At 34.9% G+C, this 72089-nt stretch overlaps 1 protein-coding gene, 1 long non-coding RNA gene and 1 other non-coding gene across 4 annotated transcripts; 1 reads left to right on the forward strand and 2 right to left on the reverse strand.

Moving 5' to 3' along the window:
* Positions 1-14225: 14225 nt before the first annotated feature.
* On the reverse strand, positions 14226-24771 carry LOC107839009 (probable transcriptional regulatory protein At2g25830). Of its 2 annotated transcripts, none has more exons than XM_016682336.2 (7): positions 24502-24771; positions 24263-24420; positions 21269-21330; positions 20909-21065; positions 20505-20782; positions 18473-18596; positions 14226-14781 (listed from the first exon to the last, which is right to left on the reverse strand). In XM_016682336.2, exons 1-7 carry the CDS (start codon positions 24599-24601, stop codon positions 14686-14688), a joined length of 975 nt encoding a protein of 324 aa, XP_016537822.1. In that variant the 5' UTR covers positions 24602-24771; the 3' UTR covers positions 14226-14685. The 2 variants fall into 2 exon arrangements, with proteins under 2 accessions (XP_016537822.1, XP_016537823.1); XM_016682337.2 differs by having other exon boundaries at positions 18473-18593; positions 24502-24751.
* Positions 24772-25935: 1164 nt separating this feature from the next.
* LOC124886524 lies at positions 25936-28583 on the forward strand. Its single transcript, XR_007043853.1, has 3 exons — positions 25936-26044; positions 27970-28203; positions 28278-28583. It is a non-coding gene; the product is annotated as an uncharacterized LOC124886524 (long non-coding RNA).
* A 25390-nt stretch (positions 28584-53973) lies between these two features.
* Positions 53974-54079, reverse strand: LOC124886884. The gene has a single exon (XR_007044288.1). It is a non-coding gene; the product is annotated as a small nucleolar RNA R71 (small nucleolar RNA).
* Between the last annotated feature and the right edge of the window lie 18010 nt (positions 54080-72089).

A 72089-nucleotide genomic window follows, 5' to 3' on the forward strand; every position in this document is an offset into this window, starting at 1 on the left:
TGAGTGATGTCAAGCCCATTGGTACACCTTTAAGGACAAGCTCAAAAATGAATACTGATGAACCTGGTCCCTCAGTAAATAAGACTATATATAGAGGAATCATTGGATTCCTACTAAAATTGACTGCTACCAGACCTAATATAATGTTCATTATGGGTATGTGTACTAGGTTTCAAGCTTGTCTAAAAAATTCTCACTTGAAGGCTACTAAAAGTATCCTCAAATATCTAAAAGGAACATGAGGCCTGGTCCTAGTCTATCCCTTTGGAGACAATTTTGATATGATTGGGTACGCCGATGCTGACTATGCAAGGGGCCTAGTAGACAGGAAAAGTACCCCTAAAATGACTTATTTTCTTGGCCCATCCTTAATCTAATGGGATTCTGAAAAGCAAAATTCAGTTTTCTTCTCTACAACTGAAGTTGTATATGTAGCACTTGCTTCATATTAGATTAAGTAGAAAATAAATATTTTGGGATAGTTACCGATACTATTACCTTGATGTGTGATGAGACAAGTGCTCTAAATATGCACAAAAAACTTATGCAATACAAAAGAACCAAACATATTAATATGAGACATCACTTCCTTAGAGACCATGTAGAAAAGGGAGTAATCTACATCAAACTTTGAAAACTAAATTTCAAGTAGCTGATATCTTCACAAAGGCTCATCAAATAGAGAAATTTGTAAAGAACAAACTGATATTGGGCTTAATCAAGACGAATTCATCTACCTTAGTGGATCTGATTCTCCCTGATTTTGGCTATGATTAGGAAATAGGTATCCTAGAATCAGTTTGTTCAGTTGGTCTAACTCAATACCATACCTTTTATAGGTATACACACATGGTGAGCAAGTAAAAAAAGAGGACGATGAGACAGACATTAAATGAAGAAATTTCTCTCAACCAAGGGAGGGACTTCGTCTCTACCCACAGGTTAGTATTATGCTTGCCTTTCTTAAAATTTTACAAAAGTAACTGCTTATAATTACTACGTGTCCTTTCCCACCTCTTAGAACCATTGTTAAATTATTTATATCTAAAAAGATATGCCAATAAGGACCACGCATGTCTCTTACACTTTAAGTCCAAGTGTTAACTCATTTAACCTCTTTAAAAACAAAACTTAAAACAATTTTCTTGTCATTTTTCCTTGCAATCTCATTAATCCTTTCTTTAAAGCTCTTCATTCTCTCAAAAGTTTTTTATTCAAAAAATCACAATGTATCATGATACTTCATCTTCAAATATTTCCCCTCTAAATGAACCTCAAATTCCTTATTCACCTACAGCAACTAAAGAAACCTTTTTATAGGAACTCCAACATTATTGACTGAAAAAAAACCACCATGGATGCAACTTCAAAAAATTTTAAAAAAACCCCCAAAAATAGGAAATGTTGAAGAAACTTCTAGTATGGTGTTTGGGTCACCCATTAAGTCAGAATCTCTGGTGTCTCCTTCTGAGACACTAGTTCCTGGTACGTTCTCTGAAAACCCTTAAAGAACTTGGTTCCCCAACCCTCTCTAAGTCAAACCCAATATTTGAACAACTGTTTGAGGATGATCTTCTAGTTAAGAAATTCAACCCATCAAGTAGTGTTATAATAGGGGGAAGACTGGGTGGATGAAACCCTAACCCTGTTGGTTGGGGATCTAAGAGACAGCCAAATCACACTAAAGGAAATATTTTTACTTATGTCTCCCATCCTAAATTATAATGGGACCCCTATAGCCCCATAAATATCAGATGAACCAGTGCAGTCTTCCTTGAAAAATAAGGTAGAGAAGGATAGTTGTAATACCCCATACTAATCTTAGCTCGATTCAGCTCTTAGTTGTATGTTTAAGGGTCTTAAGGCTTGAAATTTTCACTAAGTATTAGGGACTTAGCTATTTTCAAGACCCCTAAACTTCAAGGATTTTCATTTCGGTCTTCCTAACCTCGAGATGTTAGTTTTTGAGTTAATTCATGTGCAGTGATGTAAGAAGTATATCTCGAAGGAGTTTTGGCTTTTTCAAATAAGGATTAGGTCATGTTTAGATCACGATTCTAGACGCTCATCGTGATAGTACCGCATCATGGTGCTAATGGCGATGGCACTCTTAACACATCGCGGTGAGGGCATTGTGCCCAGTTCTTGATTTATAATTTGAATGCATGTGTCATAATCTTTATCCTAGTGTGTGAAGTGCTTATGAGGTGAAAAATATTCATAGAAATCACTTAGAACAAAGTTGATCTAAGAGCCTATGATTCTTCCAAAGTTTGGTATTCGATTTTACAAGGGTCAACTTTAAATACGTGGAATTTATTAGCTCAAGACCCACCAAATTGTAGATAATTGAATTATCTTTCCAACGATACCAATTTCGTATCTGATACCCGAGCAAAAAGTTATGATTATTTTCGTCAGAACTAGTAAGCTATCGTGATAAGACTGGATTGCAGTGACGTAGTTGCGTCTAGTTTTATATTTAAATAATTAAGGGGAAATTGGGTCTTACCCCCCCCCCCCAACCCTTTCATCCATAACATGACTTGGAGATTAGTTAGGGCATAATTTTGCCCTTCTTCTCTAATTTTCCTCTCAAGAAAATCATTCCCTTTCCCCCAAGAATAAGAATTCAATTCCTTTATCACTAAAAAATCAAGAATTTAAGTTTGCCAAGTTCAAAAACCTTTAAGAAAGCATCAAGAATTGTGTTTTCCTCTCAAGTTAAAAGCTTAAGGTATGTGGGGTATTCATTCATGGGTCTCTTTCATCCATGGAGCACAAAAACCCTTTTCTTTCAATTAAAGAGTGGATTTTCTATCATTATGATATTTTATATGTTCAAGAAAGATTGAATTTCATGTTTTCATGGTGCTTTTAATTCAATTTAGCCCATGTATGATCCCATGCAAGATTTTAAATTCTTCATGCTATGAATTTAAGTTTCCTATGCTTTATTTAAGTGAATTCCATGATAGATCCTAAACTCATAATTTTTCGCAATATTCCAATGTTTTAAATTCATGTTTTCTCCATGTTTGATGAAATGCCCATGTATTGAGTTGAACCATGATTCAATGCTACAGTTTAAGTTTAAATGTCTGTTTTAATGATCATTCAGTGCTGGTGGGTTATGAACACCCGATACCGGTGTGTTTTTTTACATGATTTCTGTTTTCAAGTAATGAGTCAGTCAGGCCATGATTTTTAATATCATATTTAGAACACCATGATCATGTTGAGTATTATCAGTTTATATTTTTATAATTACCTCAGAATCTGTATGCACTGTTATATTCAGAATACCATGACCTGAGCTTATTAGTTTTCAGTTATTAGTGCATGCACCAGTTAGTATTTCAGTTGGGAGTAGGATTTAGCATCGAGCGAATACAGGGATGGCAGCTTGATAATGCTCAAATTACACCTCTCTTACGAGAGAGTAAGCGGTCGTTGTCAAATATATAACCCAACTAGGTTGGGGTCAAATACCACAGGGAATATGGTGCTAATTAAGTTATATGTAGATTAGTTGACTTTTAATCTTTTGTTTCACTAAAATAAATAGGGGGATTTGGTTCAGCTCATAAATTAATGATTTCAGTTTAACAAAATGAAATATGTGTAGTAGTATTCAAATTCAGAGAAATAGCAAGCTAGGGTTATGTCCACCTTGTAGTTTTCAATACATTCTAACTATGGAATTACGAATTCATACGTGCATCGTGTTTACAAAGAAACGTATTTTATTTAACAACATAATCCTAGTGTTTCTCAACCATCAAGGACTAATTCACTTTGGTTCTCTCGAATTAAAAGTGTTTACCAATAACAATAAGAAATCTCCAAGTAGTTAATCCTGCTAAGGCATTAACTTATAAAATAGGGGTTGATAATCCTATTTTCTTGTCACTACTCTCTTTTCTGAACATCAACCTTTCTTTCGAACAAGTAGCGTTTTAAGGTATATCCTCTATGTTTGCAACCACAAGAATTCAAGATAAGCGAAGGGAGTATGATGTAAACAAATCAATGCATAATGAATTCAAAACCCAAAGTGATAGATTGTATGCTACAAGGCTTCCATAACTCTAACTAATAAACTTAGCTACTCATGAATAAAATGAAAAGCATCATAAATATATTCATCATACCAAAAACTAGAAGACGATCTTGGTGTGCGAATAGTGAAACAAGAGAGAAACATTTTTATCTCTCCACCCTAAGCCATTATTCCCTTCTCAGAATACTACAGAATAATTCAATAATGAATAAAAATTCAGCATTAAGCCTTTTAATAATATTTTATCTCATAATTACCTTCTAAGTTCCTGAACTAATTATAAATGACAAACTAGTCTTGGACATAGTTTCTAGGCACCACATTTTGTCCAGATTGTACTCTCTCTTGTTTCATATGCCATCCGCATTCCGTAGTCCCATAATGTCTTCATCTACCTCATTAATACCTGAAATCATGCTAATCACATCGGTTAGCTCAATTACATAGAAGTAGAGTAAAAACATAAGAAACTAGGCACTTTGCTCTCTAAACATAGCTAAAATATGGATAAATTATGATGCTTAGGCGTATAAATACACCCAAGATCACAGCTTCCCCGTCAGTTAGGAAGAGTCATTGGTAGCATTCCCTGTGTTCCAAAACTACGTAGCCAGCATTGGATATGAGGATTCACCCATCAATTTAGGCTTGAATTTCTCTCAAGGGTCACCCGTCAGTTTAGGCTTGACTCCCTGGTCCTTTGGGACATTAGTTTAGTGATTACCACTGTTCCGGTTCTATTCTGATGGCAAGGATAAAACAACCCTCCTCAACGTGGGTCATACGTTGGACTCCATGATAGCTCACATGGTTTATGTCATTTGTATGATAGCTCCCACAGTCTCAGTACAGTATTCACTGTATTTTTAGTTCAGGTTTGCTTGACTAAGTGTACAAACTTTCAGATATTTAGTTATACAGATTTTAGTCTTTCAGATTACAGATTATCTCAGTGGCATATCATAACAGATATATACTTAGTCTCGCATTCTCAGATATTACAATTTTCATGTATGTATGCTCAGTTATCTCATGTTGTTTAGTTAGTCCTTATTTTAGATGCACAGTACCCCATAGTTTCAATCCAGTTATTTAGACTAAGTATAGTTTAATTTTACATGATCAGTATTCATATATTCTCTACTCAATATACCAATGTTAGTTATCCTTTTTCTTAGATTTCAGTTATTCGGTCACACAGACATCAGTCATCAGTTAATCAGATCTACTTCACATATGTTATGTTGGTTTTGTAAGTTTATTCATTCAGGCTCAGCGTGTTTGTATATTCAGATCCATTAGTTAAGTCAGTTCCCACCACATAGTTTCATACCCAGAATTCATACGCCATCATCAGTACAGTTTCTACAGCATATTTAGCCCCACAGGAGAATGGCTTACAGCATTTATGTTTTTACTGCCTCCTAGCTTACAGAATTATTTTCAACTCATGATTTATTATTTCTCTATGATTTTACACTTTTCAAGTATAGTCATGTTGCAAATATATATTTCTAAAAATAATTTATATCCTCAGTTTTACAATATATTTGAAATATTTTTATGATTTAGTACATGTCTCCATATACTCAGTACATTCCAACGTACTAATCATATATGGTCATTTGTGGATATATCATTTATAATGTAGGTACCATATGTAGCTCTTACACCAGGGTCAGACAGTTTGCAACTATCAGCCAGCAGGAGATAAGTTCTCCTATTTTGAGAACTCCAGACAGTTGTAGATCATGTACTATACTTTTTATTTTCCATATGTATTTATTAGAGGTAGTTGGAGGCATATCCCAGCTATCTATAGTCATTATAGTAGAGGCTTCATAGATGTCAGTCAAAGTCAGTCATGTAATTTGAGTTTCTTTCTTTAATTTTATTATGATGTAAACTGTATCAACATTAACTTTATTCAAATTTTTCATGAGTATGCTTCCGCTCAGGAAATTAAGTTTTGTTTTACATATTAAATTAGTTGCTCAACAGTATGCCAGTTCATGGGTTAGCTTGGGATCACTTGTGGTTCCAGGCATCGTGTTACGATTAGGGGTAGTCTCAGGTTATGACAATTATGGTGAGCCCTTGAAGTGGAAAAGGCATGGAAAAAATAGGAGCTAAGGGTAATGAAAAGTCAGAGGGACCATAAAAAGTGGTTTAAGTCTTACACTACTAGAAAAGTTGAGAAGAAATTGATGGGTGGTGCTATTAAGGCCAGCAAAACTGCAACAATAAAAGGGGAAGATTGAAAAAGACAACAACCATAGAGGATGAGGATGTTGATGTAGTAGATGTGGTTGAGGAGGAAGAGTACAACAATATTGATGTTGCTTCTATAACAGCCATAAAGAGAAAGGAAGCAAAAGAATAGAAGCAGACTGTAACACCCCGTATTTTCGCACTAGAATTCTAACCATCGCTCCTACATGTATAAGCTCTAATCCAAATGATTCCCATGTGGATATAAGTTTCATGACCATTATCCTAGTATTTGAAGTGCTTTAGAGGTAAAAAAATGTTCATAAGAACCACTTGGAACAAAGTTGGGCTAAGAGTTTTTGATTTGGCTAAATCTTTGTATTCGATTCTACAAGGGTTGACTTTAAACGTGTATAACTTTTGATATACGTATAATTTGTCAAATCATAACCCACCAAATAGTACATAATTGAGTTATCTTTCCAACGATACAAATTTTTCCATAATCTAATACCCAAGTGAAAACGCGATGCGTTGCTGTCCCCAATGTAATACAGAGATATTTCACACGCTGCTTCAGTTCCTAAAGGGTCTAGGGTCCCTTTGGTCGATTCCCCTCACCCAAAATTGTCCATAACACATAATTTCAACCCCCAAAAGTATTAGATACATTATTATTTATCCTTTTCTCTCCAAGAAAATCCTAACCCCCTCAAGAACATTAAGAACTTCAGCAAATTTTCTTTAAGAAAAGCAAGAACCCAAGCTTTCTAATTCAATAACTTCAATAAGAAGCTTCAAGAACACCATTTGAGATTCAAAGTTAAAGCTTTTACATCCAATTAATCAAATAAGGTATGTGTGGTTATGAACAAGGATGCTCCTTTCGTCCTTGTGCCCAAGACTAGTTTTTAAAGTTGAATTTACGTGAATTTACATGAATCTTAATTTAGGGTTCATACCCAATTATTATTGTTTGAAGTTTATGATGTTACAAGTAATTTAAGTGTTGAATTGTATAACCACTTTCACAAATTCATGCGTGTGATTTGATTTCATATATGGAGAATTGATTTTCATTATCTTGATTAGAATTATTAAAGTATTCCAAGATTACTGTTATTGAGCATGAAGTTTGTTGTGATTTGACATGAGTTTCAAGAATGGGTTTGAAGCCCTAAGTTTAAGCCTTTATATTTTAAGAAGATTATGTTTTAAGCACTCTTTGATATGTAAGTAATCAAATTTCTAAACAAAAATTGATCTTTTGATCCTAAGCTAAGATTGGAATCCACAATTATTCATCTGATCATGATTTAAAGAAAGAGAAGCATAATGGTATTTTATTACAAACCCTTGTGCTATTTTAAGGTGGATTTCCTAAAGTTCTGAGCAAAAGAATGGGGGTAGTATTTAGCACCGACTTGGGTATTTTTCAAAGGTCTCATGCCCCAGAACTATGTGTCACTGTAGGATTAAGATTAAGTGCCCAAGTGGGCTATGTCAGTGATCACTTAAGAGAAGGTTATACTCATTGGCAAGAGTATAACACCTCTTCCCAACGTGAGGTTTTGCCCTTAGAAGAACAAGATGTTAGACTCCATGATGGCTCACATGGTTTATGTCGGTTAGAAGAACCTCCCAAAGTTCCTAAATCCTAAAGCAGAACAACAGAATAACTTTTAGAAATTAAGTGTAAAGGCTTACAATTTTTCTCAGATATTGTTTTACATAAGACATTAGCTATGAGATTTTCAGCTTTCATTTTACAAATAATAAAGGTGAGTCCTTTTACACTTAGCCTGCATGAAAACAGACTTGACTGCAATCCTACTTATTCCACTAATAGAAAGAGTAAAAGTACAACTTTTAGAACTAAGTGTTATGGCTCACAAGATTTATACAGTATGTTCAATTATTCATGATTCATGATTTTCAGCTTTCAGTTATTCAAGCCAATGTGAGTCATTTACACTTAGCATGCATTCTTTACAAGTTATATGCAAAATAGTTACATTTTTTACTTATGCATTCACCCTCACATGCTTAGTACATTCCAAAAGTATTGATATACATATATGTCTATGTGCTACATTGTCTCATAATATAGGTATGAGTTATAGCGCGCACATCATATTCAGACAGCTTGCAGCTTCCAGTCAGCAGGTGATGAGTCCTTTTGATTCAAGGGCTTGAATCAGTCATAGTTTGAGTAGTATTTTATTTTTCTTTATTCAGTTGTATTAATTCGAGATAGCTGAGGGTCATGTCCTAGCTATCTACAGTCAGTACTAGTAGAGGTTTCATAGACAGTCAGTAGAGTTAATGTATTGATTTTAGTTTTGTTTCATATAATCAGGGTTGTAATCATTTTAATATAGTTTTGTATTGATCATATTCAGAAAAGATTTATCTTTCGCTTATTTTGTTCAAATTTATGTATTTTATTCAGTTGCTCACAAGTTATGCTAGTACAAGGATTATCTTGGGATCACTTGTGGTCCTAAGTACCGTGTGACGTCCAGGGGTAGTCTCGGGGCATTACACAGACCATAGACCATTTCCTATGGGGCAAAGCCAAAAAAACCTGCTCCTAAGAAGCATCTTTTGGTTAATAGGAAGATATCTGAGGGACCTGGTCCAACTCAAGAAAGTTGGTCAGGTAGCGCCTCCAGGAGAAGAAACATATAAAAAGAAGAGAAGATATTGCCTAGAGAGGAAAGGAATGAGATTTTAAAATATTAGAAAGTTTTGTCTGGTAGGGTATTTGACCCAAAAATCTTTGATCAACCAGGGATGGTTGATTTGATTTATTTTGTTAGGCATTTGGACTGGATGCACTTGTTTGAGGGCCCAACCCCATATGATTTTTAAAAGGAAATTGGATTTCTTTTATATGATTAAGTTTGCAGATGACGGGCCAAGTCTGACAGCAATGGTGCAAGGGGTTAAAATGGTTTTAGCTGAGATAACTCTTGAGAAAATTCTAGATATCCCTATTGATGGAATCAGGTTAGTGAAGAACCAACAGCTCTCAATGGAGTTCATGCAGATAGCCTCAAAATTTGGAGGGACATCTACTGTGCGAGTTAGAAAGAAATTCTTGAAGGGTGAGTTTCAGTTGTTTTTTAAATTCATCAACAAAGTTCTACTGCCTAGGTATGAAAGGAGAATTATGGCTTCAACAGTGGATCTGTCTCTGATGGAGTGCTTAAGCAAGTTTGAAATGATAAGCTTGATAGCCCTGAGGATTGAGCATATGCATAAAATTGTGCATATTAAGGATAGAAGACATAGAATTCCATATGGGTATTTCTTGAATAGAGTATTCAATCATTTTCAGGTTGTGTATGAGAGAGGTGTTCCTGGAACTATGAAACAGATGTTCATATTGAACACCTTGACTGTAAATGAGTGTGCTGAGGGAAAGGTTGGGACCACGTCCCAAGTTTCATAGTTGATAGATAGACAGGAGAGATTGAATGTGGAGGTGGAAGAACTAAGGCTGGCACCGGTAATCAAAGATGTAGAGGCATCACATCTCATATTAAAGATTCAATAGTTATCAATAGAGAGACCTGGTGCTTTAGAGAAGTTGAAGGCTAAAAATACAGCACTGATTACTATTTTTTCTAGTGAAGTCAAGGAACTCAATGCTGAAGTTAAGGACCTTACAAAGCCTTCTAAACACTCACACTACTGAAATACCAAGATCGAAATGCTCCTCAGAACTCTCTTGCTCCCAAACCTCCTTCCTCTTAACCCCCCCCCCCCCCCCGCCAACCAATATTGTGTTGTTTCCAAGTCCATATTGTGTCATTTTCCTTTGGTCCTTGTGTCTTTTATGATTCAATTCTTTATGGTTTTTTGTGAAATGCTATGTATGGTACTTATCCTGGTTTATCAATGAATGAAACTCTCTTTTTGTGTCTATCATTTATCTCTCTTAATGGTTTATTCATTCATGTTAGTGTAGCCCCAGTGGCTATGAGTTAATCTATTGTGTTATTAATTATCTTGGTTTATTGTTTGTATATTTTAATGATGCCAAAAGAGGGAAGATGGGTCTAACTAAAGTAGTTTAGTTCCAAGGGACCTGGTCCAAGTATCTGAAGGATGAAGGATAGTACTACTAGTGTAAGGGGAAGTGCTGGTAAAAGGGGGAAATTCGAAGTCCATGTAATCATGATTTGTCATCACCAGAAAGGGGGAAATTGTTGAATTGAGTTTTGATGATGATTACCAGTACATTCGGGGACCAGTTCCATCGCATGTTTACTTCTTGAGGGATGTTGTGGGTCAGTTGTACACTGCTGCACTCTTTCACAGTTCTGTAGCATCATTACTGTGCAGGTGCACAACGTACAACGCAGGGAACACCTGGTCCAATGGAATACCTACTCGAGTTGTCCTTCAATGTATATAAGCAAAGAGTTGATCAACTTGGTGACCTAGTTTTTGCACAAATCATTCTTCCAAAAATCACAAAAGTTGCTTTTGTTCAAGAAATATAAAGTGTCTCTTTCAAGGACCTTTTGATTTCTGCCTTAAGATTCAGAAATCAAAAGTTCTTCTAGGTAGAAATCTTAAGGCAGAAATCAAAAGTTTACTGGATCCCTCTTAAACGTTGTGCATCTGGATCTCCTGCTTGTATCCAGTGAACTTTTGATTTCTGCCTTAAGATTTTCTCTTGAACTGTCTACCAATTATTCATATCATTAATTACCTTCTTCTCAAGTCTCAGCAAATCAGGGCTACTGGTAGCAGTTATAAGATCTTGAATTCCCTGTAGTTTTTCTCTGGCTAAGTCCACTTTTGTATCCACACTTCCCTTATTAGCTTGCTTAAGCTGTTTTAGTGGAGTTCTGCATAGTATCAATTTACTCCACAACTTGAAGATGTTGGTTCCTTGAATTTCTTGCTTCCATACTTGCTCCACTGCTGGTATAAATTTATCCTCCTTAGTAAGTACATTAAAAAATCAGAATGGCTTCCTGTTGGTAGAAATTTGCTACTATTATTTCTATATAGATTAGAGTATGATCAGAGAAAAAATTTTCTCTGAAATATTCGGTAAGTGCTTCATTTTCTATAATCCATTGTGAATTGCAGATTTCTCTGTCTATCTTGCTCCAGATATGTCCATTTTTTCATGTGAAAAAACGGCCTATTGATTTCATATAAGTTAAGCATAGATTAGCCATAAGTTCTTGCAAGTCTTTAGTCTCACATCTGCAACTTCTTGTCCTCCTTTCCTATCCCCAGGGTGCAGGGGCAAATGGAAGTCCCCACCAACACACCAAGAGTCAGTTATGTAACTACCAATTCTTCCCAGGTTGTTCCACAGACCTTGTCTTTATCAAGTTGATGCTGCCATAGACCACAGTCAGATAGCTTACAAACGCAGTCCTTCTGTCTGTCACCTTGCAATGTATATACTGCCCATGCGTCTCCAAAATTGAAATAATGACTTCTTTCTCTTGCCATATAAGCCAAATCCTCCCATTTGGGGCCTGGGCATAATTAGTGCTAAACTTTCATCCAGGTGCCACCCTTTTCAAGCTATCATTAAATTTATTCTACTTTACTTTAGTTTACCCTAGACCAGCCAAACTAGTTTTAAATTTCCCTAGGTATCTTCCTATCTGCTTTTGTTTAAGGGCCTATTTAAGCCCCTCACATTCCAAAATAACCAATTCATTAGTTAGAACTTATAGAAGCCCCATCAGGAGGCTTGTCTAACTCTCCATTATCCTCAAAGCCCCTAGGTAGAAGCTTAAATGAATTGCTGGTAGTAACCACACTTGGTCTCAATTGCACTGATTCTCCTTGTACTAGGGAAGCATATGACATGCTACCCATGCTTTCATTTGTTGGGGCTATAACAGTTGTGGCCACAACCTGCTTAGGAGTAGCTACTTTATGATAAACCTCAGTAGGGATTGGCTTTGATTTTGGCTTAGACTGCTGATTTTCTGATATAGTTCCTACCTCCTTGGGTGCAGTAACCTTTGTCACAGGTTTATACATCCAACTCTGTATAGGAGCTCTACCCCTTTGTCCTCCCCTGGTGGCATCATGTTTTGGTGCCTGTTGTTTTGGAGGTACTTTAGCTGGTATCTCATCCTTACATTCATGCCCCTATGTAATGCATTTCTTGCTTCTAATCTCTACATACATAGAAAAAAGATTTTTGATAATGGTATTTGGTGATAGTGTTGGGAAATTCAGAATACAATTAGATAGGAGTCCATATGGAGAATTAGAAGCAGCATTGAACCCAAATGAACATGGAAAAGCCATAGATATGTGCAGCATGAATCCTGCTTATTTAGGCAAGAAATACAGATATGCCTATGCTTGTGGTACTAAGAGGCCTTGAAATTTCCCCAAAACCCTCACTAAGGTCACCTTTGTTTTTTGTCTCTTCTGTTCTTTCTTTCCCACTAGTGCTTAGAATTGTTACTATTTCATGATCAAATGATACCCGACCTGAGTACTAAGAATATTTTGCAGATTTGACTTTTTTTTTTTAGATAAAGGTAACAATATTCTGCAGATTGACTTGTTTGATAAAGTGGCAACGAATTGGTATGATGAAGGTGTTGTGCCTTCTAAACCATTCTTTGTGCCTTGACCCGGCGAAACAGAGGAAGACGACGGTAATCAATTTAGCATTATATCTATGTATGATAGACCTAATATGATCAGATCCTTTTCAGACACATACGAAAACTTTTGTGCACTGAATTCTCTTACTTATGCAATTAAAATTGAATGATAATCCAAATTAAAGCATAAAATAAAACAAAAATAAAGTGATCGAATTGCAACATCTTAACAAGGTGTAACATTTTTGAACTATGCAGGTGCTGTAATCTCAATGATTAGTGACAGGAATGGAGAAGGATATCCTCTAATACTGGATGGATCAACATTTGAAGACATTCCAAGAGCAAAATTTCCTTGTGGTCTCCCCTATGGACTGCATGGTTGTTGGGTTCCAACGTAGTAGTATCACCCCACATGCCAGACACTGATATTATAGCCAGATACACCTTACAAGTCTTAATAAGATGATAGTACTAAAGTTTCCACTTCTTGAATAGCTAAAGTAGTAATAGAATGTGTTTACCCATAGTAATAGCATACGACTTCAGATGCTCTAAAATGATCATTCATCAGTAATTAACATGAGAGATCTCTGATTAAAACATCAAAGATTCAAGAAGAAAAAACCAAGAATGTGCTAAAAAAGTAGGTTGAAATTCAGATGCTCTAAAATGATCATTCATCAGTAATTAACATGAGAGACCTCTGATTAAAACATCAAAGATTCAAGAAGAAAAAACTAAGAACGTGCTTAGCGGTCAATGAAGTAAGTAAGAACCATTAAAAAGTAGGTTGAAATTCTAACGAAGACAAAATATTAAGTGATTACTTCCAATCTACCCAAGCCTTGTTGGACAAAATGACCAGATAGCTGTGAAGGTGCAAGATAACAGGTACCAGTGAAATAGTCGAGGTGCATGTAAGCTGACCCTTAGTATCTTTAAAAGGGATGAAACTGAGGATATTACGTAGCTATCACGCACCAAGGGACACCATATACGAAAAAGAAATTGTCTTCTGCAGTTGAAGAGTTGCAATCACTTATAGTCATTGTATCAGATCGAAGTATTCAAACTACTGTCATAATCCACTAAGCCAGCAGCATCAATTTGAGTCATTTTCCAAATCAAAAAATAATAAAAACTGACATCTTAATGCACTAAACCAGATGCTTCAAAACTTGCATTTCAAATACATCTGAGATCAACAAGAAACCCCATCTCTAGAAACAAGTTCCCAAAAGGAGATTCAGTTACAAATTACATACTTCTGCAGCAGATATTGGAAAATGGGATATTAACTATAACATAGAAGCATTAGTCTTCCTGACCAGTCAATGTGAAGAAACAAGAACTTAAGTAGATTCAATTCCAGTCAAACTTATACAAATATCTCTGCAACTCAGCTCTCACTTTACTAGCTCAAGCTACAGAAGTTACAGTGAGATTATTCATCATGCTGTTAAAGATATACCAACAGTATTTTATTGCCAATTTGTCTTTACAAGAAGGTGAAAGCACATTCATATTACAAAGGGAAGGCAATATTATTGAGTCGTGATGTATAAAAAATGCATCTAAAGATTCCTTTTATCGGTTGAAAGATCAAACCCTATGATAAAATTGGGCCAATCAGCGATGTGTTACTTAGATGAGAAAATTGGTGCTCTCTTTGTTGAAGTAAAATAGCTAGGGTGATTTACTTGACTACAGATTCTACTGTTCTGAATGTCTCTATCATTCTTCAACACCCTCAACAACCAGTTGGTAGGTGTTGCCACTTTGCAGTTATATAATCGCCTAATACTTTTGATCTGTATACACAGCATCAACATCATCAAGTTCAAGTAATTTGGACATTAGTTCTTTGTTCAACTCCATAGCCTCATCATCTACCTGCAGCCCAAAACCAAAGTAATAACTACAACAAACAGAAATATACATAGTAATAAATGGAAAGATCAAATTCAGCTTCTACATAAACTGATAGTTGAAGCATTTGAACTGCACTAATTTAAACCGAAAAACCAAGTTGTGGATAAAAAGTCCAGGTAGTAATAAACCTAGAGTGAAGTTAAAGTAGATTACCTCTAAGTTTGTAAGACAGCAGAGAAACAAATGAACTACTCTATTTATTTATAGCAGATCAACCGCTTGCTCATACGCCCGTGAAAAACAGTTTCACAAAAAAAGCAGTTGATAGAATTTGCTTTCATTTTCAATTTTTTGTCAAGTCCGTATGATTTCAAGAGAGTGCACACATTTTGAGACAACTTCCTTCCATGTAATTTTAGGTCTATTTACTTCCTTTTTTAATGCATTCAACCATCACATTCCACAGACTTGTGTGTTTGGACATCTACCTAAGACATGACTGAACCATCTGAAGTAGCCTTGCTTATATATCCTCTATATGTGCTACTTGCACCTTTTTGCAAGTGTGATTATATTTTATCTTATTTATTATTGTATAACTGCACATCCATCTTAACATTTGTATTTCTAGTGCTTATGTAGGACCTTAAAGCCCCAACATTCATTTCCATATAACATGAGCAGACTTTACAATCATCCTATAGAACTTGCATTTCACTTTGGTATAGGTATCTGCATATCGCACAACACTCCAATAGAACTTCAGTTCAACCATTGTATTTGGATTCTATATGTCACATCTTCATGTATCACACCATTCAAACGGAACATCGTTCTAAATATCTGAACTGTATGCATCAGGAAACCACAAACCATCTAATCCCACCTGAATTTCACTATACTTATGATGGCCATATTGACACAACATAAAAAGTAAATCATGTCTTCCTTCTACTTATCCTAAAACACTTGATGTTTAGAATGCTTTTATACAGTTCAAACTTTTAATTAACATCGTCGCGTCTCAAGTTCAATTCTCAGCAGAGACAAACACTAGGTAATTTCTTCCCATCTGTTCTAGCATTGATGGACAGAGTTAATTGGTACTTGGTACCTGTTGTTGGTGGAAGGTGGAAGGTATCCCGTGAATTTAGTCAAGGTGCACGCAAGCTTGCTCGGACACCACAGTTATCCACAAAAAAAAATAGTACTCCCTCCATCCCAACTATAAGTTAATGAGTACTATGTGTAAATCCTTCTTCGTCTCCCTATACATTATCAACTATCTTCTTAGAGAAAAAATAGCCTCAATGTAAGTATATCCAGCAAAAATCCAAATTGGTACACTGTCACTTTGTAATGTTCCTATGTTTGCTTGCTGTCACTCTTGACTTATAAGTTTAATACAACACAAGTTCGCACAACTTTGAATAATTCCTTTTGTTCTCTGTATTGGAATAAAGGAATTCTTTCTTTCACTTGGTCAGCATCTTTCCATTCGTTAACACAACATAGAATAGCTTGATAAATCATACTCCAAACTGTCAAGCGGTGTTTTGAAAGTGCAAACGCATGAAAGGAAAAAAACTCAATAAAGTACATGATGCTTGAAGCAAAAAGGGCTAAGAGAAGCAGATCATGTACCAAAAATAAAAAAAGTACCAAGCAAATGTTGAACTAGTATTTATAATAATCAGTTTGCAACTCAAATTACTAATTTAGGACCCGTTTGCGCATAGATTTCCCAAGTAAAATTTGGAAAAAAAACTTGGCAAATAATGTTTGGCCATGCAATTTGCTATTATTTGGCAAATAATCCAAATTCCCAATACTAGAAAAAACTCGGATTTTGGGCCATATTTCATTTTTTGAGAACTGTTAAAAGTTTTAAATTTTCCTCTCTACTTCTTCGGAGGTAGAAGTATGGACTGCGTACATGTTACCCTCCCCAGACCCCACTTGGTGGGAATACACTCCACTTGGTGGGAATACACTGGGTTTTTTGTTGTTGTTTTAAAAGTTTAATTTTACACCAAATTTTTATCTTTTATAAAAACACTCACTATTTATTGACCCCACTAACGTGCGCATGTACATAAGAATATAGCTTATATCTTGCTATGTATATATAGGTGGATATTGTATTAGTATCGTAACTACTTTAAGTAGATATAATCTAGAAATATATCTTCTCAACAGACGTGTGCGTGTACATAAAATACAGCTTACACAAATGAAATTTTAGTATATTTGGGTTTCTTCTGTTTCTCAACTTCTATGAAAATGTTAGGCATATTTCTTATTTTTGATATATAAACTTATGGTTAGTTTAATAATTTCTAAAGCTTATGGGTATAAATCATATTTCTTAAAAAAGTGAAATATGTTTTCCAAATACTATGGACAAACACATGGTGAAATTTCACCCACATAGTACTTCCCAAAAATATTTAGGAATCTATGGCCAAACCCTAGCTTAGATTAACTCAAAGTAAGTATTTATAACAAGACCAACAAAAGATAAGCTCTCATTTTTTTCTTTTATTTTCAATTAACCAAGCATAAAAAACAACCAATATCCAACATCCTATTTCATATTTGATTACTTAGTAATTGTACAAGAGAGTAGTAGAGGGACAGCAAAAGAGGCCAAGAATCAAAAGTAGTGAAAGCCGGACTTCCATATTAGAAGAAAAAAGAAGAATCATGCATTTGAACTAGAAAAGAAAAGGCAAATAAAAAAAGGTAAAAAACAAAAACATTATTAGGAATAAAAACAATAACATTAGTAGAAAAAAAAATGTTATGAACTTGAGAAGGAGGAGAAAAAGAAAAGAACAACAAAGAGAACATTAAAGCCTATGTGGAGCATGTTGGGTTCGAAATCGAGAGGGCGTCTTGCGGAAGCTAATAGTTGCAAACTATTGAGAAGATAAATCAGACGACACATAAAACAATATTAAAAACATAATATTATTATATGATTTGGCCAATTGGCCTACATATAAAACCTAAATTTTAAAACATAAAAACTAATGAGAGAGAAAATCTCCCCCTAAACTTGACTCCTAAAAAGACTACATTGTGGATACTATAATGTGTTATGGTATGAGAAGAGGGTTTTCTATTTATAGATGTCCAAAACTTTTCCTCCAAGAAAGAAGTTAGCCAAATATTGAAAAGTTTTATATTTTCCTTCAGGAAAAGTAAAAATATTTATGGTTATGTTCTTTCAAGAAAAAGTAAAACTTAAATTTGATAAGAAAATCGGGGCAAAAAACCTAACAGAGCAAGTCATATAACTCAAACAACAAACAGTCAGTTTTTTATAATCGAGATATTCCTGAGGGCCGGTGGCACATGGTTTGAAACTCGATGGATGATGGACCTGCCCCCTTGGCCTTACACTACTTCTCAAGGCGCTTCTACTTCTCTATGAGATATATCTGGACCACATGCTTTTCTGAAAATCCTTACATTTTTCACGGGATCCTGTACTACTGCATGACTAGTACAAGTGCAGCTACATTATCCATTTTTGGACATATGTATGGAGAGTTGTAAGGTTATCGTTCTCCACTGAGTTAAAAGATCAATCAATATTCCTCACTTCAATCATAAAAATAGAGTGCAGATTGTATTTGAGGAAAGAAACAGTCCTCATCGCTAAGCTCATGCAGTATCATAACATTGATATTCTGTACTCACAAACCTCAATTGGAGTTGTAGGAAGCAGCTCAGAGCCGTTGTCAGGTTTAAATTCTATTCCTCCTTCTTGTAGCTTTGATAATATTACTGGATAGTTCTCCACTGAAGACACGACTTTGTAAGCCCTACTAAAGTAAAACAATATTAAAAAAACAATCAGATGTGCTGATATTAGTTCATCCAGCATGACATTAGTTCATCAGCAGAAAAGAGAAGGTTGTTTTAGTGGGAAGACACCTCCACTTCAAACCAAGAGGTTGAAAGTTTGAGTCGCCTATGGGAGGAATGGAAGAACCACAATTGGCACGTGGGAAGAGAGGGTTTTGGGGTGAGGTTTACCAGATGAAAAGAATTCATCAGCAACCATGAAATTGCAACTGAAATGAAGTAGATATATGCTAAATCAAGGCTGCAGTAAACTTGGCAATAGCAGTAAGGGGTTATCGGAATTTAATTTCAGCACTGAAAGAGAATCAACTCATGAAAAAGAGAAGTCCCAGAGAGGTTTCTTTGACAATAACAATAAAGCCATAAAAGGACAAATCTGGTTCCAATTGCAAGAAATGAAAGAGCAGTAGAGTATATTGTTTTAGATTACAGGGTCTCACATTTCTAAAGCTTTCCAATTAAAGCCATCATTTATTTTGAATTTTTTGGTACAATAATTACTTCTATACGGAACATTGTTACATGAAGTATGCCAAAAATGAGTGTCCCAAAGAAAAAATAAGAATAAAAAAGCAAAAGAAAGAATTCAGAGCTCACTAGTTTCTAAAGAATTCAGAGATCACTAGTTTCTATCTTACAAAATAAACAACAACATACCCAGTGTAATCCCACAAAGTGGGGTCTGGGAAGGGTAAAAGTGTACGCGGACCTTACCCCTACCTAGGAGGCAGAGGGGCTATTTCCGATAGCCTAATACGTGTCCTCCATAAACCCCTATCTAAGGTCATGTCCAAAATGCAGAATAAATTTGAAATTGCCCCAAAAGGCTGATTACAGCTAAATCCTTGCACGTTCACTGGATCTTTGTATTCTTTCTATCTTCATTAGGGTTAGCGCACTGGAGTAAGGTAACTCACACTTCTAAGTTTCAGTTGAAGCATTATTTCTAATGCAATTGAAGGAGATAATTTGAATTTTTGATAGAACAATTATCTCCATCATAATGTGCTATATTTGTTTTATATAAAAATAAAAATACTTTTGCAATATCAAGAAAAATACCTTCTGGGTTCAGGATACCATCCTAAGAAATATCACGAAGAAAATCTTGAAATTAAGGAAAACAAGACTGGATAGGTAATATGACAAATGAGGCTGAACAAACTTTCTCATCTATTGTTTTACAAATAATAGAAGTAGAGCAGCTACTGTCCCTTAAATTACAAATTACTTTGCTGTTTTCTCACAATATATTGACTTAAGAGAAGACTCAATGAAGATACAACAACAACAACAACAAACCCAGTGTATTCCCACATAGTGAGGTCTGGGGAGGGTAAGATGTACGCAGTCCATACCTCTACCTCTAAAGAAGTAGAAAGGTTGTTTCCGATAGACCCCCGGCTCAAGACACGGAATAATAAACAAATTCATAGTAAAGCATGGAACAAGATGGCATAACATAAATACGACACCCACAAGTAATAGTAAACAGAGAATCAATGAAGATACAAAATATAGTTAAATTATGCACCACAAATTTGCAGGAATTAGATTACAGTAAGCAAAAACATCCAAGAAAACATGACTCTGCATGATGATTTTCCTCACCGCAATTTTTCTTGTAAATGTATACCAAACCGAGAACATTAGTTAACTCATGATGATGTGCAGAAAGCTTAAATCTTAATGCTGCACATTTTTTTCCACTTTTATGTCTACAACAACAACATACCAGTGAATTCCCACAACTCACTGAGGGATGAAGCAAATAAGAAGATAATCTTTCCAATGGAATATTCTTTCTAAACTAACTGACACTTTATTTTCTCTGCAACCAAAATAGTCAGTATACTTTACATACGAACCTATCAGATGAATCTGATTCTGTATCATATTCGCCCATTGAAGGTTCAATGATATCTTCAGCACCAGCATCTAAAGCAATTGTTAAGAGCCGGTCCCGGTCGACATCAGTGACTTTTACATTAGCAACCCGAGCACGTCGGAACTTGAACATAATGGATCCTGGATCTGCCATCTTCCCACCGCTGTCCTTCACCACTTCTCGAACTGCTGCCACTGACCTGTTTACTTTATCTGTTAAGACCTCAATGACGATACCAACTCCACCATAACCATACACCTGAGTATAGAACAGGGGTTCAAAGTTCACTGAATTGCAATAATCAAGAGAGTTACCAAAAAGGTTAATGTGTAAACATTATTGATTATAGGTAACAAATGCATTTAAGTTTTAAATGTTCAACACCTCATAGATCTTCTCGATAAAAGCTTCCTGTCCTTTTTCTGAAGCTCTCTTAATATTGCGCTCAACAATGTCTTTGGGTATATCAAGTTCCTTAACTTTCTCGATCAGAGCAGCGAGAGCTGTATTAGATATTGGACTGGGACCACCTTTCTTAGCCCTGGTCATTCAGGAAACAGTACTCATTTCCACCAGTTATTTATAACAATCACAGAATAGACGTTTGGACATTGGTTCGAGCTGGCAACAAGATAACACTCAAAAGTTCGAACTGGGGCATTAAGACCTCAAATAAAAGAGAAACCTTCCATTCATTTCAAGATTAATGTAGAGGAATAACTATTTTTCTGTTCCACAACTTACGCAGAAACAATTTCCTTCCCGATTTTTGAGTACAGCTTTGCCTTCTTAAGATCCTGAGTAGTCTGCATACAAGAAACATTGACTTAAACAATATCCATAATGCTAGAACTATGCTAACTCCAAATTCCATTGCTGGATAATCATGTGAATTATTATGATATGATATACATTATTGATCAAAATAACACATCCGTATTGGCTACATAGTCCTTGATGAACTATCTAACCTCAAGAAAGCATGTACCCAAGGGTGTGGCCTAGTGGTCAATGAAGTGGGTTGAGAACCTAAGGTCTCAGGTTCAAATCCCCACAGAGGCAACAAACACTAGGTGATTTTTCCCATCGGTCCTAGCCTTGGTGGACAGAGTTACCTGATATCTGTTGACATCTGCTGTTGGTGGGAGGCGCCAGGTATCCATTGGATTTAGCCAAGGCGCACGAAAGCTGGCCTAGAGACCATGATTATCAAAAAAAAAAAAAAAAACTATCTAACCTCAAGAAACAGGTCCCTCTTCCACTACTGTCAAATGAGTTCAAACTTTATCACAGAAACCTCAAAGTCATACGAATAAATATTTTCCAGGATGCTGACACTACATAACAAAGGAATCACAATGCTTCCACAGATCGTAACTACATATAAATTTCTGAACACTTCAATGTTAGGAGAGTCCAAAAGGTTACATTTTCTTTAATTGAACATTTTTCTTTGCTTCCGGTGGTAGACTATGGCTATGCTCTCAGTTGGGCCCGAGGGCAAGGATCAAGGTGTTCAGTGGGTTAAGGGAGTTTCAAGGTTGAGAGTAGGGTCTCGGAGCATAGGGACTTCAACATGAAAGTCCATAAAGCTAGTGAAAATTCTCCAAAAGCAGAGAATTATAAGTTGAGGTATTCAGAGGCTCGAGGAATAAGAATGGAGTAGGCATCTTAGTAGATAGTGAGCTAAGGGAGCAACTGGTCGAGGTTAGGAGGGCCAATGATATGTGATGGAAGAATTGACTCTTGAGAGGTGTTATGCTGCCTGTTATTTGCAGATAACGATTTTAGTTGACGAGATCTATGGCAGAGTTAACGATAAGCCAGAAGTTTAGAGACAAACCTTGGAGTCTAAAGGGTTCAGTTTGAGTAGAACCAAGATAGAATACTTGGAGTGCAAGTTCAGTAACGTAATGTTTGAGGATAACGTGGAAGTGAGGCTTGATACACAAGTCATCCAAAATAGAGGAAGTTTCAAGTATCTTGAGTCTTTTATCTGAGGAAATGGGGAGATTCACGATAATGTCACACACCGTATTGGTGCACAGTGAATGAAATGGAGGTTCAAACGGAGTGTTGGCCATCGGAACTTAAAGGCAAATTCTACAGAGCGGTGGCTATACTCACTATGTTGTATTGAGCCGGTGTTGGCCAATCAAGAACTCTCACGTACAGAAAACGAAGTTGCAGAAATAAGAATGTTGAGATGGATGTATGGGCATACCAGGAGAGATAAGAATAGAAATAAAGATATATGAGACAAGGTAGGAGCAGCCTTGATAGAGAACAAGAAGTTGGAAACGAGGTTGAGATGGTTCATGCAAGTGAAGAGGAAGGAAATGCACGGATGTCCCAGTGAGAGGATAGCTATGGATGGTTGAAGGTGAAGCAGAACAGAAGTAGGCCAAAGAGGTGTTGGGGAGAGGTGATTAGACAAGACATGACGTAGCTTCAACTTACCGAGGACATGACCTTAGATGGAAGGCTATGCAGGACAAGGATTAGGGTGAAAGGTCAGTTAGGTAGTTAAGATGTCTAGCTTATCCTTGTGTACTATTACTCGCATTATTACACTTGTAGTACCTTTGTTTTGGTTACTATCTATTGTTTCTTGTACTTCGATTAGTGTATTATCTTGTCATGATTACTATTCAAGATGAATTTTCATGTTGCCTATAGTATTATTTTATGGCGGCTTCATTTCTTTTTTGGTACTGCTTTGGGCTCTTTTTTTGCTTGAGTTGAGGGTGTATAGGAAACAACCCATCTACCTCCAAGATCTAGGTAAGGTTTGTGGAATTACACCGGGTATGTTGTTGTTGTTGTTATATGGAGCGGAGTGTTGGCCAGTAAAGAACGCCTATATCCAAAAATTGAAGGTGGCGGAAATGAGGATGTTGCGTTGGATGTGTGGGCTTACTTGGAGTGATAGGGTTAGGAATGAGATTAGTCGGGAGAAGGTTGGAGTGGCTTCGGTGGAGGACAAGATGCGGGAAGTTCGGTTGAGATGGTTCGGGCATGTGAGTAGGAGGGGCGCGGATGCCCTAGTTCGTAGGTGTGAGAGACTGGCTTTGGATGGTTTCAGGCGGCATAGGGGTAGGCCGAAGAAATATTGGAGGGAAGTGATTAGACGGGACATGGAGCAGTTACAGCTTATGGAGGACATGACTCTAGATAGGAAGGTGTGGAGGACGCGAATAAGAGTAGAAGGTTAGTGCCTGCGGTGGGCTGTAGTCGGAAGCTAGGAGAGCTTTGGGGTGGGGGTATTGTGGGTGAGGATGCCTTTGGTTTGTTAGTATAGGGTTCTACTGTGTGGATGCTTATTTTTATTGTTCCAACGTGTTTCATGCTTTATTATGAATTTACTTATTATTCTTTGTCCTGAGCCGGGGGTCTATCGGACAGCCTTGCTACCTCTCCGGAGGTAGTGGTATGGACTGCGTACCTTTTACCCTCCCTATACCCCACTGAGTGGGAATACACTGGGTTTGTTGTTGTTGTCGTTGTTGTAGAAATTTTTTCTTTTGGGGTAGATGAATCAAGTTAGGAAGCGAGATTCACGAGAGAAAGATTCAAATTTTAGTTAATCTCTAAGATCCCCATACATTTGAACTTGACAGAGTAAACAGTAGTTGTATCAAAGGAAACACAACAACTAGAACTTTTTTATCTTTAACTCAATCAAAAAGAAAGTATTAACTATATGATTTAAATAGAAATAACAATAACATTTTATACCTTTCTGCCAGCAATTTTGCAGGAACGCCTGCCCATACAGAGAGGAGAGAAAGTCCAAACCTTTCTTACTAAATTACTAGATTGAAGTTCCAAAGGCAAGACCTTTTTATCTGAATACCATGAAGGAGACGAAAGTATTCCACGCAACAAAAAAGCACCTGCAAGAAAATAAAAGAATCCAATATAATTCAAATTCATGAAATTAAAAACAATAATCTATAAAGATTTGTTTTTTATACTTTTGAGAGTGCAAGAATGGTAGGGTTTAAAATAAATCCCATTTGAGAATCTGCAGTGAATTGAACCAAAAACTCGAAGTGAAGAAAATGAATACGCCATTGTTGTTCTCTACTGAAAATTGGGTGTCCGAAAATTTCTATTTTGCCATTACTGTTTCAATGTGTTGCTCAATCCTAAGCAATGAGGATCCGAGGATGTTAAAAAGTTTTCTTGAATAGCCAAAGAGTGGCAGTGGAATGAAGAGTTATATGAGCAGTCGTGTTATAACCCCTATAGTTTTATAAATTACACAATCGTGCCTAGAATGAAAGATTTTTATTTTGACTTTGGGTATTCAAAATGAATCCAAAAGCTTTTGCCAAATGAAAAATTAAATCAAATCGATTACAAAAATTAATTACATCTAATTTAATCTGAGTTGATATTAGTAAGATATAATCAAAACAAATTGATATATACATATATAATGGTTTTAAGATAATGTGTATGTCTAGAAATATTGACAATAGAGGATACGATGTTAATTATAAAATTATATAATGCAATTTTAAATATTTTGTTTGATTCTGACGTGAATTTTTATTAAGTATTGTTGAAATGAGTTAAACTCTAAAGTAGTTTATCAATAATTTTTAAAATTAAACAAAACATATCACTATTAAGTTACATATTGATTTATATGTTTAATTATTAAAATTTGATTAAGCTTGAAAGAATTAATTAATGAAAATAATTACTAAACTAAAAAAATAACTTTCAAGTGCTATAAAAAGAAACTCACATAAAAATATTTTAGTAGATCATATTGTTTGTGAACTTTTTCAATTATTATTAGACATAAATTTACTCTATCTATACTTTATCCATAACTTTAGTAAGGTAAAATTAAAATAGTGTTTATATGATAATAAATATATCAAAAAGTCTGATAAAACAATTAACATCAACATAGCAAACTAATATAATTTGTGTTAGTTTTGGAGTTGATAAAACCTAATCAAATCAAACTTATGTACATCTTTTTTTAAATAAAAAAGAAAAAAAAATTGGGGTAGGGAAAGGGGAATGGGGAAGGGGATTATAATGTGGGGAATCAAACCCTCACCAATAAGGTGAAAGTTCAGGTAACTAACCAACTAAACAACTAAGGTTCCCCGACTTATGTACATCTTTATTTAACCGTTGTTAGTAATTTTTTATCTCTAAAGAAGCTCAATTTATGATCTAATAATTTATTAAAATGTTTGGGAATAAAAGTAAATATCTATTAGTATGAGTTTAATTTGAATTATAAAAAATTTATGAACCTTTTCTAAAATTTGATGAAAACTTAGAGAAAAAGTAAATTTTGTGAAAAGGCACATTTTCTAAAAAAACATCTTTCTTGAAAAGGCACTTCAAAGTCTTAAATAGGCATGATCCCTAAATAAAAGATAATATTTTCTTTTTTTTTTCTCTCCATCTCAAATAAAGAACACCAGAAAGAGTATCTTCAACATTTAGAAGGTCTTGTCTTCTTCAAAGTTATTACTATGGACAAAGGTTAATATTCTAATCATTGTTGTAGATTATTAAATTACACTCTAAATGATTTACTTGTGATCTTGAATGAATTTTTGTTTCAAGTTTTCTATCAAACTTGTGATCTTGAATGAATTTTTGTTTCAAGTTTTCTATCAAGTGGTATCAAGGGCAAGGTCTTGTTAGATCATTAGATATGATGTTTAATTTTTTGAAATATATATTTTTTTTGCCACAAAACGATACTTTGATTGGGCTGGTTTTTTCGTTTGGTTACTACCAGCGCGTTTTGACATGTACTTGAATTTTTTATTTTTATTTTTTGTTGTTTACAACTTTTCTAAAAGAAGTATATAATTAGTAAAAGATGAAGATATTTTATCTTGTTAATTAGTAAAAGATGAAGTATATTTTTCCTTGTCCTTTTTCAAATATAAAAGTTTTTACATTAATTCAGTGTAGTAGTAGATGGGTTATTGAAAATCTATCATTCATCTTGGTTGCTTTTTTTTTTTCCTTTAATGACTATTGAACTTTTAGTGTATTATATTTATATATTTTTTTTGCAGAAATTTTTGGTGCAAGTTATGAGCATTTTCTGAAACAAAAAACATATATATATTTTTGAAACAAAGTGTTGCTGAAACTTAATATTCTTTGATCTCCTTTTTTGGTATATTTAATACTACTCTATGTGTTGGAAAGAAGAGAAAAATTCAAGAATTTTTTCCTTTGTTTTGAGTAATAGTTCTATCTTCTGCAAACTTTGGGACGTCATTAGTTTCTCTACTTTTTGGACAAGTTGAGGAAATAAGATTTTCTATAAGAATTTTTGGCGTTGAATTTTTTTTTTAATTGTTATTGTTTGTGCTTCTTGTTTAAAAGAGAGTATATAGAATCAATATGTTGCCAAATTAATCTCTATTGTGTAGATTTTGTTTACTTTGAACATGTAAGTATATTTTTATCTATGCGAAATAATTATCTACAACGAGATTATTTTGGTCAGATTACGGATAGTTATGAATATGTGATACATTTGTAATATATGCCGATAATATGTCAGTTCAAAGAAAGGCATATTGTTAGGTTGTTTTAGTAATCAGTGTTCATGAATTATGTATAAGAGTACAATTTACAAGTTATTATTTTGTCCAAAGACTAAATGATAACATTGTGTTAGGTATCTTGAGATGAGTTCACTTTTATGTATATATAGAGACGGACCTATATTTGAAGGTGGGAGTGCACGTGCACCCGATAACTTTGAAAAAATTTACGTATATGTACATGTATATACCTGAATAAAGATAAAATATATTAAATTGTGCACCCTTAAACACAAGCGTTGCTTTGGCTCATTGGTCTAAAGCTTAGCCTTGTGCTTCTTTGCTAGTGAGAGGCGTCCCAGGTTCGATTTCCATTTGATGATTTTTGTTGTTATTTTTTCAAAATAAATGCTTAATAAACACTCAAGTTAGATCGAACTTGCAATCTCAATCCCAAAATGTACACAAAAGAATTAAAATCATCTAACCACACAGCAACCTATGCCATACTTCCGTTTAACCAATATTTATTTGGATAAGTTTGGCTTTACATTAGTTTAACACTAATTTTTTTTTTTACAAAAGCATTAACGCGTGGCGTGGCACCACTATACTAACGCACATCCATCTCTAGTAGTGCACCCGTCGTCATTTAATCCTGGGTTCGCCTCTGTGATATGTGTGTAATAAATATAGTTTTTTATTTATTTATCAATTTTTTAAATTTATTTGATTTAATTACCTCCACATATACGTGATCTATTTGAATGATTAATTGTGAACATTATTTATTTTATCATTAATTGTGAATATTATTTATTTTATCTTATAATGTCTTCTACATCTACCAATACGAATAATATTTATGTGTCTAATTACATTAACTTTAAGTATCAGACTTCGAATGAGCTTATAGCTCAATGTGTGCAAGAAGAGGATAGAATTAAAGAAGAACCGATGGAATGTGCTCATTGGGATCTACTTCTAGAATTAAAAATATTGCACATAAGTGGAAAAGGAGGACAACTAAAGAAACTACAAAGAAAGAAATATCATTATGTTTCTTGTGTAAGAAACTTGGTCACATAAAGAAAGAGTGTATCAAGTATGTTGCCTTGCGTGAAAAGAAAGGTAAACTTCTTAACTTTGTTTGTTCAGAGTTAGTTTGGCTATGGTACCTAGTGACACTTGGTGGGTATATACAGGTGCAATTACTCACGTAAGTGTCACTATACAAGATTGCATAACGAGCCGAGTTTTGGTTGATGTTGAAAGATACATCTATGTAGCCAATGACAATAAAGCAATTGTGGAGACTATTGGTGTCTTTAAAATTCTATTGGATACCGATTTCTATTTGAAATTAGAGAAAACATTTATTGTACTGTCATTTAGATGAAACTTAATTTTCATTTCCTGTTTTGACATATCTGGATACAATTGTTCTATTGAAAATAGAATTTGTAATATTTTCTAAATTTTAATATTATTGAAACTGATACTTTGATTGATAAGTTAAACGAATATAACAGACAAGCCTCATTCAACAATTAAATCCTGCATTCAGATAACTTAGGTACTAAGCGAAGATTAACAAATAAGAATTCATCAATATTATGAAATAAATGGTTGAGTCATATTTCTAAACACAGAATACAAAGGCTTGTGTTAGAAGGAATTCATGATTCCCTTAATTTATCAAATTTTAAAATTTGTATAGAATGTATTAAGGGAAAATAAACAAATATAAGGAAAGAGGTGTTTACAGGAGTAAAGAACCTTTAGAGTTGATACATACAGACATTTGCGGTCCGCCCCTACGACTTCATGGAATGGTCAACACTATTTTATTAACTTTATAGATGACTAATTTCGTTACAAATATCTCTATTTAATTCATGAGAAGTCACAATCTTTGAATGTTTTTAAATTTTTAAGGTGTAAGTTGAAACTCAATTAGGCAAAAAAATTAAGATTGTCAAACCTGACCATGGAGGAGAATACTACGGTAGATATGACGGATTTAGTGAACAACGTCCAGGACCTTTTGCAAAGTATTTGATAGAGAGTGGATTTATATCTCAATACACTATGTCAGGGATTCCAAGTCAAAATAGTGTAGCTGAGAGACAAAATTGAACTCGTAAGGATATGGTAAGAAGTACAATTAGTCATTCTTCTTTAACCAAATAGCTTTGGGGACAAGCATTAAAAGTTGCAGTTTATATACTAAACAGAGTTACTCATAAAGTAATAGCTAAGGCCCCATATGATTGTGGACTGGTAAGAAAGCTAGTAGGCACTTGTATGTTTGCGGATGTCTAGGTGAAGCAAGGCCTTACAAGAGTTGCTACTTTGTAGGTTACTCAGAAAGATCGAGAGGTTTTCGGTTTTATAACTCCTTCTATAGATTCTTTTTCAAAACAGAAAATGACAAATTTATTGAGGATGTTGATTATAGTGGGAGTAACCAAAACAAACAAATTTTATGTGAAGAGAAATCTAATAATATCAATTCTAATGGAAATGATCAAATTACTTTGTCAAATATGTTTCAACCTGTAAATCAGGATTACCTCATGTTCAACAGCCTCTTGTTGAAGTGCCTAAAAAAATCTAGTAGAGAAAGAAAAATTCAATTTTAGTTGATTATGGTATTTATCTCCAAGAGCATGATTCTGACATGAAATATAAAAGTGATCCTATAATTGTTAATCAAGAGAAGTCATGTCGAAACTCTACTAAATGGATCGAAGCCAAGAAAGATGATTTGAAGTCTATGAAAGACAATGGAGTTTGGGATCTTGTCAAGTTACAAAAAAGATCGAAGCCAATTAATTGTAAATGAATTTTTAGAATCAAACGTGATTCAAAAGGTAACATCAAAAGATATAAAGCACGCCTAGTTGTCAAGGGCTTCACTCAAATGGAATAAATAGATTTTAAAAAGATTTTTTGGCCAATTTTTATCGAAAGACTCCTTTAGAATCATTATGACACTGTAGCTTATTATGACTTAGAGCTAACATCAAATAGACATAAAGAGTGCATTTCTCAATGGAGACATTGAAGAAACACTATACATTGTGCAACCAGAAACCTTTGAGTCTCAAGATTCAAAGCACCTTGTATGTAAATTTAAGAAGTTCATATATGGTATAAAACATTCATCCCGTCAATGATATCAGAAGTTAGATCAGGTTATAACCTCTTTTGGTTTTAAGAAAAACACTATTGATAAGTGCACATATCTAAAGTTTAATAGGAGGAAATTTGTTATCTTTATGCTATATGCAGATGACATTCTACTGGCAAGCAGTGATATAGGTTTTTTTAATTAATCCAAGAAATTTTTATCCAGAAAATTTGAAATGAAAGATCTTGGTGAGACATTCTTTATTCTAGGTATAGAGATTCATAGAGATTGCACTAGAAATATTCTTGGATTGTCGCCAAAGACATATTGATAAGGTGTTAAGTATATTTGGCATGCAAAATTATGCACCAGGATATATACCTATGGCAAAAGGTAATAAATTTAGTTTGCACTAATGTCCAAAATTGGACATAAAGAAGAAAGAGATGGACAAAGTCTCATATGCATCAGCAGTGAAAAGTCTCATGTATGCATAAGTTTTTATGCATTCAGATATAGCGTACGCAGTGGAAAAGTTGGGCCAATATTTAAGTAATTCAGGACTAGATCATTGGAAAACTGCAAAATAGCTTATAATGTATCTTCAAAGAACTAAAGATTACATGTTCACTTATCAGAGGTTGGAATATTTAGAGATCATAGGATATTATGATTTTGCTGGATGTCTTGATAGTAGGAGATCTACATCAGGTTATATTTTCAAGTTGGTTGGTGATCTGCTATAGAAATATAGCACTTTCAACGCTTAAAATGAGGAAATCTGTAAGTTTCTAAGGTCGTTTTATTAGATATGATGCGTTTTGGGTATGTTTTGTAGAAAATCATATTTTGGATTCTAAGTTCATGAAAAATATGAAAAAAGGTATTTTGGGTACTTATGGGAGTAGTTATGGATGTTCAGGACACTTTCCACTTTATTCGTAACCAAAACATGTGCAAAAATTAAAGAAGAGCTGAAAAGATGATTCCCGACACTTGCTAAGTCAACATGCGGACTGCATGTAGTACATGTGGACCACATGTGGGCAAAGCAAGTGTCAGAAGTCCAAAATCTCGAGAGCTAACCTGCAAAAAATTTTGGTCTGGCACTTGCGACCATTACTTGTGCTCACCCTGCAGGCCGTAAGTACTAGCTGCGCCCTAGGAAAGGGCACAAGTAGGGACCACAAGTAGTCACCAATCCTTTTTTCTCCTATTTTATTCAGGCTCTAATTTTAGAGTTTTCTCATGTACTATAAATAACCCTTATGTGTTTTTAGTAGATGCTACACACTCTTGATACTTACAAATATATTTTTATTCCAAGATTCAATCTTAGTCTTGGAATTCACTTGTATTGAATTTGGTTGATTAATTCAGTTACTGCTTTGGGTTTCTACTTCTTCTTATTATGATTTCATCTTATGCTTTCAATCATGAATGTTGTTGATTACTGCATAAGCATGAGAGGCTAGAAACCCTTAGCCAGGGTTGTGGAAACCCTGGCAGATTAATAAAGTAGGGAAAGTGTTATTGTTGTTTTGAACTGATATCTATGCATGCGTTGTACTATCTTCACTTTAACAGTTATTCTAGCGGTTGCAAATGTTAGGATCACATCTAGATTATTGCTACTTACTCCAAAAGAGGAGTAGTGACTAGGAAAAGATAATGACAATAATAGTTTGGAGTTTAACTGTTGATCCACACCAGTAGGTATTATCTAAGTAAGTTGGTTAGATTTTATCTAATAACTAAAGACTCAAAAAGTAATAGTTAACTGTGATCAATATAAGGGTTAGTAACGCGACATCCTGAGACTCAAAAGGTAAAGGGTGAAATCCTTCTGCTCGTCCAAAGACTATCAAAGTTACATAACTTATCGATTCTGCTTACAAGGTATTGGGTTGGTTCAACAAAGCACGATAAGCCTACGAAGTTGAGAATCTAGGGGAAACACAATCCTAATGTTCACTCATAACTGATTACAACCGAAGTTGATATTATTGACTAGTTCGATATTGTTACTCAAAACCCCTCATTTACTTTTCCAGTTCTGCCCGTTGATTACAATAGCTGAGAGCCATAATTTCACATATTTTCTTAGAATTCAACCCCAACCTTTGTTGGGTTAGTCTACTTGGCAGCGATCGTATCATCTTTAGAGTAGAGGTATAGCTTGGACGTCACTAAATTTTGGCGCCAGTGCTGTGGACTACTGTGTTGATTTATGAATTGAAGTTGTTGCAGTTTTTAGGTTTTCCTTTTGTTTTTATTCTTAGTTGGGTATACGTCGATGTATTCCTAGCACTTGGAGTAAAGGTAATCTCTTATTCCCACTGAATTTGAATCTAGAGAGGATCCTACAAACACCTAGTAGGATAACCGTATCGAAATGAGATGATTTGCCTCCCTCTCCTCCCAAAGGATTTTAGGACATTGTTGATCGATAGACAGGTGATGTGTGAGCAGATGATAATACATTTGAGGCTTTTAACTAGAAATAATTATAAATTCTTAAGCAACTTTTGTCATTTTTGATTGCTTTCTCTTTGATAATGCAGGAAAGTCAAAATGTAAGAAAACCAAAGACAATAAGAGTAAAAGAGGTGAATTTGGAACAAGTTTCCATGAAAGTGTAGTTGATGACTTGTCTGATAAGTCATCAAATTTGTGATAAGTTATCAGAGTCATCATCAGCTACAGACAGTGTGAGGAAGTTGGAGCAAAAGTGTGATGACATCTCTGATAAGTCATCACAATTCTGATAAGCCGTCGAGAATGCCGTCAGCCTAAGGCAGTACATGAGATTTGAAGTGAAGAAGTGATGACGTTATCTGATATGTCGTCAAAGTCCTGATAAGTCATCAAAGTCATCGTCAGCCTTAGGCAGTGTATGAGATTCAGTTGGAAGAAGTGACGACAATCTGTGATAGGCCATCAGAGTTGTGATAAGCCGCCAGGCTCGTCTTCAGGCTTAGGCAATGCTTGAGAACTTAAAGTAAAGAAGTAACGATAATTCTGATAAGTCGTCATATGTCTGATAAGCCGCCAGGCTTCATCGTCAGATGAAGACAGAACTTATTCAAATATGAAGAGAAGCTGACAACATTCTTGATAAGGCATCAGACTCCTGATAAGCCATCACACACATCGTCGTCTGTCCGAGATAATACTGTGATCTGTGATTTTTTTTCGATAATTAGGATGAAGTATTTAAAGTATATGTTAGGGTTTTCTAATTATAAAAGGGGCGGAACATCTGGAACTTATTAGAGTGGGGTTTACCTTTCTTTTTGGCTCTCTTAACTTAGAATTCAATTTTTTCAACTCTTTGATTTGGTTGTGAGAATTTTCTCTTGAACTTAGAAGAGAATCAACTTCAGAATTCATCTTTTGTAAGTTTTATTACTTTGAATAATGATTATAATTATTGTTATCTCTTTCTTTATCATGTGGAACTAAAACCCACAACTAGGGTTGTGGGATCTATGATTATTCCCCCATGGATTTAATAGTTGGTTAGGGTTTAAGTGGTTGTGGAGACATCTTGATAATCCCTTTGTTATGATTGTATTTATTGGTTGCAAATAATAAATCCAGCCTTATATTGATTTGTTCAAACTGAGAAATAAACTAAAGATAACAAATTATCAATAAGGATTTAGGAAGGTTAAGCTCTCATCTAATGATTAATGTTGTAAAAGATTGATCAACTTGAGATAAAATCAGTATGAATAGAATGATTTCCTCAGTTCGAGAGAATTAGGAAGTTCAACATCCAAGTAGGTTGAGAAACACTTAGATGGATTGTCGAAACTGATAGTTTGGATTTTCCATAAGTCACGAGAACCTAACACTATAGCTATTATATAATGGGGATTAATAATCATAGTGATCACAACCCTAGTTTCTCTATCACTGATTTGAACCATTGAAATTTTAATTTTGAGCTTTGAAGCAAGTTAAAACTTTAACATTTGTTTGATTATCAAAAACTCTCATTTTATCTTTTCGCAACATTTGTTTAAATTCAACTTGTAGCTATAGTTTCAAATTAGTTTAATCGCCACTCACATTGTTCTTGTGGATTCGACCCCAACTCCAAAGTTGGGTAAATATATTGATGACGATCGCCTTGCACTAAATTGGCGTGTAAGTTGAGTACTATAAAAAATGGTGCCGTTGCAGGGGAACAATTTGGCGTATTGAGTTGGTTTAGAATTTTAGCCTACTTGCTTAAATTCAAACTTGTAAATATTTGTTTTTAGTTTTATTTTATTTCTTGTGTTAGGTAGGTTTTTATTTTAGTTTACTTATTACTATGGAATCGTGGAATGAACATGAGCTTGGTGGTTGGAAATCTTATCTTGATGATCCATGTCCATATTGTGATGGACCTGACTTTTGGCAAGATTGTAGATATGCTCCCTGGAGAGAGTTGTGTGCACCATTTCTATCCTACCGGGAGTATGATTGTTCTTTATGTGGTGGTCAAGATGGACATTGGAGTGATTTACCAAATGTCCCTTCCCCCTATTGCACTAACCCAAATTATAGTTCTTCTTATGAGTTTGGTAGGTCTTATGGTCAAGAAAAGGAAGAATGAAGCACCGATAAGAGTGACATTGAAGCTATGTTTCAACGAATATTAGATCTCCAGAAAAAAATATATGATATCATATGTGATATACGTCAAGACATGAAGCCAATCATTCATGAGGAGATAGATGTAGAGGTCAATCATTCAAAACATTCTTTTATATTATGTTTAGATGATATCTTGTCTGTGGAATCATTTAAAATAATGGAACAGTGTGAAGATGAGGAGCAAATACCCTATATTGATATTGAGCTTGATGATGAGCAATCCTCGGTGATTTTCCAACCAACCAAACCAACCATAAGAGATGATGCCAAGATTAAGGAAATAGTGCTAGAGGCAAAAGAAAAAACCAAGCCAATCTCTTATAAAGATTCTAGCCCAATTCGAGGTGAAGAGGTCGAGATGGATGCAACTCCAAAATTAGGGAGAAGACCTCACTCGAATCACTTTTCAACATTATGCTTGGTGGATATGATGAAAGTCAAATCACCCAAGAAAATGATGAATTTTGGAAATGTGGAGGAAAATTCCTATATTTTAGAGTTTGTCATGCCGAAAGGGTATAATACAACCCTAATCTTGAAGGCCAAGAAGCTTAAATATCGATGTCCATTTAGTGGCTTTTTAAGATTCTCACCATTGCCAAATGAGCCCACATAAAAGTTCGGTGCAAAATTGGGCAAGCGGTTCAAGTCTTCGAAGTGGAGTGATAGAACTTTCCTTATCATGCTCTCATATTTGCACAACGCACCTAAAAGATGTAAAGATCAAAATATAGGCAGATGATTCAAATCGTCTAAGTGGAGGGATAAATGATGAAATACTTTTAAGGTATCTTGATGAATTCTGAGTAGTCAAGATAACTTAGTCGTGCCACGATATTAAATCAGGCGCTTCTTGGGAGGTAACCCAAGGTATTTTGTTATTTGTATTCATAGTATGTGATTGACATCAGATCCTCGCACCTATGGTGCCACAGGTATGTTTCTAACTCTCTTATTTTAGTGAGGGCACACTGGTTATGTTGCTAGTTGCTAACTTGTTTGGATAGTGTAATCATGGTTCATGCATGGTTGTTGTTGCTGAATTGATGCCATATCTTGATTCTTGTGTGTCGCATTGTTGTTCTTCAATAATATGCACAGTTTTTTTTTAAATTAATTAACCTTGGAGATGGTGAAGATGTTTTAAGCTAAAATGGATGATTGACTGCCGAATGTGATTTGTATCATCTTAGTTATGTTTTAGTTGCTTGAGAACAAACAATTATTTTAAGTGAGGGTGTTGATGTGTGAGCAGATGCTAACACATTTAAGGCTTTTAACTAGAAATAATTGTAAAATCTTAAACAACTTTTATCGTTTTTGATTGCTTTCTCTTTGATAATGCAGGAAAGTCAAGATTCAAGAAAACCAAAGACAATAAGAGCAAAAGAAGTAAATTTGGAACAAGTGGCCATAAAAGTATAGTTGACGACTTATCTGATAAGTCATCAAATTTGTGATAAGTTATTAGAGTCATCGTCAGCTGTAGACAGTGTAAGAAAGTTAGAGCAGAAGTGTGATGATATCTCTGATAAGTCATCACAATTCTGATGAGCTATTGAGAATGTCGTCAGCCTAAGGCAGTACATGAGATTTGAAGTGAAGAAGTGACGACATTGTCTAATATGTCGTCAAAGTCTTGATAAGTCGTCAAAATCATCATCAGCCTTAGGCAGTGTATGAGATTCAACTGGAAGAAGTGACAACAACCTGTGATGTTTTGTCAAAGTTTTGATAAGCCATCAGGCTCGTCGTCAGTCTTAGGCAGTGCTTAGAACTTAAAGTGAAGAAGTGACAACAATTCTGATAAGTTGTCATATGTCTGAAAAGCCGTCAGGCTTCATTATCAGATGAAGACATAACTTATTCAAATGTGAATAGGATCTAACGACATTCTTGATAAGGCATCAGACTCTTGATAAGCCGTCACACACGTCGTCATCTGTCCAAGAAAATACTGTGATCTGTGATTTTGTTTCCATAATTAGGATGAAGTATTTGAAGCATATGTTAGGGTTTTCTAATTATAAAAGGGGCAGAACATCTGGAACTTATTGGAGGGGAGTTTACTTTTCTTTTTGGCTCTCTTAACTTGGAATTCAATTTTTTCAACTCTTTGATTTAGTTGTGGGAATTTTCTCTTGAACTTAGAAGAGAATCAACTTCAGAATTCATCTTTTGTAAGTTTAATTACTTTGAATGATGATTATAATTGTTACTATCTCTTTCTTTCTCATGTGGAACTAAAATCCACAACTAGGGTTGTGGGATCTATGATTATTCCCCCATGGTTTTAATAGTTGGTTAGGGTTTGGGTGACTGTGGAGACATTTTAATAATTCCTTTGTTATGATTGTTATTTACTAGTTGCAAACAATAAATCCTGCCTTATGTTGATTTGCTCAAACTGAGAAATAAACTAAAGGTAGCGAATTATCAACAAGGATTTGAAAAGGTTAAGCTCCCATGTAATGATTAATGCTGTAGCAAGATTGATCAACTTTAGATAAAATCAGTATGAATAGAATGATTTCCTAAGTTCGAGAGAATTAGGAGTTCTACATCTAAGTAGGTTGAGAAACACTTAGATGGATTGTCGAAACTGATAGTTTGGTGTTTCCCAAAAGTCACGAGAACCTAACACTACAACTATTATTTAATAGGGATTAATAATCATAGTGATCACAACCCTAGTTTCTCTCTCACTGATTTGAACCATTGAAATTTTAGTTTTGAGCTCTGAAGCAAGTTAAAACTTTAACATTTGTTTGATCATCAAAAACTCTCATTTTATCTTTTTGCAATATTTGTTTAAATTCAACTTGTAGCTATAGTTTTAAATTAGTTTAATCACCACTCACATTGTTCCTCGTGGGTTTGACCTCGACTCTAAATTTGGGTAAATATATTGATGACGATCGTCTTGCACTAAATTAATGTGTAAGTTGAGTGTTATCAACTGGTGAGCTTTTAGCTCAAGTTGTAAATGAGATGAGGGTAGTAAAAGATGCTTAGAGGATAGCTGGGGAAATAGATTTAGCCAACCAAAGCAAACCGCCGAGTAGTACTCAATGAAAATCAAAACAGAGTCAGATGAGGCCGACCTCAAGTAATCCCAGCATATCAGTATGTTCAGCCGTATGAAGATAATGAAGAAAATCTAGGATACATTGAGCTGGCAGATATTAAAGCCATCATTCCTCCTGTTTTCCCCATGATGTCAAGTCCAATATCTCGAGTGCTAAGATTCAGCTCTTAGACTTAAAGGGTGTGTTTGTGCGGTTGCCTACAGACGATGCAAACATATCTCTGGCAAATTTTACATGGATTTGCATTTCAACCTCAGTATCGGTGCCCAACCTCCAAATTTCAGGGACAAGCTTATTAGAGATATTCTATAGAGCCTGACTATCAGTTCCAGAGCAATGGTAGAAGTATCTCTAGAGGAGCATTTATGAGATTGCGATGGCAGATAGCTTTGAGTATTATGGATCAAATCTCATTAACTAACCAAGGGTGGAAAACTCGTATGGTTGAGATAGGTTCTGACATTTATACCATTAGAGCTTTTGATGAGCGAAGAGTAGCTGAGAATGTTATAGCTCAGGAGATTTCACTATTGAGGACAGATATTGGTAAGTTGGCCAAACAATTTACAATAATAAATTCTACAAAGCTTGATGCAGTGAGGGCATAGGGTGCATGAGTCTGAGTTAGAGGAGGAGGCAAAGTACGTGGATTGTTAGTTGGCGGGTTTCTAAGCCCAAGGGAAAGGGAATCAAGGTTAAAACTATTATAAGGATAGAGATAAATACATTCTACCTGGCAGATGAGATACGAAATTGAAAATAAAAGAGATATTGAAAAAGTTGATGAAGGGTCAAGAGAACCAGAAAACTTGCCTTAAAGAACTCAAGGCCGATATTTTAGGATTGAACCAGAAGGTTGAGTCATATTCAACTACTATTAAGTATTTGGAGCAGCAGTATGGGTAAATCTTTGCCACTTTGGCCCAATGACAAACAGGTGCCCTTCCTAGTGACACTATGCAGAATTCACCGACTCTTGTGCATTGTCTGGCTATTAATACTAGGGGTGATTCCCTACCTGGTGGGAATTTTTTTCATGCTGCTAATGAGCTAAAGAATAAGAATATTGTTACAGATAAGCCATTTGAAGTTGAATTTGAGAAGCTGACTTATTGTGATGATGATTTTGAGAGTAATGACAGTAGGGAATGGGTTGCAAAAATGCTCCAAGATATAATGCAATAGTTTGGCATGAATTTTCATACACCATTAGTATAAAAGAAGAGAGACCTAGGATCAGTCACCATCTCATGTTCTATTGGGCCTTATGATATTAATCAAGCTCTATGAGATTTGGGAGTGGGAATAAATGTAATTCCAATTATGATATACAAGGTGTTAGGGTTAGGAGAACTCAAGCCTACATATTCGAGGCTATTGATGGTTGATTCATCTATAAATAATTTAGTAGGTATTATCCACAACATAGAAGTGAGGGTGTCATTATTCACTTATCCGACAGATTTCAGGATTTTAGACTGTAAAGTGGATGCCCAATCTCCAATTTTCTTGGGTAGAGCCTTCTTGTCCATTGATCAGGTGTTGATTGATATGGACCTAGAGGAGATCACCTTCAAATAGAACAATGAGCAAATAGTATTGAATATATGCATGATAGTTCAACAGCTTGATAATATAAAAGTCCTGGTAGTGATAGATATTGTGGATGATGATATGGTTGCAGTGGATATGCCTATTAAGGAAAGACTAGGGGTAGAAGCATTAACAACAATGATCATAAACTTTGAGAGTGATAGGATAGATAAATATGACGAGCTGGTTCATGCACTACATGGCATAGGTTCTTACAAATATGCCCCTGAGAAGCTGGATCTTAACTTGAAGAATAGAACTATACCTCCTGGAAAACCATCTACTGAGAAGCCACCGGTATTAGAATTGAAGGCCTTTCCCTCTTATTTGATGTATGGATTCTTGGGGGCTATGAAATGCCCCAAAAATGATCCCAAGATGTCACACGGTGCTTAGGACCACAAGTGATCTTAAGCTAACCCTTCTATTGGCATAACTTATAAGAAACTAAATAAATATGTATAAAATGACTAAGTTTACTGTGCAGAAACATGAAAATGATGGAATCTGTGAAATTACAATACTGATACAACTTTTATATTCTGATAAAGTCTGAAAAGAAGGACTGAATTTACATATCTGACTCTAACTGACATCTATGAAGCCTCTACTATACTGACTATAGATAGCTAGGACGCGCCCCTAACTACCACTAATTAATACATAGGAGTAGAAAAGTAAAGTATATAAATAACATCTAACTGAAGTCTTTGAAGTAGGAGGACTCATCATCTGCTGTCTAGAATCTGAAACTGTCTGATTCTTATTGTACATACCACAACTTGTACCTACATTATTAGATAATGTAGCACATAGATGTATATGTGGATCAGTACTTTGAGGATTACTGAGTATATGGGGTGAATGCATAAGTAAAACATTATCATTGGATTTTATAAAATCATGCATGCTAAATGTAAATGACTCACATAGGCTTGAGTAATCTGAAATTTGAAGATCATAAATCATGAAAAGTAAAGCATATAGTATAAATTTTGTGATTCATAACACTTAGTTCTAAAATCTATATTTCTGTTCTATTCTCAAATCATATAGGCTAGGTGAAAAAGGGAGTAAGTTTATGACTTACTAAATATAGTCATAACATTTAGTAAAATCTGAAACTAAAAGCTGTAATTCTGTAATCTAAAATCCTAAGTAAAATAATATCTGAGTAAGTTTGTGAGCCGTTACACTTAAATTTTTCTAAAAGTTTTTCTATTAATCTTTTTTGGTAGCTAGCAGAGAGGTTCTCTTAACCGACATAAACCATGTGAGCATTCATGGAGTTCAACGTTCTTGTCTCCTTAAGAAGGAATCCTCACGTTGGGGAGAGGAGTCATACTCTTGCCAGGGAGTATAACCTACTTTTCATGTGATCGATCATAAGCTAAATCTGTCATCCATATAGAAATAGGAATAAATCTGATAATCTGTACCTACATTGGCTATGTATTTCTATGGAAGATAGGGCACGCTAATCCCACACTTCCTACTCGGTGCTAAATACTAATCTCTTTTTAGTCTTTATGCTCATTCTATTGAAAATCCACTTTAAACTAGTATAATGGTTCATTATGAAATAAAAAATTCTTTTATCGGAGTAAATCTATAAATACAAGTGATCTAAATTTTGTAAAGTGGATTCCATAGCTAAACGATGATCAAAAGATCAAAGCTTTTTCTGAAAACTGAAAATAATCTGCTCATAAGATGTTTAAAGCATCATCTTTCATGAAGTAATACTATTCAGTCTTGGGAAAATACCCCATGCATAAATCTCATGTTAAAACATTAAACTGCTTATGTGTGATAATGTAAACATTGAGAAATTAATTCCAAATTTGGAAATTTCTGCATTATGTATGAAAATATGAACATAAAACTTCTAAATCATTGGAAATATCATAAGCTTGTAAATAACAAAGATGGGTATAAACTCTAATTTTAATCTCATGGAAAATCACATAAAATTCAGTAAATTTGTAATTAAAACAAATTTTGGGCCTAAGGATGAAAGGATTATCCTTGTTGAAGAACCCCACATACCTTAATTGATGATCTTAAATGAAAAGATTGAATCTTGGATTCCTATTATGCTTTTGGAGATGAATTCTTGGAGTTCTTGTATTGGAAATCCTTAATCTTGAATTTCTTTGGAGAATTAATGGAGGAATTGGATTTCTTGGAGAAAAAGCTTTGATGATCTAGGATTTTCTTTTGAGAGAAAAGTGATAAAATAGGCATAAAGTGCTTTGGTATAAGCTTAATGATATGTTTTGGACGGATTGGGGGCTGGGTAATTTACCAAAATACTCTTTTTAAACTCCTAAACGGAACTGAAAAATGGACCAAAAATCTCAATTTACTAGGCCACCGCGACGCGCCAACAGAAATTGGGCGCTAACCGCGATGCGCCACAATCGCGGTGCCCCTTGGATTGCCATTTTTGGCCCTTGGCGGGATGCTTTAGTATTGCGAAGTCTCACTGGAATGGGACAATTAGGAAAATGGCCTTCTCTACGATGCGGGGCTATCGCGGAGGGCCACTGGAATTTGATAATTGCGAATTTTTTCTGCTCCGCGACGCGCCAAGTGCCCAAGTGGCACACTGTCAACTTAAAAATGCCATAACTCCTTCACCAAGTGTCGGGATTTGGGTGAATTTGGTATCGATAGAAAGCTTATTCAATTTCCCACACAATGAAAATTTGAAATCTTGAAAATTCCACATGGAATAAATATTATTTATCTTGGAAGCTATCCATTAACATTCTAGGAACGAATTTAAGCTAGGAAAAATATGGGGTATTACAGGCTAACAAAACCTTACCGGTGATAATAGCAGCAGATTTGGCAAGAGCACAGGTGGAAAATTTGACATTAGTATTGAAAAAATTTAAGAAAGCTATTGGGTGGACCATTGTAGGCATCGTGGGGATTCCATCAAGTTTATACACAGACATAATACAACTTGAGCTGGACAACATTCCCAGTATTGAGCACCAGAGGCAACTGAATCCTCCTATAAAAGAGGTAGTGAAAAGAAAATATTCAAGTGGTTAGATGTTGGGGTGGTTTTTCCCATTATAGACAGTAAGTGGGTAAGCCAGTTCAACACATGCAAAAAAGAGGGAATCACAGTGGGTCCAAATAAAAAGAGTGAATTAGTACCAATAGTGACCAATTAAAGAGATGCATGGATTATAAAAAAACTGAACAAGTGGACACAAAAAGACCAATTCCCTATGTCATTAATGAATTAGATTCTAGACAAACAAGCAGGTAGGGGTTGGTATTGTTTTCTTGACGGGTATTCGGGGTACAATTAAATCATGATTGCTCAAAAAGACCAAGAAAAAACTACTTTTACTTGCCCCTATAGGACCTTTGTATTCAAGAGAATGTCGTTTGGGTTGGGTAATGCTCTTGCCACTTTTCAAAGATGTATGATGCCTATATTCTCTGACATGGTGGAAGACACAATCAAAGTATTCATGGATGACTTTTCAATGGTCAGGGACTCATTCGACGACTGTTTGGCATATTTAGCCAATGTACTACAGAGATGTAAAAAATGCTATTTAGTGCTAAACTTGAAAAAATGCCACTTTATGGTGAAAGAAGGTATCTTTATAGGGCACAAGATCTCCAAAAATGGTATTGAGGTGGACAAAGAAAAAATTGAGAAGATAGAGAAATTGCCACCACCAGTGTCTATTAGAGACATACGAAGCTTTTTGGGTCATGCAGGTTTTTATAGGAGGTTCATCAAGGATTTCTCTAAAATTGTAAGTCCTATATGCAAGCCTTTAGAGAAATAGGTGAAATTTATGTTCGATGATTCTTATCTCAAGGATTTCAAATGCCTGAAAGAGCGGTTAATTTCAGCACCCATTATTGTGTCTCTTGATTGGTTTGCACCATTTGAGGTAATATGTGATGCAAGGATAGTGGCCTTGGGTGATTTCCTAAGACAATAAAAGAAATATTCTTTATCCCATATACTATGCCAGCAAAGCTTTAAACCCCGCACTAAAAATTATACAATTATAGAGCATGAGCTACTAGCGGTGGTTTTTGCTTTCAAAAAATTTCGGTCATATTTGATTGAGACTAAGGTCATAGTGCACACTGACCATGAAACTTTTATATATTTGATGTCAAATAAAAATGCCAAACCAAGATTGATTCATTAGGTTTTCTTGCTGTAAGAATTTGATTTTAAAGTATAGGACCGAAAAGGGAAAGTAAATTAGGTTACAGACCACACCATACAGAAATTAGGGGATGATCCTAGATATATGATGCTTTTCTTGATGAGCGAGTGTTAGCTGTATCTCAAGATTTGATTCCCTATTTTGCTGAATTTCCCAATGATTTGGAAAGCGATCTTTTCTTAGAAGACCTTTCTCCAGTAGCAAAGAAGATTTATACATGAGGTGAGGAAGTTATTTTGTGATAATTCATATCTATTTAGGATCTATTCTAATGGTATGAGTCAGGGATGCATTCCAGAGGTGAAAATGATGAGCATTCTAGAGGCTTGTTATTCATCACCAGTTGGGGTCACTATAGCGACACACACAACCCATAAAATTCTGTAGCGTGGGTTTTAATGGCCTTTAATTTATAAAGACGCTCATGATTTTGCACAAACCTATGACCAGTGTCAATGTCAAGGCAATATTTTACGGTGCCATGAACTCTTTATGACACCTATTCTAGAGTTGGAGTAGTTTGATATGTGGGGGATCAATTTTCATGGGCCCGTTTGTGAGCTCCTATGGCATGAGATACACTTTGGTAGTGATTGACTATGTGCCAAAATTGGTATAGGTAGTTTCGCTTCCAGATAATAAAGGCAAAAGGGTCATCGCTTGTTTGAAAAAAATATCTTTTCTCGGCTTGGACTCCACATGCAATTATTAGTGATGTTGGGTCTCACTTTTACAACCACTTGTTTAAAGCTCTAATTGATATATATGGTGTAAGGTATAAGATGGTGACACCTTACCATCATCAGACTAGTTGCAAGTAGAAGTCTCTAATAGAGAGATAAAGTCCATATTGGCAAAGACTATGAATGCCAACAGGACTGACTGGTGTAGAAAGTTAGATGATGCATTGTGGGCCTACAAGACAACCTATAATACCCCCATAGGTGCCTCTCTATATCAGTTTGTACGACAAAAAATGCCATTTACCGATTGAGTTTTAGCAAAATATGGGTGTTGAAAAGGCTAACTTTTGAGTGGTGTGATGCGGTAAATTTGAGGTTGAGCAAGGTGAATGAGTTAAATGAATTCCTACTTCGAGATTATGGGAGTTCAGATATATACAAAGAAAGAATGAAGTCATATCATGACTAAAAAATTGAGAAAAGAATATTTTAACCCGGTGATTTGGTCTTTTTGTATAATTCAAGACAACGCTTATTTCCTGGCAAGCTGAAATATAGATGGACTGGATCATTCACTATGGTTGAGGTATTCCCATATGGTTCTATAGAAATAAAGCATGATGGTGATATCCTGTTCAAGGTAAACGGGCAGTGAGTGAAGCACTATATGGAAATCTGGAGGAAGTTAGAGTCTGTGTTGAGAAGGACCTTGGCGAAGTTTGAGTAGCCAAGGGAACTGATTCATGCTGCGATAGTAAATCAGGCACTTCTTGGGAGGAAACCTAAGGTACACGGACACTTAGTGTGTCCCATGTATGTTCTCACTTCCTTTTGTTTTGTATTCACACATTAAGGATATTGCATAGTTTTTAGTTGGGGATGTGGTAATCCATAGCCATCGTGGGTTTTATTACCATGCTTCTTTTCCAGTCGGCCGCGGTATGATTATAGAATCGGCATGTGTAGGTTAATTTGTGTCATATTGTGTTTTGTTTCGTATTGTGTTATGTTTTTGTGTAATTATGAGATTTTTAAGTATTTAGGGCACTAGTCATGTTTTCATTGATTTTTGAGAAAAATGATACCCTTTTAAAAATTTGTGTTGAAGAACTGTGTGAATGTATATATGTGTGAACATTGTGGATCTTGTTATGGTATTAGGATTAGGGGTATTATAATCACTTGCTGACGATTGCATGAACCAAATAAGTAGTAGTTTGTGATATTAAATTTGTGCCATGTATATGTGATATGCTAGTTAGTTCCCTCTGTGTGTTGAATTCAGAACTTACCTAGTTAGTCTTGCCTAGGTTGAAGGATAGTCAGTTAGGAAAGGATCATATGTAGTTTTTTGTTTTAGTCTACTTTTAGCCTAAATGACCTTTCATATGTGAAATAGTATCCCTTGATCCCTATTTTGAGCCTTAGCCTATTTCTTTGTTTTCACTTTTTACCTTTCCATTTGTGTTACAATGTACCTATTTTAGGTCGAGTCCTCCTTGGACATTGTGTATCTCAACTTAGGCAAATCATGTAAATTGAGGGTAGCTTTCTTAGGGGTACGTGATGTAAAGTGGGTACAAATAAGGGAAAAATAAAAGAAAAAAAATTAGGGTTGAGTGTGGTAGCAAAATAAAAGAAAAAGAAAAAAGAAGTTTGTGAAAAAAAGTGAAAAAGAATAAAAGACCACACCCAACCTGAATGTGCAATTAAGAATAAAAAGGGATAAATAAAGGTGGAATAAAAAGGAAATTGGCTAATAAGTGAGACCCCAATAGTAGTGTAGTGCCAAGGAGTCTTAGTCACTTGATATGTCCATATGTACCATACCAGCCCCCAAGCCTACATTACAATCGAGAAAAGCCCTATAGTGATCCTAACTTGACTGTCTAAATGCTAAGGTAAAAAAAATGGGCATGCCTATGATATTTGATGCACATTGATTGGAACTATTTATCTAAGGGTGAATGTCTCTTGACTTTCCCTGCATTGACATGTATTATTTCATATTTGTAAGTGGGACATCTTCGTTGTGAGGGTACATAAGTCACATTGCTAGCTACTTACGTGTTTGGGTAGTGTAACTTGTACATTTGCATAGTTATCAGTTGTCAATGTAATGCTATACCTTGATCCCTGTGTGTCACATTGTTGTGCTTCATGTTTATACAAAGTTGGTTTTGAAAAGTCATGATAGGAGGTCGTATGGTCTTTGAGCTTAAAAGTATTGACTGGCTGCCTTGAATAGCTCTATTTAAGCGTCATGTTTAGTTTTGTTTTTATTTTTTATTTTCTGAGGACATGTAAACTTTCTAAGTTGAGTGTGTTGATATGCTATAGAAATATAGCACTTTCGATGCTTAAAATGAGAAAAATATGTAAGTTTCTGAGGTCATTTTGTTAGTTATGATGCGTTTTGAGTATGTTTTGTAGGAAATCATGTTTTAGATGCTATCTTCATGAAAAAAGATGAAAAAGCTATTTTTGGATACTTATGGTAGAAATTAAGGATGTTCGGGACACTTTTCAACTTATTCGTGACCAAAACATGTGCGAAAATTGAAAAAAAGCTGAAAAGATAACTCCCAACACTTTCTAAGTCAATATGCGGACCGCATGTTGTACATGCGGACTGCATGTGGGAAAAAAAGTATCAAAAGTCCAAAATCCCAAGAGCTAAACTGCAGGAAATTTTGGTCTGGCACTTGCAGCCACTACTTGCGCTCACCCTGCAGGCCACAAGTACTACCTGTGTCCAAGGATAGGGTACAAGTAGGGACCACCACTAGCCACCAACCCCTTTTTCTCCTATTTCATTTGGGCTTTGATTTTAGGGTTTCCTCATGTACTATAAATACCCCTTATGTGTTTTTAGTAGAAGTTACACACTTTTGATGCTTACAAATATATTTTGATTCCAAGATTCGATCTTAGTCTTGGAATTCACTTGTATTGACTTTGGTTGATTAATTCAGTTATGATTTTGGGTTTTTACTTCTTCTTATTGTGATTTCGTCTTATGCTTTCAATCATGAATGTTGTTGATTACTTTAAAAGCATGAGAGGCTAGAAACCCTTAGCTAGGGTTGTAAAAACCCTATCAGATTGAGAAAGTTGGGGAAGTGCTATTATTGTTCTGAACTGATATCCATGCTTTCATTGTATTAGCTTTACTTTAACAGGTATTCTAGCGGTTGCAAACGTTAAGATCACCTAGATTATTGCTACTTACTCCAAAAGAGGAGTAATGACTAGGAAAAGATAATGACAACAGTAATTTGGAGTTTAACTGTCGATCCACGCTACTAGGTATTATCTAAGTAAGATGGTTAGATTTCATCTGTTAACTAGAGACTCAAAAGGTAATAGTTAATGGGTATCAAGATAAGGGTTAGAAAGGCGACATCTTGAGACTCAAAAGGTAAAAGGTGAAATCCTTCTACTTGTCCAAAGACTGTAGAAGGTACATAACTTATCGATTCAGTATAAAAGGTATCAAGTTGGTTCAATAAAGCACAATAAGCCTACAAAGTTGAGAAGCCAAGGGGAATACAATCCTACTATTCACTCACAAATGATTACAACCGAAGTTGATATTTGTTACAAGTTCGATATTGATACTCAAAAACCCCTATTTACTTTTTCAGTTCCGCCTATTGATAACAATTCCTGAGAGCCACAATTCTACGTATTCCCTTGGGATTCAAACCCAACCTTTGTTTGGTTACTATATTTTACAGTGATCATATCATCTTCAGAGTGGAGGTGTAGCTTGGATGTCACCAGATGGAGGAGTTGTTTCTTGAAAAAGTGTGAAACAAACATTAATGGCTTCTTCTACAATGAAAGCCAAATTTGTGGCATATTATGAAGCATCAAATTAGGGAATACGATTAAGAAATTTTATCACCGGAATACAAATAGTCGGTGGCATAGAAAGACCATAGAAAATTCATTATGATGATAAGTTTGCTAAGTTATATTCTAAGAATAATCGAAGTTCGTCAAAGTGAAATCATATTGACATTAAGTTTTTTATCGTGAAAGAAAGGGTTCAGAGTCGTCTTGTGTTGATTGAGCATATTAGTACAAACTTGATAATTGGGGATTCACTCACGAAGGATTTTCAACCTAAAATATTTCAAGGGCATATGGCTCGTGTGGGTTTTTTCAAATTTGATTCTGAACCATTTTAGTGGATGTTTATTATTTTATTTATGCTATCGATATGTTAAAGTTTATTTTCTATACAAACTGAAGTTTTGTAAATCTATGAATTTTGTGTGCTTATTGATAACTCTGAAAAATAAAGAGAGTAAAGCATCTAGTACCCCTCCCCCCGAACTATGACCAAATTTGCTACAATACACTCCAATTTCATAGAGGTCCTATTACCCCCAAACTCAATTTTAGTATTTTTGTCACCCTTTTGTGCTGATGTGACACCTTTTGTCAACCTTTTCAGCTAAGGTGACACCTTTGATGTGGGATGTATTTTATGTAATAAATGTGTCAGATCAGCATAAAATGGTGATAAAAATCGCTAAAATTGAGTTCAGGGGGTAATAGGACCCTTGTGAAATTGGAGTGTATCGTAGAAACTATGGCCATAGTTCGAGGGGGTACTTTATGCTTATCTCAAATAAAGATGTTAACATTCTATTGTTATTTTGCTTAATGTATAAGAAAGTGATTTTGGACTATTAAAGTCATAAGGTAGGACCATTTGGAAATATACATGACGTAGATCATTTTACATGTAATTTTTGTATCTGATCTTTGTCATTGGTATTGATGATATTTGTGACCATTGATGTGTTTAGTTTCGAATATATGTTATGAAGATTGATTTAATACTATATTGGTAATATCGATGGACCAAACTATTTTGAGATATTTAAATCAAGATAGTAAAAGTTTGTGTGCACTAAAGTTTCATCTATGTATGATTATTATTCGGAAATATATGATCCAAGTGGGAGATTGTTACTAATTTCTATTTTGTGGACTCACATATTAATATATTATACATAGATGTGCTATCTTTCAAGAATACTATTGTGCCAAAGTGCACACGTAAGTGTACGTGGTTTCACCAAGCAATCTAGTGGCCTTAAATAAAGCCATTGATACCTCAGAGACTTGTGTTAAGCATCTATTCATTTCTAGTTTAACACTTGAGATTAATTAGTGCAACGTAGCCAAAAAAGTTTTAAAAGTTTATAAACTAAAAGTAAACTAAATAAAGCAGAAAAGTAAAGACTTTGGATGATCAATGGATGAAAGCCCAGGGTTAAAGCACTATGAACAATCATACTAAGCTATGGAACTTCATTGATTAGATTACTTATCTTGGTTGTTGATTCATGGTGTTGATATTATGATCATGGTCTCTTAAGCCTCTAATCACCTATCAAACTTAGACCCACAACTACATCATTGAGCGGGGATGTAAGAATAGAGCTAAACACATTCATATTTCATCCCGTAGTGAACCAAATAAGGCTTTTAGGTATATCTCTATCCTAGTCACTAATTCAAATCCCTTATTTTATAAGAGAATAAGAACCTTACTCTATTTTTCCCCACGTTCTATCTTCTTATTTCCCTCTCGAGCTCACAAGTCGACAATTGATATATTCTAAGGGTGGTGAATCCTTAAAATAGTTATAACAAGGATAAATAAACAACCAAATATGATAATCAATCCAAACAAACTTAAATTCAATGTAATAGTAAATATGTTCTTGGCCTTAACCTTGGAAAGGGGGCATTTAGCCGCTAATGGACATAATCGTAATCAAGATGAATGAAAACATGATATAATCTATATAAAAACTAAAGTAAAGAGAAGAAAACCCTAATTGAAGTGTTTTCCAGCCCCTCTTTAACCCTCCAAGATGTCCAAGGTGTTTACAATGTGGCGGGTGTAGGAATAAGCTCTGTGGCGCGTTGCTTGCTCCCCTGGGAGTAAGGTGTGCTGTGCATTTCTTAGTCCCAGGGAATAAGGGGTGATGCTCGTTGCTTATTCCCATGGAATAATGGGTGTGTTGCCCTTTTATCACGAGGTTTCACTGGAAATTGCATTTGACGTCTACACTTTGCCTTGTACATTTGTCTTCCATACCAAGACTTTTGGTTCTGTTTCCACTTGATTTCTAGGTTTTCTATACTCCATATATCATCAAAATCAACTCACCAAGCATCCTATATCATAAAATACTACGGATTAGATCTCAAAACAACACAATATAAAAATGATGAACTAGAAACTCGAGCTAAGAACTAATGTCATCCTTTAAATATTTAGCTTTGTGTTTTGACTATACGCTTGATTAAATTGCACTTTAAACACTATAAAAAAGTTGTCCCACAAATATTTATACAATCAAACTATTAAGAACTCATTACGCATACTAGAATTCATCTAAATCAACTAGAATAACACTTAGCTCAAGCTAGTAATACTAGTTTTCTCATTTGAACTCTAAGTGACCAAATTGAGTAAAAAATTGTTTGAAAGACACCTTAAACATTATAATCAAGTACTTAAATATTTATATTCTCAATTATATCATTATTAACATATTGAGCACACAAGTTGTCCTCAAAATAAGGCCAAACAACCTAGGATAACGACACTGAGGTGCATAAATACACCTTAGATCAAAAACCAATTTATAATCTAATAAATTATTGAAGTTTTTGGGTATAAAATTAAATATCTATTAGTATGTATTTAATTTGAATTATAAAAAATCCATGGACCTTTTCTAAGGGTTGATAGAGAATTATAGAAAAGGTACCTTTCCTGAAAAGGCACCTTTCCTTAAAAGGCACTTCAAAGCCTTAAATAGGTACTGTCCCTAAATCAAAAGACAATTTTTCTTTTTTTTTTTTTACCCATCTCATATAAAAAACACCAGAAAGAGGGACCTTTAAGGTTTAGAAGATCTTATCTTCTTCAAAAGTTATTGTTATGGATAAAGGTTAGTGTTCCAACCATTCTTATAGATTTTAAATCACTGTCTAAATGATTTACTTGTAATATTGGATGAATTCTTGTTTCAATCTATATAACACACTAGCCAAAAGGAATGATATTTTATTGATCTAAGCAAACTATTTGATTTGATGGCTTAAGATTGTAAAAGTGATTTTTATTATTTTAATTAGTAAAATATTTCTTTTAATAATCAATTTATTAGATAAATATGTTAATTTATAAATATGTCTATATATATATATATATATATATATATATGTATGTATGTATGTATGTATGTATGTATGTATGTATGTATGTATGTATGTATTGATCTTAGGTGGATTTATGCACCAAAGTGTCATTATCTACATGTGTTTACCTAGTTTCGAGTACTTTTTGTGTATTTAATGAGTTGTGAATGATATAATTGGGCATATATGCATTAAAATTACTTTTTTTTAGTATTTAAGGTGTGTTCAAAATAAGTTTAGAATCATATTAGTCACATAGAGTTTAGACGAAAAAATTAGTGTTACTATCTTGAGCTATGTGTTGTTCTAATTTATCACGATGAATTCTATTGTGTTGTGTGTACTAATTCATGGTGTATGATATTATAATAGACAATGTAAGATGTTATTAGAAATGTTGGTAAGCTAAAAATGCTAAAAGTGAAGCGAAAAGACACCCAAAGAACGAGGAAAACAAATGCAAAAGGAAGGAGTTCAAGATGACAAAATCTAAAATTTCTGAGTCCATGGGCGTGCTATGCCCTTGGAACTCTGAGACAAGGGAGTGAAACAACCTAATACACAAATTAAACATGTAAAAAATAATGTGAATCTACAATAAGATTGTGACATGCCCCTGGACATCCACGATAAGGGTGTGCCACGCCCATGGTACAAAAATAGCCAAAAATGATTTTACAACTTCTTAAGTGAGGGGTAATGTTGTCAATGCATATTATTAGTGTTAGGCTAAATATGGACGACCTATAACACTATAAAAGGAGCACTTAGTTATAAATTCATGGAATCTTGTGAGCAACACACTAATTGAAGACTCAAACTAGGATTCTTTATTCTTAACCTTTAGTTTCTTGTAGTTTTACTTTATGAACTCATAGATGGTGATTATTTTAAAGACTATGAGTGGATAAACACCCTAATTCTATGTTTTAGGCTACAAACAATATTGTGTAATTATGGTTTAAATTTGACTTATATTTTATTAAGTATGTGATTGTTCTTACATTCTTGCTTTACTATTCTAAAGCTTCATGAACTTTAGGATACATCAAAGTCCCAAAACAAATTAATCATAGCAGTGGAGGGATGGAATGAAGAATGTACGGAGTGTGTATCATGTCTTTAATTATTAGATATTAATTGTTAAAGAATAATTAATGGTTAGGACAACAATATACCTAAATGCCCCACTTAGTTAACAAAATAGGAAGATAGTTTAATGCACCAAATTTAAAGACTCACATCCCCACTCAATGATGTAGTTGTGTGTTTAGTTTTTATAGATACTTATAGGATGACCATTCACAACTTATAGTAGCAATCCCATAGATCAACAATCGCGATAAACATTAGCATAAAATGTTTACTATAGTTATGCATGAATGTGAAGTAAATGCCTTAACCTTGGAATTCTCCGTATATTATTTACAATATAAATTTCATATCTTTGTTACTTATTGATATTTAGTTTATAATTATCAAATTAAATTATTTAATTGGTTATTCTTGGACTTATTCAATCTAATTATTAACGCTATAATTAGATTGTTGCTGAGCAAAAGTTCTAGTGGGATCGATACTTGGCTTTTAAAGGCAACTTTACTACTTGGGTGACCATGTACACTTACGTGTGTGTAGGACGCAAAGAGTTTTTTGAATTGTTGTTGGGGACTTGAAAATTGGCAATTGTCTTATTTTTAGTTTTGTTCTTTATGAGTGCTAACAACTTGATCTTAGCTTCTAAATTTCTAGGTACATGTCTAAAACTTGAATAAGTTGGCAGGGGAAAGAGATTTGGTTGAACCATATCCTAAACCCGAGTGATGCTTACATTAGCTGAGAAGAGAAGAATTACTTCTCTATTGCATACCGCAAATTCAAGAGAAAGAAGTTATTCCTGTGCCAATGTCTGAAGAACAACTAGCCTGCAGGATAGTTCGCAAAGTGGCAATCCTACTCATAACTAATGTTACCTCAATCATCCATAGACCAGAACCTGGAGGTTGATTTGAGCTCAAATAGAATATGGTGTAGTTATTGTACAACAATAGACAGTTTACAGCCCGGTCACATGAGGCTTCATAGGTCTATTTGTAGAATTTCTTGGAGATCAGTGACACCTTTATCCCTACTAGATTTTTCACTAACTATTTAAGGCTCACTCTCTCCCCCTTATAGTTTTTAGGGAAAATGAAGAAATGGTGAAGGTAGAACCTTCAGATTCCATCACTACATGGGATGACCTAGCGAAAAAGTTCTTCATCTAATTCTTTTCATCTAGCAAGACTTCATAGTTATGTAGGGAGATTCTTAATTTTAGCAGAAGTCGAATGAGAGCTTATATCATGCATGGGAGAGGTTCAAATCTCTTCTTAAAGATTATCCACATCACCAACAGATGAATAAGGTATTAGCTCATACTTTTGTTAATTCTCTTGACTGTAACACAAAAATTTCATTCAAGCTTTAGAGAAAAGTTATAATGAAGTTTATACTCTCCTAAATTGAATTGAACAAGGTAATCCTAATTGGCATGGTGATATTTGCAAAAGTGCGGTGAAAAATTCCGCAGGTATGAGTGAGATGGATAGTGTCACATCTTTGGACGCTTAATTTTTACCCTTGCAAAACTAAATGTTAACATATTTTAGTAAGTTGGGTGTGAACCAACCTTAGGGCTAAGTGAATATAGTCCAGCAGAACCTATCTTGGTGTGAGATTTGTGGCATAAGTAGCCATTCTACAGATGCTTGTGGACAGAATACAGAGTTGGTGAACTTTATGGGAAATGTACAGAATGAAAACTATGGTAATGCCTAGACTCACAAGTGACAATGTCTGCCCAACTACCAATAGGGAAACAATTAGGTTTAGACTCAACAGCTTCAGCAGCAGCAAAACATGTAAGCCAGTAATATTGAAGAAACATTAAAAAAGTTCTTAGCCAATCAGGAACAAATGGATATAGAAATAAAAAATCAGTAACTTGCCTAGAAAAATTTAGAGACAAAGTTGGGATAGTTAGTTCAGACCTAAAGTACAAGACCTCAAGGGGGTTTGCCTAGTGATATAGAGAATTCAAAATAGATAATGGCAATCACCTTGAGAAGTGGTAAATATCTTATTGACAGACCTCCCAAGAAAAATTAGGAGGTATATGCAGAGTTAGTCCCAAGACAGGTAGAAGAGAAGTAAGTTGTAGCCAAATATGTTAAAAATTCAAGGGATTCTGATTACTTAAAAACAAAGGCAACTGAGCATGAAAAAGAGAGACTATCGCCACTATTCCCTCAAAAGTTTAAAAAGGCTAAGGAGGAAGCATGTTTCAAAAAATTCTTTAACACGTTCAGAGAACTTCACATTGACCTCCCATTTTTAGATTTTTTGCTAGGAATGCCCAAGTCTGCCAAGTACTTAAAGAATTTAGTAACTAATCAAATAAAGCTGAATGGCATTGAGACGCTAGCACTCACTAAGGGTGCAGTTCAGTAGTAATGAGGAAGATGGAAAATAAGTTGAAAGACCCAGGGAGTTTGACCCATCCAATACAAATTGGTGAGAATTAGGTGGTCCACATGTTAAGGTACTAGGGGAAATCATAAATTTGATGCCTACTTTTGTTTTTAATACTCTTAGTTCTTGGAAGCGGTGGCCCTATGATTTGGTGCTCTAAGTAGTGAACAAAACAAGAGTGCAACCTAAACTAATCATTGCAGATATACTCATTATAAAGAAGTGGTATTTAAAGTGTATGACGTTGCCCAAAATTATAACTCCAAGAAGTATAATGTGGTCACTATCAAATAAATAATCCAACAATTATTGGGGTCGAACCCACAGGGAATAGGTTGAATATCTATCATAAACTTATTGAAGTATCCAAAAAAATGCATGAAAGTAAATGGGGGGATTTTGTGAGAATAGTATTAATAGTAACAAATCTTAATCGCTTTTGGTTGAAATTGATATGAGATGACTACTAGGATTATGTCCCCCTGACTTTCTAACTCTATAAACTTATTGTGCTCCGTCAAACTATCCCAATGCCTTGCATATAGAAACTGAAAAGATATATATCACCAACCATCTTGTGAACACCTTTGGTGAATATAACTTATTACCTTTTGAGTCTCAGAGTATCACCATACTAACCCTTATCCTGCATCCCAGATTAACTATTACCTTTTGAGTACAAGTTAATTAGATGAGGGTTGGTAGCCTCAAATTTCTATTGTGATTTTTTTCCTAATCTCTACCTTTAAAGTAAGTATCGAATATAGGAAGTTTCTTAACTTCTACAGTCGTTAAGAAAGCAATCAAATCAAAAAAGATCATAATACATGCAAAAATACTGATCAAGAACTACTTTGCACTTCCTCTACTTCATTATTTCATTAGTGTTTTCACAACCCTAGTTAAGTGATTTAGCCTCTCATATTTGCAAGAACATCTACTGAATTCATAAAAGAAAACATATGAATAATCTTACAATATTTGAAGAATAAAACCAGAATCTCAAATTAATTCAACCTTAAAACCAAGAACAAAGGATTCTAAGATCAAAAGTTAAATCTTAGAATCAATATAGTATTGTGAATGTAAAGACTGCGTAATCTAATACCAACACATTAAAAAGGTATTTATAGAATACATCAGAACCCTAAAACTTATAACCTAAATAAAAAAGGAAAATTAAGTCGGCAACAACTTACGGACCCACTTACGGGCCCGTAAGTACCACTTACAGACAGTGGGTCGTAAGTTTCAGAACAAATCAAGATGCTGAAGAAACACTGATGTACTATAGAAATATAGAAATTATGATACTTAAAACTATGAGAATATGCATGTACTTAAGGTATTTTGTTAGATTTGATGTGCTTTTGGAGTGTTTTGCGGGAAATTGGATTTTGGATACTAAATTAGAGAAAAAGATGAAAAGTGATGTTTTTGGACACTTGATCATTATTGGGTATTTTTGACACTTTTCGGATTATACATGGCCAAAGCATGTGATTGAAGTTGAAGATTTGAAGCTTGGTTGTAAGTGCCAGAGTTTAAGATCCCGAGAGTTGACAGTGCTTCAGTAATTTGGCCATAACTTTTCATCCGGATATTGGATTGAGGCAAAATTGATATCGTTGGAAAGATAATTAAATTATATATATAATGGTGGGGAATTTTTTACTTGCCAAGTCAACTTGCAGACTGCAAGTAGCACATACGGTCCGCATATAGGCAAAGCAAGTGTCAGAGGTCGAAATCCCGAAAGCTGTAGTACAGGAATTGTACCTGCGGCCACTACCTGTACCATCCTTGCAGACCAAAAGTACTACCTATTCCCAAGGACAAGCCACTAGTGGCCACCGATGGTGATTTTTTTGGATCATTTCAAAATCGTTTCCTAGGGTTTCCATGTATCCCAATAACACTCTTATGATGTTTTTAAGTTCTATTATGTATGGGTAATTAAGTTTTCCTATTTTATTTAGGATTTGAATTCTAGGGTTTTTTTTAATCTATAAATATCCTTTAGGGTTTGTATTCATTCATTCATTTAGACATTGACATTCACATATTGATTGATTGAGAAGGAGGCCCCTTTGGGGCCAAGTGCTCAAACATCTTGTTGTTCTTGGTTTGTTATTCAATTTAAGGTTTTGAGATTTCTTCTTTCATTATTGTGAGATTTATTTTGTAATTTTTTCTTTGGATTTCATGATTGATCTCATAATTATGAGCGACTAATTCCCTTAGCTAGGGTTGTAGGAACCCTGGTAGATTAACGAAGAAGAGGAAGTGTCAAGTCGTTCTATATAAATATTCTTGCATGTATTGGGTTTTATTCATTCTTATTGATTTCTTAGCGGTGGACAACAGTAAGAACCCGCGAAATTCTAGCTTAATTCAGTCCCTTAAGCTTGTTAAGGGGTCCCAGACTTAGAATATATTAGCTAAGTATCAAGACTTAGTGCCATTTTAGCCTTCAAAAGTTGGCAATCTTATTTTAAGACCTTTACATCCATTAAATATTGATATTAGAGTTAATTCATGATCAGGAAGGTAAATAGATGTTTTCGAACAAGTTTTGAGAATTTTGGATCTCTTTTAGACCATGTTTAAGTGCCCAAAATAGTGGGTCGACGCAATCTCGATGCGTCGCGCCGACCATCAGATCGATAAGATAGTTTTTCCCCAGTTTTAGTGCAAATTCCAGTGAATTGATATGGACTCGACGTGGCGTGTTGTCCTGTGCATTGGTAACATAGTTTATAGGCATTAAAAGGCTGCGTCCTCAGGGTTAATTAGGTTTTTTTTCCACGCCCTTCAGCCCCCAAAACAAGAAATTAAAACCTTTGGAGAGCAATTATACTTATTCATTTTCAAAATTTCTTAAGAACAAAACCCTAGGTGTTTAAATTTCAAATCAAGAACTTAAGAACTCACCATCAATCTCTCAGAATTCATAAACTAAGGTATGTGATCATCCAAGGGTCTCTTCTACCCTCGAAGTCCAAGAAACTATTTTCTAACATCAAGTAGATGAAATTCATGAATTCCATATTGGGTTTGATTATGTTCATATTTATAATGATTAATTGGGATTATAATCCATGTTTTATGATACGTTTCATGTGAGGTTAGCTGATATATATGTAATATCATAAGGATCCATGTAAAACCCTTAAAATTATCAATAGGGATTTGAATTATGATGCCTACTTGTTGTTTAGTGTTATGTGCATATGTATGCTCACTAAGTGCTTGATGACTTGTTCATATGAACTAATAAGGGAAAGAAATCATGTCATTCTAGCTTTGCAAGTAATACCATGCAAAAGTTTGATAAGATGTCTCTATAGATGCACTATGAATTCAACGTGCATACTTATGCTAAGCAAGATCATGCGATGCTTTATTTTCATGTAATCGAGTCCTGGGGAAATTTAATACCCTATAATTTAGCTGTTTACTTAGAGCCAATGTCAGTTATGAAGTAATCTCAGTAGTGACTCGATCAGTAGAACTCAGCCAGTTACAAAAACCCAAAAAATCTCAGTAGTGTTTGTAATTCAGTCACATGACTCAGTGTAGACCTCAGTAGCAATCTGTGCTCTATCAGTTAACAAAATTCAGTAGTATTCCATCAGTCCACAGAACTCAGTGAACTCAGTTCAGTTCAGTCAAATAGTAATATCAGTAACAATTTAGTCTAGCTTAGTACAGAGTAGAAATCAGTTCAGTGTCCATTCAACTGGGAGTAGGATTCAGCACCAAGCAAACCTAAGGATGGAGGCATTTCTGTCAGCAGAGGGTTTTACCCTTAGTACAAATCCCTGCATTACAGAACTACGTAGCCATCATGGGTTGAGATATCTTATTTCTAGATACTATAAGGGTTAATACATCTCATTTGAGTTTTCCTACCAGCGAGGGTTGACGGAAGAGCTTCCTGTCAGTAAGGGTAAACTAATAGCTTGTCCTTACCCGTGGCATGATATTGACATCCTTCCAACTAGGGTTACAGGTTGGAACCCAATCAAATTAGAGATGGGCATGTTGGTTAGATGATTACCTCCCACAGTTTCAGTTCCAGTCTCAGTCTTGGAATACAACTCAGTTCAGTTCCACAGATTTAGGACTATCAGATATAGTCACTCAGCTCAATACGAAACTCAGTATAGTTCTACAGAATTTGGGACTGTCAGATACATTTATTCAGATAATCAGTAGTATAGTATCAGTAAACTCAAGTATCAGTTATTAGTATTCAGACTCAGTACTCAGTATTATCACAATCTTAGTTAAAGTCTATGTATTCATGCATGTACTCTTATTCAGTCATACTCATGTTATTCAGTTAGTATTGTTCATGCATATGAACCCATGCATTTCAGCCTACCTCACTAAGCATACCAGTATATTCAAAGTACTAGTGCATGCTTTTTGTTCTATGATGTCTTATATTATAGGTTCAGACGTGCAGGCTCCAGAACACCCTTAGCAGTTCAGATCTTCATCTTTCAGAGTAGTGGTGAGTCCTCATAGTTTGAGGACATGCTTGTTATTTTTAGTATTTCAGTATTATTTTTGATAATTAGAGTTAGTTGGGGACTTATCCCATCAACTCCACAGTTCAGATAGTTTAGAGGCTTTTCAGAATAGAGTATTTTCAGACAGTTGTTCAGTTTTACAGTACTTATATTTAGATTTGGTATTTTGATACCGCATTCAGATTTATTTATAGATTTGAACCTTATGGCATATGTTTCTGCCTATTTCCATAATAATTACAGTATTTATTACAAAGTTATTGCAGCAAGTACCAGTCATGGGTTAGCTTGTGCTCCTTTGGGATTATGAACACCATGTAGCATCCGGGTTACAGACTCCGGGAGTAGTGACTAGGAAAAGACGATCACAATAGTAATTTGAATATTAACGGTCAATACACGCTACTAGGTATTATCTAAGTAAGATCATAACCATCATCTAATAACTAGATACCCAAAAGGTAATAGTTAACTGGGATCCAGGATAAGGGTTATTAAGGCGACATCTTGAGACTCAAAAGGCAAAGGGTGAAATCCATCTGCTTATCCAAAAGACTGTTGATGGTACATAACCTATCGAATTCTACATACAAGGTGTTGGAGTAGTTTAATAGTCCACTATAAGTCTACTAAGTTGAGAAGCCAGGGGGAACACAAGCTTAGTGTTTGTCTTAGATTGTTTATAACCAAAAGAAACCAAAGCCTTGTTACTTTTATATAGTTACTACAAATGCCCCTTTTTACTTTTCCACACTGCGTAGTGATTTCAATAAGTTTGAGACATATTTCTGGCCTATTACCTGTGTCATACCCCTTTTTACCCCAACAGATTTAATTTTAAGTTTGAAAAGAGTTTTTATTATTATAGTGACAAAATAAAGAATTGTTTTGAAAAGTAACTCAGAGTTGCCACTTGACATAAATTGAGTGTGCCAAGTCACCCTTAGATATCCTTTTTCAAAATGATTTGACTCTATAAACTGGTTTGCGAACAGAAATTCCGGCTAAGGAATTCTGTTGACTGAACGAAAGGTGTTAGGCACCCCTCCGTCCCATGGTTCAACCACGGTCGTTTAGTGGAGCATATCAGCTATTTGACACTATGACTACATAAACCACACAAAATACACAAAACAATCAAACAAACAACAAAACAAAATAAGTTCAAAAATATAATATCCAGTCCAATTATTACAACCCAAAATAAAAAGGTACTAAAAAGTAAGCCTACACTAATCCTAAACTACGCTTCAATGCTTTACTTGATGCCTCGGGCATTAATCAAGAACATCCTCCGAGTACAAGATACTTTGGGGCATTCCCTAATGAATGAACATATATGACCACGGGGCATTCCCCGGCTAAATGAATACATTTTCAAATGCAAGAAAAAGAGAATCATTCAACAAACATTCCACATTACTCAACAGTCCACACCTTCTAAATTTGCCTACCCGAGCCTACCATTTTCCTATCCCGTTCGATCTATCATGATGCTATTAAGGAATTGACAATTAGACGCAAAAGTAACAAATACAACGAATCAAAGCAACTAATTTATATTCATTTTTTTTATCAAATTTCGATTCCCACCCTAGATGAATTCACATCATTTCAACCAATTACCAATTTCATTATAAAATCAAATAATCAATATCCACAATCACTCACAATGATCCAAAAATATCTCAAAAACAATGAAAATAAAATCCACATAGTATGAATTTAACACACCAAAATATCAAACAAATAGAATTAATTGAGAATGAGATAAGAAATGGAGCTCAATTTATTCCAAATCCAAATTGTTCGACTAGAACGACATTGGAATGCCTCCAATCAAGATTAAATTCGAATAAACCTCTATCTCAAACTCGATTTCGCCAAACTCATACCCAAGTGTCAAACAATCTATTTGATAACTAAAAATGGGATTGGGATGAATTTTTAAACCAACTGGATAGCCCAAATAAAATAGATTATATTGGCGGCTCACTCGTAGCTCACTGGTGATAGGATTTCGTGGGTGATTTTAATCGATGGTGATAGGGTTTTTTGGTGATGGCAAGTTTTGAGTTATTTTTTAGTGGATATGGTTGATTCTAGCGAAGAGTTTGGTCACCATTTTAATAGGTTATTTTTGCATCTCGTCAGAATTTGTTCTATGCTTTGCCTGAGCTCCGACGAGCTTGGCAATAATAGAAATTAAAGACAGACTTCTCTCTCATCTATTATTTCTCAATTTTAATCACACTCCCTCCACTCTTCTCTTGATCTCTCCCGTTCTTGCCCTTTCTTTCACTATTTTTTTCCTCTCAATCTCTCAATTTTCTTTTTTTTTTTCACTATTTTTTCTAGTGTATTGTTAAAAAATGGAAGATTAGAGTAATGATGACTGTTGTGCATATATTTCTGAGGGTGTGTATATTATATATGGTGTGTGTATCATTAAGGATAACGTGAATTTCTTCTTGTCCCTCTTCTCTATGAGTGTGTGATTATTCGTGAGTGAATGCAGGGTCTATTCTCAGTGTGTGTGTCTTCTATTTATGAATTAGAAAAAATGGAAGATACCAAGTAGGCCCCCCCTGTGTGTGTAAATAAATTGTGTATATGTAATGGAAAAATCCCCAATTTCTTTATGTATTGTTCTATTCACGAGCTAGGGGAGAGAGTCTAGGGTAGTGATGAGTAGAAGGTATGTGGGGGTAAGGGTGATGAGGTGGGGGTAGGGGTAGGGGTGAGGTGTCAAAATTAGTTAGAGGGGTTGTTATATTTTATTGTGAGTTTGTTATTTAGTTTCTTGTGGGGTAAATTATTAAATGGGTGAGAGTGTATGACAAGGTGAGGTAAAAAATGGATAAATAGGGTTTTTGGGAGGGACAAAATTAGATGTCTACATCATGCCTCTTTTTGGGTGTAAACACAAAGTATTTTCAGAAAAAAATGTAGACAACAAGACCAAATTTCGACCCAACTATTATTTGAAGGAAGAAATATAAGAAAGAAGGATAACCGACTTGGAAGGTCGAGTGAGGTCTTGTTGAGGTTCCGGCCTGCAACTCTTTCATTATATCAAAAATGAAAATTACAAGTTAAAAGATCTGAAATTACAAAAGTCCTATCTATGCAGCTTTATTTGGAATCTTGACTTGAGTTTCATCACCCTATTCTTCAGGCGGGCTCCTAACTTTCAATTTCTTCACCCTTTTCTCCAGGCAGGCTCCTGACTTGCAATTTCTCCAACTTATTACTTGGCTTTCAATTTCATCACCCTGTTCTCTAGGTGGGATCCTGACTTGCTATTTCAATCTGCTGACTTTCAATTTCTTCACCTTGTTGCTTGAGTTTCACCTTCTTTACCATGTTTCTTGTCGTTCAACTTCTTCACCTTGTTGCTTGACTTTCCATTTATTCTCCCTATTCTTCAGGAAGGCTCCTAAAATTACATCTAATCTAGAAAGAAAAATTATTCCAAACAATGATTATTATAAAAAGAAATTCTATTTTCTCGGAAAAGTAAAGTTCCAAAAACAGGAATTAAAAGTTTGCCCCATTTTAATATCAGAGAACTTTTATGATAGCCACATCATAACTACTTGAAAAACCCAAACAAAGAAATGCATCTTCTATGGGTTAATTGGAATGATTCGACTAGAAAGTGCATTTTCTAGGAGTCAAAAGGAATGACTCGACTAGGAAGTACATTTTCTTGGAATCAAGGGGAATGACTTGACTAGGAAGTACATCTTCTAGGAATCAAGGGGAATGACTCGACTAGGAAGTACATCTTCTAGAAATTAAGGGGACTAACTCAACTAGGAAGTACATCTTCTAGAAATCAAGGGGACTGACTCGACTAGGAAGTACATTTTCTAGGAATCAAGGGGAATGGCTTGACTAAAAGGTACATCTTATAGGAATCAAGAGAAATGACTCGACTAAAAAATACATCTTATAGGAATCAAAGGATATAACTCGACTAAAAGGTACATCTTATGGGAATCAAGGGGAATGACTCGAATAAAAGGTACGTCTTATAGAAATCAAGAGAAATGACTCGACTAAAAGGTACGTCTTATAGGAATCATGGGGAATGAATCGACTAAAAGGTACATCTTATAGGAATCAAGGGGAATGACTCGACTAAAAGGTATGTCTTATAGGAATTAAGAGGAATGACTTGACTAGGAGGTACGTCTTCTAAGAGTCGAGAGAAATGACTTGACTAGTAGTACGTCTTCTAAGAGTCAAGGGGAATAACTCGACTAAAAGGTACGTATTCTAGGAGTGAAGGTTCAATTTAAGAAGAGTATCACTTAGCAAATGAAAACTGAAATCCCTTGACAAGAAAGTGTCTCCGAGGGATACAGGATGATAAATTTTTACCATAATTTGATTATCAAGCCTGTACAGCAACATTGCTTTCCACATTTGTAAAAGTGAGGCATTACAACCCTTGATATTTCTGCTCTGAAGTCTTTTCTTTAAAGGTACTATGTTTTCCGTTTCATCAAACAAAACTTGTGAGTTTAAAACATGGTGGCTGCTTTGTGGCTTTAGCTTTTGCGGCGATAGCTCTTGCCCTCGTCACATTTAACCTTGCTTCCAACCATTAGCATATATTATTGACTTGTTGTATCACTGACCCAAACTTAGATTATTAAGAGTGACTTTGAAACAAATACAGTATCTCTACTTTGCAAGGCTTCTCAAATAAATCCTTTGAACCTTGGTACTTTTATGAGCTCCCAGACTTGTCTGTCGACAAATTTTTTACATGCCTTATTTTGGATCACAATCATGTCTCTTTTATGTGCTGGCCTTTTGCCTTGCTTTGTGCAATTGAAAAAGCTGGTAGCCAATTTTGAAATCTTTTCTCACTCGTTTTGACGTAGACTTGACTCAAAGACATGAGAAAAATGATAACAATTGAATAACTGACTCAAGAAAATAGAAATAGAAATATAGATAAGAAAGAAAAGACAATGAATGTCCCCACTAAAATAGAGAAAAGAAAAATTTATTTGAAAATGACAGCCAACTCTAATGTTTATCACATGCCTTTTGGATTAAGCTTCCTGATCTTTAATCCGAACTTTCTATCAATTGTTCTTGAGTTAATGGCCCTAAAACTGAGTTACTTCCTTAGGCCTATCAAATTTGGAGACCTCATTCGGCTAGTGATGACTTGAAGGGTTTTCGCCAACGAGCTTCTCTCATTTTTTTCTCACCTCAACATTACCTTAGTGTATTCGGGAGGGTTTTTCACCAATGAGACTCTCTTATTTTTATTTCTCTTAACTCACAGTTGTCTTACAGTTCCTGTGAGGGTTTTCACTGACAAGACTCTCTCATTTTTATCTCTCTCAACTTACCATCGCCTTATGGTGCCCGTGAGGGTTTTCACCAACAAGACTCTCATTTTTATTTCTCTCCTAATTCCTTACACTAAGAAAGACTAGTAGTTCCCAAAATGTGTCATCATATCCATTACTTGCTTAGCCTTAACATTCTAAAAGATTGATCTAAAGGCATTTCTTTGGTTATAACTTAGCTTTTGGATAGGGTTAGAAAGAAAGAATGGCATGAGGCCCAAACAACACTTGAAGTGGGGTAGGACTTACAACTTTTGGAATCGACTCAAACAATGAGGATTAACTCATGCCCCAGTTTCTTTGGACCGGGCAATTCTAAATTGTTTATCTGGTTAGACCGAGCTCGGAGTAGGGAATCCTACATATCTTACCCCCAAGAGAGGAGAATCAGGTAACACGTAGTTCCTACAACTCATTTTTTGCTTGATTCTGATTTCTTTTTCTTCTTTTTTCCTCTTTTATTGACTCTTGCTTTTTTTTTTTCTTTTGGGACCTTTCTGACTCTATTTTTTCTTGACACTCTTTTCTTTTCTTTCTTTTGATATATTTTTCTTGAAACTTTTCTAACTCTATTCTTTTGCTCAACACTTATCTTTTGAGCTTTGTTGACTCTATCTTGATTCCAAAAGAAGGGTACTAAATAAAATAGAACTAAAGCTTAAATGGAGTAAACAAAGGATGACACAATATTTAGATAATAGAATAAAATGCCTTCGTTATATCAATCCTTGAAAATACAAGTACATGTCATGCAATATGATAGTCAAAGATGAATATCATTTATGACATTTTTACAACACTAATTTTAATTGAGCCTGTGCGTCGCTACTTCTTCTGCAAACTCTACCTTTGCTGTACATTTCTCATATCGAATGACTCGTGCTTTTGTGGAGCTAATTTTTTTATGTTCCTTTTGATGTAGGATCACATATCTACTATTTGACCTAATTTAGACATATCTTTCAATTGATGGACAAGTTATTCTTGTGATTCTCCAAATAATTGCCTTAATTTTCGAAGAAGTCTTCAACTTGTCACCAAATGTCTCAGCACTCTACCTATTTTCTCAGATGCTTTTTCTAACTTTAGCCCTCTGCTTCAATGTTTCATGGTTAAATTAGATTTTAAGGTCTAATTGAAAATTTCGCTAGCATGTCATATCACTAAAATCAACCTAAAATGTAATATGTAAAGAAAACAAACAAACAAACAACACATATTTAGAACACAAAGGGAAAAGGGACACTTCATTTAGCTAAAATAAAAGATAGAAGGGTTTGAAAATACATGATAAAAGGAACAAAACAAGATAGATCTTAAACTACAACCCTGATATAATTTGAATAATAGAAAAAAAAACAAACTACCAGACCTCTTCCTAGTAGGGAGAGGGTTGACTTCTCAATTGCTCAGCCTGACATATTAGCTACTGGTTTGCATATCAGCATGACTAGAGCTTCCACCACTGTTAGACATATTTCCTTCAACAAATGAGTTCTGGATCCCCATGCTTAGCTCATTGCCTCCCACATATTGCGCAGTACCACATGTTGGTGAAGAACTCTGTGGGACGGTTAAGGTGTTAATGTTTTGCACCATAATTAATTTTTGTTGAATCATCTTCTCTATTTATCTTTTCAAAATACGACAATCTTCAATACTGTGACCTTGCATATTGGAATGATAAGCACATCGTACATTAGGATCAAAATTTTTTGAATGTGGATCAGAAGTATACCCAGGGATAGGAGTAATTATGCCCCATTGTCTTAATGTCTAGAACAAACTGGTATAGGACTCCCCAATTGGCATGAAATTATCCCTTGCCTTCCTCTTCATTGTAAACTCTGGCCTCATATGAAACTTAGATTTAGAGGTTCCTTGGTAAATTTGTGAGGGTCGAGGACGATGTTGAGGGATAGGTGAATATGGATAAAAAGATAGATGAGCATCTCATTGTGTATTCTTCAAAGGATACTGAGGAACTGCAATGGAATATCTTGGATTTTGCAAAAAGTAACCTTGTTGCAGGTGAGCATATAGATCTGATATGTAAGCTTGGGTTTGAGACTGATAGTATTTCTGAGTTGGACCTCTTGAGCTCTACTTTGCCCTTGGAATGATGATAGGTATGTTTTTAGTTATTTTTCCCTTCAGTCCCCCTTAACTGATGACAATATCATCCCTATGTTTTTACAGAATCCTCGTACCCATCATGTTCCTTAAATTCTGATATCTCAAAGTTAGGAGGAAGGTTGACACTTAAAGACATGCCCCAGCCTTTATATGAAACATCTTATTTACCCGCGAGTCCTAGGGAACTTTTCATAACATTTTCTACACCCTTTATTTTTCCAACCATTTTCTCTTGCTCTTCTGTCATGTCAGACTTCTTGGTAAGAAATTTTGGTGGTTGGATTAACTTAAAAGTAGGCTTAAGAGTATAGCAATGATTATCAAGAGTATTGAAAATGGGTTCACTAGCAGCATGAAAAACCATAACCGTTAGGCGGATAGCCAATGTGGAAGCCTCAGTAGAGGGTTGAGCAGCAAAATCATAGATGGTATATGGTGTTGGGAATGTAGTAGGCTTATACTGAGGAGCTAGAGAAGGAATGATGGAAGTATTGGGATGCAGCTGACGTGAAATAATTTTCGAGGCATGTTGTGGTACGTCAATAACAATAGACAATTGACTTTGCACTTATGATGGAAAACTCAAGATATTGGCAGGGTCAATAGTGGGGAATGGAGGAGGAGGTAGCCCACTGTCCCAAGCTCGATACATTTTCATCATTTGCTATCTTAGTCTCAAATTCTCTTCCTTTAAACTCTTATTTTCCTGACTCTTTATTTGATCCATGAGGTCACTCTCGATATCCTTATTGGATATAGTTAAACCTTACTTAGATTTGATGTGATATGGAGGAACACCCAGAATGCCACAAACCAACCACCTTAAACTTACTGGACAAAAGATAACAAATGCGTTAGAGTTTAACATTTCCTCAAAATCTCTTTTTTTTTCTCTTTTTTTTGGAAAAGACACCAAGCCCGAGAAGGGCGCCTACGTATCTCTCCCCCGAAAGGGGAGAATCAGGTGTGCGTAGTTCGTGAAGTCTTGCCAAAATTGATAATTAAAATCTTTTTTCTTTCTTTTTTTATATTTTTCTTGAAACTTTAAAAAGAAAAGAAAATAATAATTGTCAAAAAAATTGACGAAAATCTTTTGCATTTGTCAAGTTTAAACCCCTATACAAAATGAAACCTATAATTACCAAAGGAAAATCTTTTTTGGTTTTCGATTTTGAATTTCATACGAAATAAAACTTGAAACTACCAACGAAAAATCTTTTTGTGGTGTTCTTTTAAAGATTTATATAAACACTTACTCTAAATGAAGAGTGAAGAATTTTTTTTTTGAATTTTTCAGATTCTCATACAAAATGAAACCTATTATTACGAAAGAAAAATCTTTTTGAATTTTCAATTTTAATTTCATACGAAAATGAAAATTGAAACTATTAAAGAAAAATATTTTTGTAATTTTCTTTTAAAGATGAATATGAAATACCTACTCTAAATGAAGAGTGAAGAAAATCTTTTTTGATTTTTTGAATAAGATCACCAAACCCTAGAAGGGGCTGCCTACGTATCTCACTCCCGAGAGAGGAGAATCAGGTATGCGTAGTTCATCCAGATTGGACAATTAAAGATTTAATAACAAAGTAAATCATGACTTGAGAGATACGACCAAGGACAGATGATGAAAACATCAATAAAATCTTTTTTTGGATTTTTCAATTTGACACTTCACATAAAACTGACACCAACAGCTAAGAAAGGAAAATCTCTTTGGTATTTTCATTATATGAAATGTACAAAACTTCTATCATCATTTTTAAAATTTTTCGTTTTATAAAAACTTCCTATTGTAAAAAAAATTCTTTTTGAAAATTTTGAATTATGAATTCTTACTAAAGAAAGCAAAAGGAAAATCTTTGTGATGTTTTTGTTTTTGAGAAATGAGTGCAAAAGGTAAAAATCTTTTTGAATATTTTGTATTGTGAAAAACAAAAGATTTAAAGATCTCTAAAAAAACTACAAAACTCTTTTTATTTTTTACTCACTTTTTTCTCGCCTAAACATATGCTCCTTTAATTCTAGCACATGCTTTTCCCCAAATCAGTTTGTCAAATGATCCTGATATCCTCAAAGATGCAACAATTTGCACGTAGGAATTCTTTAAGGGTAAGTCTCCTACAAGGGACCAAGTGGGTCCTTCTGGGCCTCAGTATGATGCAGATAAGCATGACCTAAAGGCTTACCTACGCTGGGGTCCACTAACAAGGCTGTTCGGGAGAGCATATGGTCGATAGTTCTTGCAATAGCTTTCCACCTACTCCATACACCCAATGTATCCTCTCCTAAAATAAAGGTGACTCAACTAGAGGTAGTGTACACATGTGTACACCGGACTTATTGCCGAAAAACTTAACTCGGATTATGCATGTGATGCCAGATATAAAGCGTAATACATAATAAAAACTATAAACATGTAGCACATAGTTAATCAATAATGATAAAATAATAACAGAAACTATAACACAAACAATGTTTATACACCCATAATGTCAAACTAAGACAATATAACTCCAAAAAATAAGCTCGAATTCTAAAAAATCCCCAGCAAAGTCGCCAGAGCTGTCATACCCCCTTTTTACCAAAAAGATTCAATTTATGTTTGAAAAGGTTTTTTATTATTATAGTGACAAAATAAAGAATTGTTTCAAAAAGAATTCATTTCACAATTAACTCAGAGTCGCCACTTGACATAGATCGGGTGTGCCAAGTCACCCTTATATATTCTTTTTCAAAATGATTTGACACTTTAAACTGGTTTGCAAAATAAAGATTCCGACATTGGAATTCTGTTGACCGAGGGGATGTTAGGCCCCCCTCGATCCCGTGGTCCGACCACAGTCACTTGGTGGAGAATATCGGCTAATTTGACACTATGAATGCATAAACCACACAAAACACACAAAACAATCAAACAAATAACAAAACAAAACAAGTCAAAAAATATAATGTCCAGTTCAATTATTTCAACCCGAAATAAAAAGGTACTAAAAAGTAAACCTACACTAATCCTAAACTACACTCCAATGCTTTACCCGATGCCTCGGACCTTCATCACGAATGTCCTTCGAGTACAAGATATTTCGGGGCATTCCCCAGTGAATGAATATATATGACCACGTGGCATTCCCCGACTAAATGAATACGTTTCCAAATGCAAGAAAAAGAGAATCATTCAACAAACATTCCACATTACTCAAAAATCCTCAAATTCTAAACTTTCCTACTTGTGCCTATCATTTGCCTATCTTGTTCGACCTATCATAATACTATCAAGGAATTGACAATTAGACGCAAAAGTAACAAATACAGTGAATCAAAAAAACTAATTTATATTCATATTTTATCAAAGTTTGATTCCTGCCATAAATGAATTCACATCATTTTAAACCAATTACCAATTATCCACTATCACTCACGATGATCCAAAAATATCTCAAAATCAATGAAAATAAAATCCACACAGTATGAATTTAAGACACCAAAATATCAAACAATTAGAATAATTGAGAATGAGATAAGAAATAGACCTCAATTTATTCCAAATCCAAATTGTTCAACTAGAGCAATGCCGGAATACCTCGAATCAAGATTAAATTTAAATAAACCTCGATCTCAAAATCAATTTTTCCAAACTCATACCCAAGTGTCAAAAAGTTGATTTGATAACTAAAAATAGGATTGGGACGAATTCTCAAACCAACTAGAAAGCTCAAATGAAATGGATTATGTTAGCGGCTCACTTGTAGCTCACCAGTGATAGGATTTCATGGGTGATTTCGACTGCTGGTGATAGGGTTTTTCGGCGATGGCAAGTTTTGAGTCATTTTCTAGTGGATATGGTCGATTTCAGTGAAGATCTTGGTCACCGGTTTTAATGGGTTATTTTTACATCTCATTGGAATTCGTTCTCTACTTTGCTTAAGCTCCGGCGAGCTCGGTAGTAACAGAAATCGAAGATAGACTTCTCCCTCGTCTGTTATTTCTCAATTTAGATCACACTCCCTCCACTCTTCTTTTGATCTCTCCCATTCTTTCACTTTTATTCACTATTTTCTTCCTCTTAATCTCTCAATTTTCTTTTTTTTCACTATTTTGTCTGGTGTATTGTTAAAAAATAGAAGATTGGAGTAATTGTGACTGTTGTGCGTTAATCAGTGAGGGTATGTATATTGTATATGGTGTGTGTATCTTTGAGGAGAATGTGAATATCTTCTTGTCCCACTTCTCTGTGAGTGTATGATTATCCATGGGTGTATGTAGGGTCTATTCTCAGTGCATATGTCTTTTGTTTATGAATTGGAAAAAATGAAAGATACCAAGTGGAAAAATAAATTGTGTATATATAATGGAAAAATCCCCTTTTTCTTTATGTATTATTCTGTTCACAGGCTAGGAGAGGGGGTCTAGGGTAGTGAGTGGTAGGAGGTATTTGGGAGTAGGGGCTGATGAGGTTAGGGGTAGGGGTAGGGGTAGGGGTAGGGGTGAGGTGTCAAAATTAGTTAAAAGGGTTGTTCTTTTTTGTCATGAGTTTGTTATTTAGATTCTTATAGGGTAAATTATTAAATGGGTAAGGGTGTATGACAAGGTGAGGCCAAAAATAGATAAATTGGGTTTTGGGGAGGGATAAATTTAGGTGTCTACAACCTGTGGAATTGACCCAAACTTAGTTGGGTTACTATATTTGATAGCGAGCGCTTCATCCTTCAATTAGAGGTCTGTTTTAGGCATTTATTAAATTTTAGCACCTTTGCTGGGTAATATGGTCTCAAAATTCTTGATTGAAGTTGTTGGAGTTATTGGTTTTTATTTTTTTTGTTTTATTTGTTTTAT

Source organism: Capsicum annuum, chromosome 8 (genome assembly GCF_002878395.1).
Source record: "Capsicum annuum cultivar UCD-10X-F1 chromosome 8, UCD10Xv1.1, whole genome shotgun sequence".
NCBI lineage: Eukaryota > Viridiplantae > Streptophyta > Magnoliopsida > Solanales > Solanaceae > Capsicum > Capsicum annuum.

Coding starts and splice junctions, on each gene's coding strand:
- LOC107839009 (XM_016682336.2), bottom strand. CDS start 24,601: ATGGCGTATTCATTTTCTTCACTTCGAGTTTTTGGTTCAATTCACTGC. Junction 24,421..24,501: donor CCATTCTTGCACTCTCAAAA/GTATAAAAAACA, acceptor ATTTTCTTGCAG/GTGCTTTTTTGTTGCGTGGA. Junction 21,331..24,262: donor GCAAAATTGCTGGCAGAAAG/GTATAAAATGTT, acceptor TCTTGTATGCAG/ACTACTCAGGATCTTAAGAA.